This window comes from Microchirus variegatus (assembly GCF_963457635.1).
Source record: "Microchirus variegatus genome assembly, chromosome: 15".
In the NCBI taxonomy this organism is placed as follows: Eukaryota; Metazoa; Chordata; class Actinopteri; order Pleuronectiformes; family Soleidae; genus Microchirus; species Microchirus variegatus.
In genome coordinates, this window is record NC_139816.1 from 7,496,302 (window position 1) to 7,568,390 (window position 72,089).

The 72,089-nt window shown below is 41.5% G+C and overlaps 3 protein-coding genes and 1 long non-coding RNA gene across 5 annotated transcripts; 3 read left to right on the top strand and 1 right to left on the bottom strand.

The window, feature by feature from the left end:
- Positions 1-1,551: 1,551 nt before the first annotated feature.
- vill (villin-like) lies at positions 1,552-11,771 on the top strand (the record flags this gene model as incomplete). Its single annotated transcript, XM_083901317.1, has 19 exons — positions 1,552-1,623; positions 1,907-1,981; positions 2,787-2,980; positions 3,230-3,338; positions 3,555-3,665; positions 4,462-4,667; positions 4,754-4,832; positions 4,919-5,017; positions 5,439-5,592; positions 6,775-6,875; positions 6,969-7,106; positions 7,201-7,359; positions 8,383-8,562; positions 8,647-8,792; positions 8,892-9,036; positions 9,975-10,163; positions 10,352-10,420; positions 10,577-10,909; positions 11,658-11,771. 19 exons carry the CDS (start codon positions 1,552-1,554, stop codon positions 11,769-11,771), a joined length of 2,673 nt encoding a protein of 890 aa, XP_083757443.1.
- A 198-nt stretch (positions 11,772-11,969) lies between these two features.
- plcd1a (phospholipase C, delta 1a) lies at positions 11,970-29,374 on the bottom strand (the record flags this gene model as incomplete). Of its 2 annotated transcripts, none has more annotated exons than XM_083901912.1 (15): positions 11,970-12,605; positions 13,063-13,212; positions 13,320-13,455; positions 13,909-14,087; positions 14,179-14,295; positions 14,400-14,556; positions 14,639-14,791; positions 16,502-16,654; positions 16,750-16,894; positions 17,040-17,241; positions 17,340-17,568; positions 17,663-17,792; positions 17,891-18,119; positions 22,878-23,036; positions 29,177-29,374. In XM_083901912.1, 15 exons carry the CDS (start codon positions 29,205-29,207, stop codon positions 12,514-12,516), a joined length of 2,262 nt encoding a protein of 753 aa, XP_083758038.1. In that variant the 3' UTR covers positions 11,970-12,513. The 2 variants fall into 2 exon arrangements, with proteins under 2 accessions (XP_083758038.1, XP_083758037.1); XM_083901911.1 differs by lacking the exon at positions 29,177-29,374 and adding an exon at positions 27,571-27,670.
- A 3,654-nt stretch (positions 29,375-33,028) lies between these two features.
- dlec1 (DLEC1 cilia and flagella associated protein) lies at positions 33,029-45,507 on the top strand (the record flags this gene model as incomplete). The annotated part of the gene is made up of 38 exons (XM_083901502.1): positions 33,029-33,109; positions 33,186-33,326; positions 33,410-33,548; positions 33,636-33,749; positions 33,838-34,022; positions 34,155-34,351; positions 34,974-35,058; positions 35,149-35,236; positions 35,328-35,501; positions 35,588-35,724; positions 36,303-36,395; positions 36,492-36,582; positions 36,663-36,825; positions 36,912-37,104; positions 37,187-37,263; positions 37,335-37,497; positions 37,902-37,998; positions 38,110-38,240; positions 38,320-38,472; positions 39,417-39,547; positions 39,644-39,794; positions 40,356-40,472; positions 40,546-40,664; positions 40,737-40,931; positions 41,010-41,077; positions 41,152-41,303; positions 41,381-41,496; positions 41,580-41,650; positions 42,395-42,615; positions 42,693-42,845; positions 42,927-43,049; positions 43,136-43,230; positions 43,378-43,465; positions 43,577-43,768; positions 43,849-44,013; positions 44,109-44,259; positions 45,174-45,285; positions 45,393-45,507. 38 exons carry the CDS (start codon positions 33,029-33,031, stop codon positions 45,505-45,507), a joined length of 5,037 nt encoding a protein of 1,678 aa, XP_083757628.1.
- Positions 45,508-48,298: 2,791 nt separating this feature from the next.
- LOC310937722 lies at positions 48,299-70,045 on the top strand. Its single transcript, XR_014593023.1, has 4 exons — positions 48,299-48,651; positions 60,394-60,481; positions 61,167-61,211; positions 69,944-70,045. It is a non-coding gene; the product is annotated as an uncharacterized lncRNA (long non-coding RNA).
- Positions 70,046-72,089: the final 2,044 nt, after the last annotated feature.

Genomic DNA, 72,089 nt, shown 5'->3' on the forward strand with positions numbered 1-72,089 from the left:
TACACTGTGACTCACACACTTTATTCAAACCTTAAATCTATTCTTCTCTTTGCTTTGTGTGTGTGTGTCGCCTTCTTATCTGATTACATAACTCACCAAGCCCTGGTAAAAAATGAATTAATTGAGGGTGTGGTAACTGATCCTGGATCAGTCCTGGTTTACCCTCACCTTAGAAACACCGACTCCATTAATCGCAGAGCGGTGAGACGTTTTATTTCAACACCTGAGGCAATGATTAAACTGTGAGGCAGAGACAAAGTATGTGTGTGTGTATGTGTGTGTGTGTGTGTATATGTACTGTATGCACGACAATATTATTGGCTCACCTGGTGAGTGAGGAGCTGTTTGTCAACTGATTGCAGAAATTGTATGTTGCTATGGAAACGATCTGACACTCATTGTAGAGTAAAGTGGTGTTTTGTTGTCAGTGCTCAAACTCACTCTAATGGTTTATTTGTTCTTAAAGAGACTTATTTATTTTAACAATGAAACAATGGAGGATTCTAAGGATGGGTCAGTCATTAGTATAGTATTGTATAGTGTATAGTATAGAATACTATAGTTTATAGTATAGTTTTGTATCGTATATTTTATTATAGTATAGTATAGTATAGTTTACTATAGTATAGCATAGTATAGTTTTGTAAAGTATAGTTTATTATTGTATAGTATAGTTTACTATAGTATATTATAGTATAGTTGTGTATAGCATAGTATAGTTTTGTATAGTTTATTATTGTATAGTATAGTTTACTATAGTATAGCATAGTATAGTTTTCTATCGTGTAGTTAATTAAAGTTGTATATAGTATCGTATACGATAGTTTTGTATAGTATAGTTTATTATTGTATAGTATAGTTTACCATAGTATAGTATACTAGTTTACTATAGTATCGTATAGTTTTGTATAGTATCGTATAGTTTTGTATAGTATAGTATAGTTTATTATTGTATAGTATAGTTTAGTATAATAGTATAGAATAGTTTATTATAGTATAGTTTTCTATAGTGTAGTTAATTTAAGTTGCAGATAGTATAGTATACTATAGTATAGTTTTGTATAGTATAGTTTATTATTGTATAGTATAGTTTACCATAGTATAGTATACTAGTTTTGTATAGTATAGTATAGTTTATTATTGTATAGTATAGTATAGTTTATTATTGTATAGTATAGTATAGTTTATTATTGTATAGTATAGTATAGTTTATTATTGTATAGTATAGTTATATAGTTACATATAGTATAATAGTATAGTATAGTTGACATATTATAGGAATAAAAACAACGTAAGAGGAAATATTGATTATTTTTGTCAATATACAACATATATATAACAACTATATATAATAACTAAAATAAGATGAAAACATTCTGTATGATCCGAGTTTTAAACTGATCATAAAATGCACACAGTAAAGTGAATAATCACTAGGACGAACAGTAGAGAAGAAGTGCAACGTTTAAGAGGAGGAGTTTCAGGAGATATGAAAATGTGTGTGTGTGTGTGTGTGTCTGGTGTGTGTGTGTGTTCCAGTTCAGCAGAATGATGAGCGACGACACTCCAGACGCGTTCAGAAATGTGGGTCGAAAGCCGGGCCTGCAGATATGGACCATCAACGTGAGTCAGAGCCCAAACACACACACACACACACACACACACACACACACACACACACACACACACACACACACACATGTAACCCCACGTTACTGTCGATGTTGACATTGCTGGCTGATAAGTCGTGGGTGTGGTGTGTGTGTGTGTGTGTGTGTGCGTGCGTGCGTGCGTGCGTGCGTGCGTGCGTGCGTGCGTGCGTGCGTGCGTGTGTGTGTGTGTGTGTGTGTGTAGGTGAAATCCCACTGTGTTGTAACATTTAATATGTTTTTGTTTTTGTATTCAGAACATGAAGATGACGCCTGTTCCAGCCCAAGCCTTTGGCAACTTCTTTGAAGGAGACTGTTACATCGTTCTACACGTGAGTGCTTTTTCAAACATCCTGCTTTTATTTCGGATGCTTCCTTTACTTGACTTTGCTTTTAACACACATCTCTCTCTCTCCAGTGTTTCTTTCCAGAGTCTTTGAAATCTCTCTTTGGCTCTCTTTGAATTTCTAGATGATGCTTCTCACAACTTTGAGCATCAACAATCACTTTTTCCCTCAAGTCTTAAACATTTTGGCACGATGCTTTCTCAAGTGACAGCTTAAACCCCTTATACTGTGTATAAATTGGGAGTTTTGACTTGATTTTTTGAGCGTTATAAAGTGAAGCATATCGTTGCACAACAGCGGTTTGTGCTGTGGCTCAATGAAAAGGTCATTTTGACCCTGGTAGTTTTTGTTTTTTTTGTGGAATCATCAAAGTCAAGTAATGGAAGTATCCAAAATAAAATTCGGGGGTCACATATGGCACAATTTGAGCTCAAGTGGGCTGGACCAGTGTAACAATAGCATAACAATAACCTTGAAACTACAAATTTGAAATTTCTTGAGGAAATTGAGTGCAATTTCGACAATATTATGCCTAAGTTGACCATTTTACACATGTGCATTACAACTTCTTACAGATCCTAGTAAAAAAATATATAGTATTCCACATTATTATTAGAAATTTGGACCGGATTGGACCCTCCGTTGGGCCAGTTCTGGCCCTCGGGCTGTATGTTTGACACCCCTGGTATAGTACCCGTCCAGGGTGTCGCCTGCTTTTCGCCCCACGACCCTCGTGTGGAGGATAAAGTGCTCGACTTGTGTGAAATCTGCGTCTCCTTCTTCTCACCAGGTGAGCAAGAGCTCAGGTCAGTCGGCTGACCTTCACTACTGGATCGGAGACGCCTCCTCTCAGGACGAGCAGGGCGCGGCGGCCATCTACGTCACCCAGCTGGACGAGCACTTGGGCGGGAGCCCCGTGCAGCACCGGGAGATGCAGGGCGGCGAGTCGCCGCGGTTCAGGAGCTACTTCAAAAATGGCCTCATGTGAGTCCAAAGATTGAGGCGAGAAAGTGGAGTCACACTCACACACTTATAGGCTTTAATCTCCCTGAGACGGGTGGGGGGTGGGTTACACGACTAATCCCTGTGTGAAAAGTCATTACGACACACCATTCTGTCGTTCAAATGCCGAGGTTAATGTGTCATGTGTCCTTTTTTTTTTTATTGACGCAATTGAACTTTGGTCAAGCAAGCGGAAAACTGACGGGCTGTGCACCCAATGTATCTCCACAGCTACAAGAAAGGAGGCGTGGCCTCGGGTTTCCAGCACGTCGACACAAACTCCTACAACGTCCTGCGACTGCTGCACGTCAAGGGGAGGAAGAACGTCACCGCGAAGGAGGTACGGGGACAATAAAGTCCTCACATGACACTGGGTGTTGGCTTTGCCCTCTTACAGAAACTATGTCACGCTTAGTTTACATAGCTGCAAAAGTATTTGATCAATATTTTTCCCTCTGCATTAACAGCAGAGCGTGACCGTTACGATATGCACTTGTCCAAATATTTGAATAAAGGTAAATGATCTGTTGGGGACGTTTTGCATGTGTATGTGCAGGTGGAAGTGTCATGGAGCAGCTTCAACAAAGGCGACATCTTTCTTCTGGACATGGGGAAATCCATCGTGCAGTGGAACGGACCACAGAGCAACAGGAGAGAGAAGCTCAAGGTGATATTTACGTCTGAAACTGGGCTGAGGCCCCTCCATCATAGTTTGGAAGATGATTGAACCGGTTTTGCATTGAACAAGGTCAGAATTCTCCTCAAGGAAGGAACGACTAAACACAATGAACACAAGTAGGCAAAGAATGATCAGATGATCCGATAAAGGAGAGGAATTCAAACAAGGCAAGACGATGGGCAGGTGAAACACATCAGGGTGAAGCAAGACAATCATGAGGAGGGAAACCAGACGCTGGCAAGAAGTCAATTCAGAGTCGATACGCAAGAAGATAACCAACAGAGGAAGTAACATGGTTCGTTATTTTGAGACAACAATAGGTTGACATCTACCTTGTTGACCAGTTTTGGCCAGCGTGTCTTCCCCCTTCCTCACGACTGTCACCCGATCTTAGGTGGCGCCGTGCCTCGACGCGGCAGATCTGACGGGAAGGTCACGCCTCTTTAACAAAAAAAAACTAAGAGGAAGTAACACTCAAGAAAATAATCCAGAGAGAACAAAAACAGAACAACTCATAATCCATGAAAAATACAAAGTGATAGATCCACTCCCACTCTCATGTTCAAGGGTTAGTGTTAGGGTTGGGGTTAAGAGTTTAGAAGGTTTAAACTTCTGTTGCACAGGCCTACTGATCCGGCTTGTGGTGATGGTGGTCCAGTCCAGGTCCAGTAGACAGGGGACCAGGGTATGATCAAATCGATAGATCCACTCCCTCTCTTAGGGTTGGGGTTGGGGTTGGGGTTAGGGGTCCAGAAAGTCTAACCTCCTCTGCTTCCTTCTGCAGGCCATACTCTTGGCTCAGGACATCCGCGACAGGGAGAGAGGAGGCCGCGCTCAGATCGGCGTGGTGGAGGGAGAATGCGAGCAGGACTCGGCGGAGCTGATGAAAGTCATGACGGCGGTGCTCGGCCAGAGAAGTGGCCCGCTGAACGAGGCCACGTCTGACGACAAACCTAACAAGACACAGAACACCAACGTCAGGCTTTACCAGTAAGAAGTCCTCGTCCCTTCCACTCTTGTCAGAAATAGCGGGATATTTTTTTATATAACAGTATCTTATATGTTCATTTTCCTAGTGTTTTTGACGATAACGGCAACGTGGTGGTTCAAGAAGTGGCGGCGCAACCTCTGACGCAAGACCTGCTGCTCTCCTCGGTAAAAACCTTATCCCACAGACAGATTTCTGCCATTTATTTGTCTCTGCTCACTGTTTCTTATTATTATTATTCTGCTGCTGTCAGGACTGTTACATCGTGGACCAGAGCGGCTCCAGTGTGATGGTGTGGAAAGGCAAAAAGGCCTCGAAGGAAGAGCGGCGAGATGCTCTGAACCGAGCACTGGTGAGTTCACTGAAATAACGCACTGTGAATCAGAGGTTATGGTGGAGCAAATCTTGGTCCTTTATCGACAGAATCACCAATAATAAACGTACGAACAACGAGGCCACATTGGCTGTATGCATGCCATGGATATGGAGCTTGCAATAGGGGATAGCTGGGTCTGGTAACTCAGCACCGCAGACCTTCAGGCTTGGTTTGTTAGAAGCTACAGTGATAAGATCAGTATAACTGGTAGGACTGCTGCAATTGTTCCGAAAAGAGGCCACCTCTACTTCCTACGACCTCTTTCCTGCAGTCGCCCACAAGTGCACGAAGATTCACTCTGGTTTTTGAACATGTTTTGTCTGCTAGACATCGCAAATACACCGCGTCGGCTACAGAAATTCATACGACAGACGTTTTCCACCCTTTTCTCTACCAGAACTACATCAAAGCCAAGAGCTACCCGCCCAGCACCACGGTGGAGGTGATGAGCGAGGGAGGAGAGTCGGCCATGTTCAAGCACTTGTTCAAATCCTGGACGGATAAAGGACAAACTCAGGGAATGGGCAGAACCTACAGCGTGGGAAAGATAGGTAACCTTCGTTCATCACTGTTCATTGATGTTTTATTTTGGTCCGTCGAGGTATATGGAGCAAATGGAACCCTAGATGATACTGATGTGACCATGAATTACAGTACTTAAAGTGGACCTAGACCGGAAGTTCCAATTAACGCTGTTTTTTAGTGTGTATCTGCGTCATTACCTTGTTTAAGAAGCCCTGAAGGTTCTAAACAAACATTTCAGCCACTGCTGAGAACGCTGTGTTTTATTGTAATCTCGGGCTCAGCGAGATCTCTGAAAGAACCTGGTCCGGTTACGTAAACACTGGTTCTCCTGAACAGCAGATCGTCCTGCTCCTGGCGCTAGTCCGGGCACATCCGGTTGCGTTCATTGAACCGCAGAAGAAGAATAACGTCCGTTGTGGAGGTGTTTCACGAGCGACAGTGTCTTCTGACTCCGGGTCAAAGTCATAAAAGGGACTGCGGTGGGGAGTCGTGAAGAAGCTATTTTTAAACACTGTTAAAACAATGTTTTGATAATGAGGAGCAGTGCATCCACCGTTCCAGAGGGGGGAGCTGAGCTTCTCAGAGTGGGTGTACTTCCGGTTACTGGCCAATCACCAGACTCTGTCTTCTGGGTGAGAGAGTTGAGTCTCAAATCTCGCGGCTGGGAAACAACGTCAGAAAAGAGGGTCGTTTACAGCAACTAGGAGGTTTTTGACCATAAAAACAAGTTAATGTATGTAAGTGGACCTACATAACTAACATATATGTGCAACAGGACCACTCTATGTGAGCTTTAATATGATTAAAGGTAGGGTTGGAGATCCTGGAAAAACAGTTTGAGCAGGCTACATTTATGAGAGCACAGGAACGCGCAACTAACGCAAATCTGGTGATGCTAACTCTTTTGGATACTTGTTCAAATGACAACGTGATCCCGGAAAACAACAAATATCCTCAATAAAATCATAAAGTGATTTTCCTTGGCAGTAGCTTTCCCCCAAAAACGTCTTTCGTTGGCGACAAACACCTGTTGTTGGCACCGTTTTTCCGCCGTAACGTTGCTAACACTCTCGTTGAATTTAGCAAGCTAGTATTAGCAAGCTAGCATTGTCTTGTGACTGTTACCATTATGATTGGATAGTGTTTTTACTGGCCCGTCTTTAATAAAGTACACATGTTTTATCTGAGTTCTTTGGGTCTTGACACAGCTAAGGTTGACCAGGTGAAGTTCGACGTGATGGAGCTCCACGCTCGCCCCGAGCTGGCAGCGCAGCAGCGCATGGTGGACGACGCGTCTGGAGACATCAAGGTGACCAAACCTGTGGAGCAGACGCACTGTCCACCTCACAGTCGGTGTGTTTTTTACGTTATTATTATAACACGCGTTTCATGTCACCATCAGGTGTGGCGCGTTGAGAACCTGGAGCTGGCCGAAGTGAATCCAAACACTTACGGACAGTTCTACGGCGGCGACTGCTACGTGGTGCTGTACACGTACCTAAGAGGGAACCAGAAGCAGTACATACTCTACATGTGGCAGGTCAGACACCGTCAGGAACACATGAACGCATGAGCTTTCTTCACATCCACACTTTTATCCCAGAACAATGTGATTTCAATGTGTCTCGCACCAGGGCCGCCACGCCACCAAAGATGAGATCACGGCGTGCGCCTACCAGGCCGTCAATGTCGATAACAAATACAATGGAGCGCCAGTCCAGGTCAGGGTGGTGATGGGGAAGGAGCCTCGCCACTTCCTGGCTATATTCAAAGGGAAACTCATCATCTTTGAGGTACGATCTTAGTGTTTTTTGTGAGTTTAAGGTCCCAGTGCGTGATATTTAGGAGGTTTTATTGATAGAAGTTGAATTAATTGGCACTGAGACCAATCTGATGAATCTGTTGATTATTTTCTCGATGAATTGAGTAATTCTTGGTTCATAAGATGTTGATCGGTATTTTTCAAACCTGGAAATGTCTCTTTTTTGTCCACAAATCATTTTTTAATGATTTCTCATATGTTATATGGAGCAAACAAACCAGAAAATACTCACATTTAAGAAATTAAGAAGCCGGAAAATCAGAAAACTGAACACTCAAAGTAATTGTTTCATCCCTACTACTCATAGTGCTTAAAAATAAATATGGTTTTGGTATTTGTAGTCTAAGAATAACATTTTTATATGGAGATTTGTCACGGGCCTTGCTTTACAAAGTTTCTACAGCTGCCAAAAAAAGCCCATGTAGGACATATAATATTTATGTTTTTCATGTATTCATATTCAGCCAGAGACACTTTTTATGTAACAGTGCTGGCACAACGTCAATGTCATTATCCATAGATCTTTAGCATTAGGTGTGGGGAAATAGGCTGGAAAATACATGTGTCTCAGGCGTGGACGCTCTTATCTGTTAACATGGACGCTGGAATTAAAAATATGACGGGAGGCAGCGGCGTTGAACACAGTGACACGTGGAACTACAGGCCTAAATCTGACACAATGGGTCTGAGAGTGGTAGAAATATATAAGTCACAGACATCACGTCCAACCGTCTACTGGATTATACTCATATATGTCATTCTTTATCCTCTAAATGGGAACCTAAGTCACACAATTGTGAAAATGTGCTACTGAGGAAGACCTGAAACTAGTGATGATCATTCTTTCTCCCACTGACTTCATTTAAACCATTTAAAAGTTGTGGTGCCCCCTGGTGGCTAAAAGCTACTTCCATCCTTACTCAATGGAGTGATGATAGCAGCACTCTTTTACAGTAAAATGTATTAAAAATGTAAAATTGTGTGTGTTTTAAAGGGAGGCACAGGTCGTCCAGGTGTGGTGAACCCTGACCCTGCTGCCAGGCTCTTCCAGGTCCGAGGGACCACGGAGCTGAACACCAAAGCCACCGAGGTGTCGGCCAGGGCGTCGTCTCTGAACACCAACGACGTCTTCCTGCTCAGGACGGATCGCATATGCTACCTGTGGTACGGAAAGGTAAGTCTAATAAGTCTAACATGAGGACTAAAGAATACTACATTTGTGTTTGATCGTTTGACGCCCGGTTTTTTGTGCGTGCAGGGCTGCAGCGGGGACGAGAGGGTGATGGGGAGGACGATGTCCGATGTGCTGTCCAAGCAGGACAAGCAGGTGGTGATGGAGGGCCAGGAGCCGGCGGAATTCTGGGTCGCTCTGGGAGGGAAGGCGCCCTATGCTAGCGACAAGAGGTAAACACACAATGGACAATGGCTAATTCAAACCAGGCTAGCAAATGAACGAGGAGCAGGTGACACAGTTGTTGTTGTCGTTGTCGTTGTCGTTTCCAGACTGCAGAGGGAGGAGCCTCCTCACCATCCGCGGCTCTTTGAATGCTCCAATCAGACGGGCCGGTTCAGGATGACCGAGGTGGACGACTTCGCCCAGAGCGACCTGGACGAGGAGGACGTCATGCTGCTGGACACGTGGGAGGAGGTGAGAGGTCAAAAGTCAACATGCTTGTGTGTGACCTTGAGATGCAGAACCACATTATCGTTCAAAGGTTTGGGGCTCACCTATACGATTTTTTGGTGTGTTTTCCATTAAAAGTCAGACTTTTATTGATCAAAAGAGTCGCAAAATGAATAGAAAATATAGTCAAGACATTGACGAGATTAGAAATAATGATTTTTATTCCAAATAAAGACGCAGCAAAACTGTTTTCAGCTGTGCTAACGTCATTGCACAAGGGTTTTCCATGGATGTATAATATGAACTGGATAGAGCACCGCCCCCTCTGCTTTGAAGACAATTTTTACATGGTGGCCACTGTGGGTACTGCAACAGAAAACCCCATGGAGCCCAAGAGCAATTTTCCCATTAAACGCAATAGTAAAAGAGACGCCTGCAAAAGTGTCCACAGGACACCTCGAGACATGGACAGAGGCTTTTATAGATCTTTTTATAGTAGTGACACTACTGCGCATGCTCTATGGACCCATAACCCGGAAATAAACGCGGAAGTCAAAAACTTTTTGGGCATATGCGCTGGGTGAGCAGCTTCATAGGAATGAATGGAAGCGAAGGGGCGGAGCTCTATCCAGTTCATATAATACATCCATGGGGTTTTCTAATAATCCGATAGCCTTCTAACACGATTAGCAAACACAATGTACCATTAGAACACTGGAAATGGGCCTTTATACACCTATGTACATATTCCATTAAAAACCAGACGTTTGCAGCTAGAATAGTCGTTTACCACATTAACAATGTATAGAGTGTATTTCTGATTCATTTAATGTTATATTCATTGGAAAAAAAGTGCTTTTCCTTAAAAAATAAGGACATTTCTAAGTGACCCCAAACTTTTGAACGGTAGTGTACATTGTCACAAATATTCATCCATTTGTTTCCCGCCACGTCCCTTTTAGGTTTTCTTCTGGGTCGGAAACTTAGCCAACCAGGCCGAGACCAAAGAGGCGTGGAACTGCGCGCAGGAGTACCTGAGGAGCCACCCGGCGGGCCGCGACCCGGACACGCCCATCGTCTTCGTCAAACAGGGACACGAACCTCCCACGTTCACCGGCTGGTTCAACGCGTGGGATCCTCACAAGTGGAGCGTGAGTATTCGTCGCGGTTTCGATCGACTTAGCGACTTAAGGACTAAATAAAGCACGAGCCGAGCGCGGCGTTTCAAATCAGTGTTTGTGCATGAATCTCAGATTGTGTCAGTAATTAGACTTGGTCACGTGGTCCGCATGCCGAGTCGTTTTTTAAGTCCTGCTTCACTTTACCGTCTTCTCCACAGGGAGGAAACTCCTATGAGGAGATGAAAAAAAAGCTGAGCGGCGCAGCATCTCTCACACAGATCACGGTCGTAAGTGATTGACACTAATCCCAACTCTAATTCACCAAATATTAACCACTAATGTCTTGCATCAACGACCAAATTATGTCACTAACCTTTATACGGTGTTGTTTTCTGTCAAATAATAAGAAAAAAAAAACTAATATTCACGTCACGTCTCTGCAGGATACGAAAAGCTTGAACATGAATAAAAGTCCTGTCGGGGGGAGCGGGAGCAGCTATGGTGCTCCAGGCAGCCCCGTGAGCTCGCCTCCACACTACAGGATCCACGGAGGCGACGCTTCACCCAAACCGTCGACTCCCACCAGTCCGTCCACACAGAGAGGACAGACATTTGTGACCAAGGCCCCGTCCCCGACCTCTAGTTTCAAGCCATCGTTCGCAGCTGGTGGAGCTATGTCGCCCTCCTCTGCTGGGGCGACGTATCTGAACCCCGAGCTCCTCATAGACAAGACTATCAGCGAGCTGCCGCAGGGAGTGGACCCCAACCACAGAGAGGTGGGTGGTGCACCATCCGGCCAAATCTGAACTAATAACTAACTAATAACGCTTCATTTTACTACGGAAGAGGAATAGGGCCACACAGGGAAAAATATTTGTGGTCTGAAAAGTTAAAGTATGAGTCAGTATTCTGTGTTTATTCACAGAATTCTGACTTGAAACTCATAAATTCTGACTTTAAATTTCAGAATTTTGACTTTAACTCAGAATTCTGACTTTTTTTCAGAATTTTTACTTTATCTCAGAATTCTGACTTTATTTTCAGAATTCTGACTTTATTCTCACAATTCTGACTTTATTCTCACAATTCTGACTTTAAACTCAGAATTTCTGACTTTATTTTCAGAATTCTGACTTTAAATTTCAGAATTCTGACTTTATTCTCAGAATTCTGACTATAAACTCAGAATTCTGACTTTATTCTGAGAATTCTGACTTTATTCTGAGAATTCTTTTCAATTCAGTGTTTAGGGATTTTATTTAACACTTGACGTCAATTTTTTTTTTTTATGTTTTTCAATCACAACTTGCTCCGTTATTCTGGGAATAAGGTATGTATCACAGAGCAGCTGTGTTTATTTATCTGTGCAAATAAGTAATAAGTAAAAAACTGTATGTTTACATTGTGTGTATTTATTTTTTTTATCTTGAAGCAGGATATAAAAACCTCACTGACTTGTGAAGTAGTAACCGTGTGTGCACAGCAGGGGTCAGTGTCACAGTCTTTGTCCCCCTCTGACTGCAGGACTACCTGTCTGATGTGGACTTCCAGAACCTGCTCGGCACCGGACGCTTGGACTTCCAGCGTCTTCCCAAGTGGAGGCAAAACGACCTTAAGAAGAAAGCCGGACTTTTCTGAGACGCACGTTTAACAACAAACTGTGTCTTTAGAGGCCTTTATCATTTCATTTTTCATTGTCAACTGCCAAAAACACTTATTTTAACAGGATTTTGATTCTATTTTTCTCCCCATATCTCTCAAAATCATTTATATTATGAATAAAACACACAGAAAAACATCAATTTAATGACTTGTGTTGTGTTTTTTTTTATTTTAGTGACACCATAGATACACTGAAGGCACTTGAAGACAGTTGCAGTCGCTTTTTGTCACGGGAGGAAAAAAACATTGTTAGCGCTTTTGCGTCGACGCGAAAGTGTGTTAAGTTTTCCGATAATGTTAAATATCCTCGACAGAAGAGGAAGTGATGAGTCTGTTTGGAAAAGAATATTAAAAAATCTGATTTGACACCTGAACACGGCTCACATGGTGTAGCATTAAATGCTAAAATGCTAAATCAGTATATATAAAATACCTTTGTTATGATCCTGAGGGGGAAATACGACACCTTAACTTACACATTATTACTCTCTCTTTAAATAACTGTACTCCACTGCTCTTTCATTCACATTTTTCATTCACTCTTCATTTCATTGCCATACAGGAGCTCACACACTGCTTTTTTCCTTTAAAAAAAAAAAAGATGCTAAAATTACACACATTGACAGGAAAATGTTACAATGGTGAGTCAGCGAAAAAAAGAAATGGAAACAGGAAAAAGAAGCTGATTTTTTTTTTCCCCCGGCCACATACGAGTCGTCTACGCGGCGTCCAGGACCATGAGGTGCACGAACAGTCCGGCCGAGCAGATGACGTCGCCGCGCTTGGTGAGCAGCGGCACGTGGCGATAGCCTGAGGAGGAGAAAAACTGGAAGTTTAGTTTTATTTTTGAAATTAAAGGTGCATTATGTAATAAATCTAAAGCAACCGGCCGTAAAATCCTCCTAATATGTCACAGAGACTCAGGAATAATGTTCATATAACAAACTGAACTCACCAACAACAACAGTACAGACAAAATATTTGCATTAAAAAAAACATTTTGCAAATCATGTTTATGTTTTGGCATGTGGCGCCACCTACCGCTGTCTACCAATCATTGCAGTCAGTAGAGTCTCAGTTGCCGAGCAACCACGGGTTGCCAGTTATGTCAGAAAACAAAACCTAAAAGACCTTGGTATTTTTTGGCCACATTCTTACATATGGCACCTTTAACAATTAACAGCGTCGGCGACAAAATACGCGGACGGGATTAGGATTAGACTAAACGGGGTCGTATTTTGTGGGTGAATATTTGACAATAACAAACCGTTCTGTATGCTGGTGAGCGGTAGACAGTACTGCCCGACGAGATCGTTCTGGGATGTGGCGTCGTAGTCCTCCACCACAAATCGCACCAAGGTCAGCTCCGGGACGTGGACGGTGAACTGGAAGCTCTCGTTCCACATGGGGTTGAACCCTGCGCGGATGAATTATTGTTAAAGGGATAGTTCGGAATTTTGGACATAAGACCTATTTTCCAACTCAGCCAGTGCGATGTGTCTGTTTGTGCGTATATGCGCTCACCGTTGTTATTGATGTAGGGCGTCTCCTTGCTGGCGTTGTCCGCCGGAACGCCGTGGATCTCCACCCGGACCAGAGGGTCCACGATGGAATTGTGTTTGTCCCTGTTGATTTTTGGCAACTGCTGAGCTGAGATGATCTGGTGTGGCGGAAATTAAGAAAAAAACACATACTGTACACATGGTTTTTGACCACTAGTGGCGCTGTGGAGCGTTGACGGAACAGGTGATTTGGCATTCAAGCAACAATTTGAAGAATAACTCATCAATAATTCCACGATAACCCTTCAGCATGATGTAAATCAAAATATCCAGAAGAGGCTATTGACGGTTTTCTACACCTACTCTGTATAATGAAAAAAACCTTACAAAGGAAAGAGTTTACAAGAGAATTTGACGTATGTTTTTATCTTGTTGCACCAAATAAAACATGTTTTATTACACATTTTGAGATGGAGAGACTGCGCCAGGTTCATGAGGAGCTTAGGATTTGGAGCTGTGATTCGAAAACCGTGAATATTGCAATTACTTGCAGAAATCCTCTAAAAAAAAACATGTTTTCTTAAGCTTCATGGACACACAAGATGCCTCACCATGACATGGAAGACCTTCTTCTTCCCCCCGGGCCCCTCGCTCGGCGTATTAGGATTAAACTGGGAGGACAAGGTCCTCTGGAATTCGGGTTTCAGGATGTAGCCGCAGAAACCGTTGGGCAGAAACCGTCCCTGATTTATGTGCATCTCTTTGTGGGGAGTCTGGAAGTTCAGTGCCACTGGAAAAAAAAAAAGAAGGTATAGCAGTATACTCGTTACTACTCTGCCCAGATCTATTGATTTCTGCACATCATAACGGCAAAAGTGTACCGATCTGACAGCCGACGTTCCACATGGGCACAGGGCTGTAGTTGGAGGAGTCGGTTCTGGAGCCCGCTGGGTAGATCCGGCTGAGTTTGTCCATGTTGTGATGCATGAAGGCGTTCGCTGCGGGAGCAAATGAAAAGACGTGTTGAGAGTTTGTTGGCTGAGCCCTGGTTTATGGCTCTTTGGAGGTATGAAAAAGTATAAATTCGTGTGCACTTGTTCACCTGAGGAGTCAGCCAGGTTGAAAGCTTTGCTCTCCTTGAAGGACGACATCTCGTAGAAGGCCTGGTTGTCCTTGGCGTGTTCAAAGCCGCTAAAATGGACGCTCTTGCAGTAGACGACGAGGTCCGAGAGCTCCTTGGCGAGTTTCATCTTTGACTTCTGTAAGAACGCGAGGGCCTCCGGGGGTCATGTATGTGCGCTATAATCAAAAAAACATGATGTTTTCTTTCTTTTTTTTTACCTTTGATTTGGTTTTCTGTCCGTTCTCCGTGCAGTCTGCAGCCTCGTCCTCCTCAGACACGGTGTCTTCTTCGACGCTGCTGTTGTTGTTGCTGAAGGCGGCCTCCAGCTTGTTCACTCGCTTCCCCTTAACGATGAACTTCCCCTTCAGCTCCTGACGGACAGATACGATGTGTTGTTGTTGTTGTTGTGCGATTTCTCAACTCTCATAAAAACTCAAGACGCTGTGCAGCATGACGGCAGGGAATGATACGACCATTTAGCATTTATGACGCTCGACCGCTGCTTCCTATGACAGGGAGGGAAAATGTTGTGCGAGGCACGGATCACTTTTTCCTCGGAGGCTGACGGAGCCACAGGCTCAGTCCTACCGTGGGTGTTACATTTCAAACAGGCCTGCAGACTTTCACTGACGCTTATTATAGTTGAAATTCCCCCGCTTCCTCACTCTGCGTTGCTCTACGAGTACTGAGTTGAAAGATTTGTACATCCTCGCTGTCAAAGCTGAAGGGGAAGCATATGTGGAGAATGAGGGACTGGATATGAATCGTAAAAATGGGAAACAGAGAGGCTTTTACTTTCGGGGGTTTTGTATCCAATCTATTGACTGAGATAACATGCCCATATTGACTTAATGGGAATTTAAATCGGGTTTTTTGAGGCCACTATGATGCTGATCTTTGATCACTCAAATCTTGTCAGTTATCCTCCGAGTTTGTGGCACATTTGAAATGATTTCCTCCAACCTTCTCGTCCACTGTCACCTTGACCGTTGACATTTGACAACTAAGGTCTAAATCCTTGAGTCCAAAGTGGACGTTTGTGCCAAATTTCAAATGATTTACTGAAGCTTTTCCTGCGACCGAGGGACGGACAGACGACTCAGAAACATAATGCCTTCATTGCAAAATGACCGTCTTCAGAGCACAGGGGTTGCATTCCAACTCCAGCTGTGTCTATTCCAAAGCACCTTAATACTTCGGTACCGGTCACCGGTTCCGATCCTAGCTCAGGTACTCCGACTTCTTCCATAGTCCAAAAAACATGCAGATTTGGGTTAATTGGACATGCTAAATTGAGCATAAACATGAACGGTTATCTCTATATGTTGGCCTGGTGTTGGACGGGCAACTTGTACCCTGCCTTTCCTATGTCAGCTGGGTTTGGCTTGACCCTGACATGGAGGATAAAGGCATAAAAAAATAGACTTGATGAGATGATTGTGCTCAACTTATGAGTTGAATTTAATCAGCTTCCTTTCCCAGACAAATCTAATATTCAAGTTATAGAAAACAGGAAATTAAAAGAAAAAGGGGGGGGTTTACTGTGGTATTTTTTGGGTGTGTTCTACTGTTAGTGATTTACTAAGCAAGGCTGTAATTACAGTGCAGCCCATTCTTATTCTGAGAGCGTCGCCTCCTGCACTGGAGGAGTTATTATTGGCCATGGAAATGTTGATGTTATTAATAAAATAAAGGTTTGTGCCAACAGTGAATATAGAGTAAGCCTAACCTGGATATCTATGCTAAAGCTAACCTCAGACTTTATCTTGGCCCTTGCCCCTAACCCTAACTCTAACCCTATGCTAAAGCTAACCTCAGACTTTATCTTGGCCCTTGCCCCTAACCCTAACTCTAACCCTAAGCTAAATCTAACCTCAGACCTTATCTTGGCCCTTGCCCCTAAACCTAACCCTAACTCTAACCCTATGCTAAAGCTAACCTCAGACCTTATCTTGGCCCTTGCCCCTAAACCTAACCCTAACTCTAACCCTATGCTAAAGCTAACCTCAGACCTTATTTTGGCCGTCTTTTATTTTACTCTCATGATTGTTCACTCAGTTCAAGTTTGAGATACCACATACCTCAGGTGATGGGAAGCTGCTGGGTACAGTGTTTCCCAGAGGCTTCGTGACCAAGGCGTCGCCGAGAATGGCGATCATGTGATGGGCCATGAGCTTCTGCTGCTCCACAGAGCAGTGGTTCTCCAGGGAGAGGATCACAGGGTAGTCAGACGTCTGGGAAAAAACCCGAGATAATTAAATGAATAAGAGCAAAAAAATATTTTTGGATGATGATCCGAATGATCTCGCGTGGAATGGCAACTATGTACTTTGAAGGCATATTCTTTAACAGCTTTGATGACGTCTCTGAAGAGCACTTTGGACGTCAGCGTGTATCCGTGGTAGATCACCGGCTCCCCGTTGGGTCCGTCCCAGCAGTCCAGCTCCACACAGCGGCAGCTCTTCATCAGTGCTCTGCAACAAACACACAAAAAGTGATCTTCAAGTGGAACTACTTCAGTGTGACACTGTTTGGACATTCACTTACATTCAAACTAACTTAAACACAAAAAAATCCTGCTTTTATCGATGGTTGCGATGCAGATAAAGGTTAAGTTACTTGATGTAGGCCTCTGTGCTGCTGGGTCCTTTGAGCTGGTCCTCCATCAGGTACGTGTTGTGTGAGGAGGAGATGTAGTAATCGTTGAGGGGCTGGCTCATGTCCTGGTACACTCGTTTGTGGGCGGGGTTCAGGATGGATCCGTCCTCTGTGTGCAGGTACATCAGGAAGCCGTCTTTGGTCATGTGCTTCTTCTGCTTTGCTGGAGACAAAAGAGGACGGACGAAAATCAAAACGACGTGGATTTTGTGAAGTACACAATTAAAATCCATTGCCGGGCTTTTTCTGAGTCAAACCCACCTGTTTCGTCGAGCTCGTATTTGTCGATCAACTTGAGCGCGTCCGTCATGGTTGCCTGCTCCCTTTGCTCGTTTAGCAGGAAGTCCAGGAAGTTGCTGGCGCTCATCTGCCCGTCTGTGTGCGCATACTTGTCGTAAATCACGTCTATCTCCTCCCGGTGCGTTAGCAGGTCGTAGAAGTGCTCGATTTCTGCACCTTCCAGGGTTCCAGAATTGGACTTGTCGCATTTCTGTGCAGCATTAGACATCACAAACAACCATGATAAAAAACATCTTTCTAGATTTCAGCTCCAATGAACCCAAAGAGGTGCAAAGAAGACTGACCTTGAAAATGTCCTCCGCGTAAGTATCATCACATTCGACATTGATCTGTCGCAGGAAGTGCTTCAGCTCCTTCAGGGTCATCTTGTTGTCTGCGTTCTTGTCCGCTTTGCGCATGCAGTTGATGATCCAGCTGTCGCTCAGATGTAAGGATCCATTTACTCTCATAGTTACTTTTTCTCAGACTTATACAACACATGGCTGGTTGATAAACCTTATAAAAGAGGATACTGCTCGCTCTTCTGCTGGCGGCTGAGGTTGCGCAGGTTGTTGATGATCTTGTTCAGGCCGGTGACCCACTGCTTCGCCTCGTCCTCGCTGGACGCCATCAGGTCCAGGTTCCTCTTGCGGGCCTTGAAGATGATGGAGAAGCACCGGCCTTCATCGGTGGGGTTTGTGTGTTTGTTAAGCCCCTCAGACTGACGGCCCATGCGCACCGAATCAATGTCGTCGATGGAGACTGTTTTGGGGGAGCAGAGACGTAAAAGAAACAAACATTTAAAGCCTTTAACGTGTAAATGCTCACATTATTGTGATGCAAATGACTGGGAAAATTCTCAGTCATCCAAATCCAGTCCTTCAGCTCTCCTCAGAACTAAAGAAGCCTCTCGGATAAGAGTTGAAACATCCATTCCACTGAAACTCTCTCCAAAGACCACTCCCCCACAGTATCTTGGAAGGTCATCACTCACTAACTCATCATCTACTGCTTTATCCTCCACATCAGGGTCGCTGGTGCCAATCCGGGGCAGTTTGCCAGTCCATCACAGAGCCACATAGAGACAAAAAAATTCACTCTCACACCTACGCTCAATTTAGAGTGTCCAATTTGCCTAATCCCCCCAAAATCTGCATGTTTTTGGACTGTGGAAAAGCCCACGCACACATGCATACATACATGCGGAAAGGCTTGAAGGTCGCCGATTGTTCAAAAAATAATCCTGAATCCTGATCCACATCTGGATCGCCGCCAAAAATGAAATTCAAGATCAACATTTTGAGATTTGCTGCTCAACAACAGACAATCAAACACACGTGTAAATGTGGCCAAAACCACAACATAATAATTAGTAATTTGGTCCAACACACTGTATAATGTTTAAATCGTGTATCTTTTAATAAATTCTTAATCTTGTTTCTGTCTTCCTTAGCGCCACATGAGTTGACTACTATTATTGTGAGTTTAAATACTTGTTTAATAGTTTAAATGCTATGATAATACTGCTTCTATTGTTGCTGTCAGTGACAGTTTGGCATTATCTTATGACAGCAGACCTTTTTGTCCACATGGTTCCACAAGAGGCTTCTTATCAACAGGAGGCTTTTGTTCCTGTGTGGCAGCTCTTTTCTTGTGGCCTTCACTCACGAGGAAGACAATGACAACAGATAAAGAGAAACAACATACAGTAACACACACAGTGTGTGTGTGTGTGTGTGTGTGTGAGGTTTTAAGGGTGTTTCTTTCTCTTTTTCCGTCTTTCCCGAACAAGTTACATAACGCATGGGGCCGATCCAGGATCTTGTTTACCAAGAGCTGTGCCCGGGTAGATGTCTTTTCTGTCTGCTGAACACTTGGATTCTTTGGCAACCCGACGCACATTCCACTGAGATTTCATCCCGTCGACTTCACTTCAGTTCGGGGCAATTTGACCTCCCTTGAATCTCCTCGCCTCACGCACTGGCCCACAAAAGAGCGCACCACGTGTGAAACACTCTGATCGACGTTACATACACTACCGTTCAAAAGTTTGGGGTCACCTATACAATTTTTTTGTTGTGTTTTCCATTAAAAGTCACACATTTATTCATCAAAAGAGTTGCAAAATGAATAGAAAATATAGTCAAGACATTGACCAGATTAGAAAGAACCAGCAAAATCATTGCACAAGGGTTTTCGAATCATCCAATAGCCTTCTAACGCCATTAGCAAACACAATGTACCATTAGAACACTGGAAATGGGCCTCTATACACAGAGGCGATTCTAGAGTCTATAGGGGCCCTAAGCAAAAATTCCCAGGGGGCCCTTTCTTCCAACCAGTGTTCATCACCATTATACAATAATCTGACACCAACGAAAAATGTATGAGTTCAAAATATTTTTTTTTTTCCGAAATGAATGAAATAACATGGAAAAACCTTGTAATTAAAAAGTATGTGAAAGTATAATAGCTTTAAAAAACTATATAAACTGAGTAAAAAGAGATATGCATTACACTGTAAATAATCCTCTTAATTTTAATTTTTTCCTCTTAATTTGCAGAACTATAACTTCACACAGGTTAAAGTGAGGTGGGGCCCCTTTAGGGAGGTTTCCTACTGAGATGTCATTGCAAATCGCCCATTGTTGTTTAAGGGGGACGGGGAGGCGGCTGCTCACTGCACATTTCAGTAAAAACAGCCCTCAGGCTCCAAGTGTCGGGGGGGCCCCCTATCGGCTCGGGGCCCCAAGCAGTTGCCTGCCTTGCCTGTTCACAAACTGCGCCATATTCCATTAAAAACCAGACGTTTACAGCTAGAATAGTCGTTTAGTGTAGAGTAGAGTGTATTTCTGATTCATTTAATGTTACATTCATTGGAAAAAAAGTGCTTTTCCTTCAAAAAATAAGGACATTTCTAAGTGACCCCAAACTTTTGAACGGGAGTGTAGGGCTAAAAATATGTTGCCACACAAAGACAACAAAACCCAAGGTCTCTGTGCTCACGCAGACTGTTTTTAACCCACGCGTCAGCGGCGAGCTCTTTTGTACGGCAGCTTAATGTACGGAAGAGCGTGCGCGACCGCGGATTATGTCATCGCGCTAAATGCCAACAACAGCTCTTCTAACAAAACACCGGGCTTAGCTAAGAGAGGCCCCCGGGGATAGTGTTTCTAACATTTTTTTTACGAGCCCGTGATTGAGCGTCTGATGAAGAGCGGGCCATTGTTTCTTCAGACTTGATCTAGCGGCCGAGTAAATCTGAAGGTCAGCCTGGTTAAGGGTTGCACTCAGCCGACTGCAGGATGAGCAGAATACCTGAGAAGAGCTCGGCAGGAAGTGTGCAGCATCTGTGGATAAATGTTATCCATCGGATAATAACACACTGCGGCGTAGGCGTGAATTTGGAACGTTTTCAGAGAATCTCCATCTGGAGAGAGGCCCGACCACACTGTCCCAAGACGTCAGCGTCAGTGTCACACAGGGGCATCGCTCGAATACCACATAAGACTTCACACAAAGGCGTTGTTGTGCCCATCTAACAAAGTTAGTTCTCAAAAATTAGGGGAGCGAGAGAAAAAAAAATCTGAAGAAGAAGGAAGAGAATGTTTCTCACTGTGTGTGTGTGTGTGTGTGGTTATTCAACTGTGTCAGAGTGTGTGTGTACAGACTTAACCTGCAGGTTAAAGTCAAACTTGTATTCAAATGGATGTCGAGGAAAGGCATGCAAAACAATAACCACCTGCTTACACTATCTGCTGTGCTGACGGTTGTTTAGTCAAATTCTCATACGATAAATCTGTTGACGTGACTGATGTCGGACCAGATTGTTGCGCTAAATACATTCAAAAAAAATACTTTAGAAATACTTGTTTTTTATTGTTTGTTGGATTTTATTTACCCTGAAGGACTTTGTAACTGTGTGTTTAAATGTGTCATAGAATTGAAGTCTTCTGTGTTCTTGGAGGTCATGGGAATAGATGTCAGATTAGATTTGATTCTAAAACATGCAATATCTGATTAGGGGACAGCTAAAATTAGCATTAAAAATTGGATTACTATTTATTTTTACCATGGCACAAAGAAAATATGCCAAGAATATACAGCCACGTATGTGCAATCCCCTAATCCCTGTAGTCCAGATTTAAAGTGCTGACTCAGAATGACAGTAACACATCACAGCCTCTATTCTTAGCTCCGTGATACATGTATTTATATTTAATAACAAAAGGATGTGGGAAAAGGAGGGTAAAAAAAAAACAGGAAGTGCAGCAGGTGCAACAGAGGCCACACAAACAGATGGACAATAGGTGTCCTGCTTTGTACACAATATAGAATTGTAACATGGAGCAGACTGACAGGACAGTTACTGCTCGCTGGGGAATTCTGGGATGTTTCAATAATACAATAATAACATCATCAATTTATTAGTCAAAACTAAATGTGCTTCAAAAACAATACACATGTCCTCTTCTGCCTTAGTGCTTGGAATGGCAAACTGTTTCCGTAAAAACAAGGAAATGTCTGTGAAAGTCATGAAGTGAGTGTCTGCATGTGTGTGGGAGTCAATATACTGTACATATGACTCACTCCTCTATATCTCCCAGTGTGTGATCAATTATCAGACTTGGAGACACGTTATCAGGCACTGGGAGTAGTTGTTACTGGGATTGGAGAGAGAAACCAAGAGCTGCTGCCAGAGGTGTGAATACATTCCCCCCCCCCGACAATGGATCAGTGAAGAAGCAGAAATCACAGGGACATAATCTCCCTCTCTCTCTCTCTCTCAGTTGGAAAAACATCCACTCAAGACTCACACTCGTATTTTCCGTTCTATTTTCCATTATCTGTTGTTTCCATTCCACCATCTTGACTTGTGGGATTCTTAAAGGCCCTGGTATACCCGCGCATCAGGGTCCTGTAGTATCTGACTTCCCCATCGGGTGGCGGTACAAGTCCGGACTCAGGAAATAGCGCGCATTCCTACTAAAGAAGAAGAGAACGATGCTACAGCTCCCTCACACGTGTCGACACATGTCGTTCAAAAAAGGTCCATCGGGCAGGGGAGTCAGCCGGTTGGAGGGTTGCCAGGTTGAGGCTCGGATGACTATCCTTGGCGACTACTTCTTCTGTTGTCAAATAGTTTTTTCTGCTTGGTGACTGTGACTCAATACTCCACCTACTGGTTCCGCGGAAATTCCGTTCACACATGCGCTGTCCATGCATACCCAACACTCTTTGCATGCAGTTCCAAAATCTGGGCAGCATTAGGTTAGGGTAACCCCCTTGGTTGAGTCTGCATGGTGTTGGGTCTGCATGGTATAACAGGGCTTTAAGGGTGTGTTGCACTGAGAGGCAAGAAGCTTGTTGCTAAGATATGAAGCAAAACTTGACAGAATGACATGCAACAGACGTGCAGGTTAATTAAGACACAGAGGGATGGACTGTCAACAGAATTCCGTCACTCAAGCACACACACACACACATACTGATGCAAGCCTGGCAGACGAGGACACTCACAGGACTGATTTTTCTTGAACAGCCGTTGGGACTCGTGCCAGATGGTCTTGCAGTCCTCCTGCAGCCTGAAGAAGCGACTCTTCTTCCAGGAGTTTGAGCGAATCTTGAGCAGGGCGCCGCCGATGAGGAGGAACTGGAGATCTGAATCTCCCTCCAGACCTGCAGGAAGAGAAAGAAGGGACACTGTGTTATAGCAAGAACCCATAAATGATTAAAAACAACAAATAATTGGTCAGGTTCATTAGTACGGTTTGTGCAGCTCTGTCGGACAAAAAAGTGTCTCAAATATCTGCAAATCCCTGCATCTCTGCACCTTCAAATCTGCGTATAAACAACATTCTTTGTCGTTGATTTGTGGAGATCAGTGAACCACACTATGGGTTCATTCATGGCCAAGAAATGGCATCACAGTTTGCTTTGAGAGTGATGATGGTGAAGTACGGAGAAGGTCAGAAGAACTGTCTCTTTGTGGATCTAGAGAAAGCTTGTAGAGACGTATGTAGAGCATGGTGCAGGACATGTGAAAGGACAGTGACACAGTGATGAGAAGGTGGGATTACATCGGGGATCGGCTCTAAACTTCAGCTCTTGTTTGAAACGGTGATGACAAGGTTGACAGGTGAGGTCAAGGCAGGAGTCTCTGAGGATTATGTTGTTTGCAGATGATGATGTGATTTACGGTGAGAGTTGGGGGACAGGTAGAAGAGAACCTGAGGAGTTGGTGAGAAGAGGGATGAAGGGTAATTGGAGCAAGGCTGGTAGAGAAAGTGGATGGGGTTTAAATACCTAGGGAGTCAACCATCCATGTATAGTTTTGGAGACAGTGGAACTGTCAAAAAGACGATGGAGGTGGCAGAGCTGGAGATGCTGAGAGTGATCAGGATTAGAAATCTATCAAGTTAGCTTAAAGTTAGCCAAATGAAGACATTGCTATCTATCTATCTATCTATCTATCTATCTATCTATCTATCTATCTATCTATCTATCTATCTATCTATCTATCTATCTATCTATCTATCTATCTATCTATCTATCTATCTATCTCTATCATATGTTAGCTTACAGTTAGCTAAATGAAGACATTGCTATCTATCTATCTATCTATCTATCTATCTATCTATCTATCTATCTATCTATCTATCTATCTATCTATCTATCTATCTATCTATCTATCTATCTGTCTGTCTATCTATCTATCTATCTATCTATCTATCTATCTATCTATCTATCTATCAAATGTTAGCTTACAGTTAGCTAAATGAAGGCATTGCTATCTATCTATCTATCTATCTATCTATCTATCTATCTATCTATCTATCTATCTATCTATCTATCTATCTATCTATCTATCTATCATATGTTAGCTTACAGTTAGCTAAATGAAGGCATTGCTATCTATCTATCTATCTATCTATCTATCTATCTATCTATCTATCTATCTATCTATCTATCTATCTATCTATCTATCTATCTATCTATCTATCTATCTATCATATGTTAGCTTACAGTTAGCTAAATGAAGGCATTGCTATCTATCTATCTATCTATCTATCTATCTATCTATCTATCTATCTATCTATCTATCTATCTATCTATCTATCTATCTATCTATCTATCTATCATATGTTAGCTTACAGTTAGCTAAATGAAGGCATTGCTATCTATCTATCTATCTATCTATCTATCTATCTATCTATCTATCTATCTATCTATCTATCTATCTATCTATCTATCTATCTATCTATCTTATATATCTGTCTGTCTGTCTGTCTGTCTGTCTGTCTGTCTGTCTGTCTGTCTGTCTGTCTGTCTGTCTGTCTGTCTGTCTGTCTGTCTATCTATCTATCTATCATAATATGACAGATAACATATTATGTTAGCTTAAAGTTAGCTAAATGAAGGCATTGCTAGCTAAGAGAAGACATTGCTATCTGTCTGTCTATCTAAGGAGGTTTTCATTTTGTTCAGGACATGATTCGGCTGATTACAGACATATCTACAGTACATGACTTCATAATTACTTAAAGGTCTAAAATACTAAGCACTTACAGTAGAAGTGTTTTATCATTGTGGTGAAGAAAATGTGCTTATGCTGTCTTTCTTTAGAAGGGTGTGGGACGACGAATGATTCAACAGATCGGGTTCAAAGGACGACTGTGCTGTTACTGTTTATTGTTCATGTGTTTACCCGCTGTAAAAAGAAGAAAAAAGAAAGTTGGGTGCGACCGTCATTAGTTTAAATGGAACAACCCGATGTGTATCTGTTGTTATGATGGTCAGCGATGTCCTCACAGTAAACAGAGGGCAGCTGAGGACAACTTGTTTGGGACAGAGTCAAGATTTGTGGGCGGGAACCAAACATTTCAGATATTTTCCCTGCAAGAGCATTCGGCTTCTCCAGGATTTTTTTTTGTTGTTGTTCTCATTTGAGGAGTTTGACTGTTCTTAAGGGAAGAGACACAGCCACAAGAGTTAGTGTTAATCATTTATGACCCGGCCCAGATCATTAAAGTGAGTCATGCTGTGCTTTTGAAGGGGAGGTTCATGAGAATCACATGATTTATTAAACCATGTTTTTTTACTCCTTTTCTTTTTCACAAACATGAAAAAGTCAGTCGGCAGGGCTCTCCATTCGGAGGATTGGTCTTGAGCCGACTGCAAATACCGAGTGAGACAAGCTGAGGCATGAAAGGTGGTGAAGAAGTGAGTTTAAATGACAGGGAGAGAGATTTTTGTTAAAGGTCAGGCTCAGAGGAAAGAAGAGAGGAAAGAAGAGAGGAAAGAAGGGAGGAAAGAAGGGAGGAAGGAATTACAGCTGAGTCCTGTCTTTGGTTACAACATGGTACTTTTCTTTTTCAAGCAGAAAATGGAGCTGAAATAACTCTGGTGTTTGAGAGACTAAAGTAAACATGATGTGAGTTTTTTAAAGGAGTTCCCTGACCTCAACGACCACGTTATTTTGACGATAATCAGGAAACCTCAAAGTCAAAATAATGCTTGCGTTAATGTATAAAAAAGGTTATACGTTAGGGGAACGTTCTGGGAACCTTTCGAGAACGTTCTCTAAAGTTCTAGGAAGGTTGTAGAAAAGTAACGTTAGAGGAACTCTAAAGGTTGGATGAAGGTTGCAGAAAAGTGACATTAGGGGAACTCTAAAGGTTCTCGAAAGGTTGGCTGAAGGTTGTAGAAAAGTAATGTAAGGGGAACACTGAAGTTTCTCGAAAGGTTGGCTGAAGGTTGCAGAAAGGTAATGTTATGGGAACTCTAAAGGTTCTCGAAAGGTTGGCTGGAGGTTGTAGAAAAGTAATGTAAGTGGAACTCTGAAGGTTCTCGAAAGGTTGGCTGAAGGTTGCAGAAAGGTAATGTTAAGGGAACTCTAAAGGTTCTCGAAAGGTTGGCTGAAGGTTGTAGAAAAGTAATGTAAGTGGAACTCTGAAGGTTCTCGAAAGGTTGGCTGAAGGTTGCAGAAAGGTAATGTTAGGGGAACTCGAAAGGTTCTCAAAAGGTTGGCTGAAGGTTGTAGGAAAGTGACATTAGGGGAACTCTAAAGGTTCTCCAAAGCTTGGATGAAGGTTGTAGAAAAGTAATGTTAGGGGAACTCTGAAGGTTCTCTAATGGTTGGATGAAAGTTCTAGGAAAGTAACGTGAGGAGAACTCTAAAGGTTCTCTAATGGTTGGATGAAGGTTGCAGGAAAGTGACATTAGGGGAACTCTAAAGGTTCTCCAAAGCTTGGATGAAGGTTGTAGAAAAGTAATGTTAGGGGAACTCTGAAGGTTCTCTAATGGTTGGATGAAGGTTGTAGAAAAGTAACATTTGGGGGGAATGTTCAGGGAACCTTGTCACAACCTTCATACAACCTTTAGGGGGCGTTCTCTAAAGGTTGTATGAAGGCTGTGACAAGGTAACGTTCTGGAAACCAAATCTGCAACCAAAAACTAACATTAGTGAAAGTTTCAGTGGCAACCACAGGAGAACCTGGGGGGGGGGGGGGACTTCAGGGAACATTACCACAACTTTTAGAGAACTTTCTCTTAAGGTTGTAGAAAAGTAACGTTTGGTGAACATTCTGGGAACCTTTAGAGAACGTTCTCTAAAGGTTGTACGAAGGTGGTGTACAAAGTAACGTCCTGAGAGCTAAATGTGCAACCAAAAAGTAACACAAGGGAACGTTTCCGTGGCAACCACAAGAGAACCTCGCGGGGAACCTTCAGGGAATGTTCCCAGAACCAAAAGGTGACATTCCCACAACATTCTGGGAACCAAAGATTGTCAGCTGGGTTGCTGCCTCTGTGTGTGTGTGTGTGTCTCTAAAGTCTCTAAAGTGTGAGACAGGAGACGCAGAAACGAGTCCAAACAGCTCAGCAGCAGCAGATTCCCCTGCAGCTTTCACTCTCTCGTGCACTTCTCTCTTCTTCTTCTTTCTCAAACAGAAACATGGTCATGAGATGATTCTTCTGCTTCCTCTCACGTTACTTTGTGGCAGAATGAAAGAGAAATGCACCGCTCCAGGCAAACAAGGAAGCGTTTTTAAAAAAAAACACTCAATACAAACACAACAAACAGCCACAGCTACAACTGCACACATAGTTTACATTAAGATCCGATTGAGATCAGATTGTTGTGTGCACGTCAGCACTAGTAAACATCTGCACACACACACACGCAGTTTTGCGTGCGTGGACAACAACTCACCTATGAGTCTCCCATTCTCCTCCGCGACCCTCCCCATCCGCGCCTGGAACGCGACTTCCTCCGAGTTTGTCCTCTTAGGACGTTTGTATAAACAAGACATGACCGTTTAACTGTTATAATAATAATAAAAACAATAATAATACACAACTAAAAAATAAATAAATAAATCACAGTAGTCGTGGATTGAGCTGAGCTCGGTGTGGAAGTGAAGTCTCGGAGTTCACCCCCCCCCCCCCCCCTCTGTGGGGCGGGTCTAAGATCATTTATTGCGCTGTTATAGCCGCACTTTTCTCTTCATGTGTACACACACACACACACACACACACACACACACACACACACACACACACACACACACACACACACACACACACACACACACACACACACACACACACACACACCGAGACTTTTTATTATGTCAGACTCGGATTACAATATCTGTGGTATAATTTAATCCCAAGGTCGTATTGGTGTGTTTGGTGTTCAGTCACTTTAGTGTCAGTACTCTGATTGGCTCAGGAGTTTCACAGCAGCTGTCAATCAAAGTCCCAGAAACAGCGCATTTCCAGTTGTTTTCACACATTTTTTATTATTGACTGATTTTGGCTTATTCTAACGCCAGAGAAGAAAAAGATTGGCACAAACTTGCTTAACTTTATTAAATATAATAATATAAAATGTGAATTTAATATAATATATAATATATATATTTATATATATATATAATTAATATAATAATATATATATATATATTTTTTTTTTAAACGATAATAATACAAAATTAGCCACTGAGATTATTGAAAAAAAACAAGTGTAAAACAAAAGTCCAAATTAATAAACCTCTACTTGATACCAGTTTTAATATTGTATATATTGTATTCTACATAGTAATGAATACATTATGTACATCTGTGTTGTGTACACGAACTGGTAAAGATCCTTAGATTTTAATTTCGTTAAAAAACGAGGGTTAAAGTACAATGAAATTCTTGGTTTGTCTCTGTATGACGTATTAATAAATACATTAAAAAAAGAAAACATTGGCCGATCAGTAAAGAGGGAATTATATATACAATAAAATAATAATAATAGGCTGTACAATGATTTTAAATAATTTGGTCTCCATGTTGCACTGAGCTGCTTTGCCTTCTCTGCAGTGTTTACTGTATCTTTAGGCTATTTAATCTCCGTCAATAATGACGCCTTATGATCTTAAGAACCCAACACAACTGTGATTGTTTTCAGATTTCTACAAATATAGATAAGTATATAGGTATAATAAAAACAGATTTAACCCCACACTGTGACTTTAACATACTTTATCCTCCTGCTAAATGACACACACTATTGTCCTGTCAACAAACAAACCCCATCATAAGCCTTATTATGTCACATATTTACCAACAAATGCACTATAAAGCAGCAGGAAGTAAAGAAAACCACATGTCTCTGCTGTTGAAAACAATCTCGACTCTGTGAAAGAGCAGATTTATTACACAAACACCCACAGCAGATAAAAGACATTCATTATTACAGCGAGGGAGTTTCTTGATCAAGATAATATTAGTCAGGCAGTAAAACTGCGTTCGTCACAACAACTCACCCATTTTTCCAGCTGTGCCGTTTGCCTCCATTGTGTTCCTCTGTGTCAGTCAACGTAAAAACAAAATCAGCATCCACAGTGACAGACACAGTCCTCTTCTCCTCTAGTGTTCTCTCACTGATGGGATGGGAACTATCACCACCATAAAGTGTCTGTCTGTCTGTCCCGGAGCAGGGAAAATTCCAGCCTGTGTCCCACTCTGCAGCCCCGACCCACTCAGTGAGCAGCTCATACGCGTCTGTCAGACTCTTAGATGCTCAGTCCACACCCACTGCAACACCGGTCTGACAAGTACTGCACTGTGACTGTGTGTGTGTGTGTGTGTGTGTGTGTGTGTGTGTGTGTGTGTGTGTGTGTGTGTGTGTGTGTGCTCATGAGTTTCATTCAGCAGCTCCTCGTCAGTGGAAACTCAATCTTTGACCAACAGAGACTAAAAATAAACTTGTGCTCAAGGCCCCGATGTTGATAATCCTGTCTGCATGTGCAAATAACGTGATTTTAGGGAGCATTCTGGAACCTGTAGAGAGAGAGTGTGTGTTTTGATTGACTTAGGGTGTTGCCTCAGACCTGCATGCCATGTACACTCATACAACATGATGAGTGTTGTTGTCCCCCCCCCCCCCATAACACAGGTAGTGTTGGCAGTGGCATCACATCAACATTACTGTAATACCTGAGGTCTCTGCAGAATGTCGAGCCAATGACGGCAGATGAAGGCGTCGATTCATTCCGCTGCAGCATCAGCGTGAGCAGGGGCAGAGCGAGTTAGCGTGCATACCTATCCCACCTCCTGTCAAAACAAAACTGCACTTTCTGGAGTGTCACTAATCAGCCTTTTACTGAAGTACAAGTAAAAGTTATGCTCTAAAAATGTAGTTGTACAGTATAAAAGTAGCTTGTTTAAAATGTTCTCTGTGGAGTAAAAAGTTACTTTTTTAACAAGGTTCTTTCTTGTGTCGTGCAAAAAGGACAAGGGAACACAAATATCACATGAATTGTTTATAATTAAAGGCAAACCTTTACAAATTAAAGTGCCGACAAAATAACAAACATGACAAAACATGTAAACACATAATGTTTCAGTCAACATGGGTCAAAGGTCGCAAATGTCACTCACTCAGGGAGCTTAATTAACGGCAATTCAACTGTCCACATCGTTCGCCTGTCCTTGCCATTCACCTGTCCTCATCGTTCACCTGTCCTCATCGTTCACCTGTCCTCATTGTTCACCTGTCCTCATCATCATTGACCTGTCCTTATCATCATTCACCTGTCCTCATCGTTCACCTGTCCTCATCATCGTTCACCTGTCCTCATCGTTCACCTGTCCTCATCATCGTTCACCTGTCCTCATCGTTCACCTGTCCTCATCGTTCACCTGTCCTCATCATCATTCACCTGTCCTCATCATCATTCACCTGTCCTTGTCATTCACCTGTCCTTGTCGTTCACCTGTCCTCATCATCATTCACATGTCCTCATCATTCACCTGTCCTAATCATCATTCACCTGTCCTCATCATCATTCAACTGTCCTCATCATTCACCTGTCCTCGTCGTTCACCTGTCCTCATCATCATTCACCTGTCCTCATCCTTCACCTGTTCTTGTTGTTCACCTGTCCTCGCCGTTCACCTGTCCTCATCATCATTCACATGTCCCCATCATTCACCTGTCCTCATCATTCACCTGTCCTCATCATCGTTCATCTGTCCTCATCATCATTCGCCTGTCCTCATCATTCACCTGTCCTCATCGTTCACCTGTCCCCATCATTCAACTGTCCTCATCATTCACCTGTCCTCATCTTTCACATGTCTTTGTCATTCACTGCCAAAGTTTCCAGTGCGTGACTTTTATTATTTTTCTAATTCAGGCTAATCTTTTTTTTACTCAGTAACAGATGTGATTTAAAACATAAAGAGAGGTTCAGTTCTTCCTTGATTGTATTTATTTTTTATTTATGACATTGTATGAAAGGCCTTTTTGGGCCAACTGTGTCCAGTCCTGGTCTGGACAAATCGTTCTTTGTGCCACTCTATTATCAGCTTCTGTTGACCTCCTCGTCTGTATTAGTCTTGTAGGAAGAAAAAAAAAGAAAACTGCTCTTTCTCTCTGATGAACCACGAGAAGCAACAAAGCTCACTTTGTCTTTTTCAGAATCCCACTTGACTCTCACCACATGAGCCGATCAGCACAGTCAAATATTTTGTGATGGCTGAACTCTTTAGGTGTTATGTGTTTGTTTGTTGGCTTTTCTATGGCAACAACCCCCCTTTTTTTTAAATTAAATTACATATAGCACAAACAAATGCTTTGGCCGAGTTTTGCTGTGATTTGAAAAGTATTTGCATGACACATGAATGCTGTGTTGTGAAACCTTCTCCAATTACATGAACCCTTTTATGGCCCGTCTGTACTCTATGTTCACACTCAGGTGACGACACCACACCTCACACAGAATGTGGGTGTGATTGTTGGACAAACGTGTTATATTGCATCTGTTCTCCTGCTCATGAATAACTGCACCGTCATTAATAGATCAATACATTTCTGATCATTCAAACATTCGAATTGTATTTAACCACAATTTTTTTTAACACATTTTCAAAACAATGTCTAACCCAGAAGTAGAAGAACACTTAATATCAAGTTATGAGTTATTTCTGGCTGTTTTCTTTCATTAATAGTTAAATTTTTCATCATAAAAACGTTTATAGTGTGAATTTTGTATCATTCCATATCAAAACAAAGACTTTTATTTTGAAATCACGTCAACTATTTCCTGGCTCCGCCCTCACCTGTTGCTATGACAACCACTCATACACCACATGGCTGACGAGCAGCGAAGCAGGTGAAGTGAAGCGGACCAAACTTTAAAAAAAACACCACTTTTCGCGGTATGTACACGTAGTTTTTCGTCGCGTTACCGCGTTATTTATTTCAACGTTTTGTAGCTACGCGTTTTTAACGTTAAACGCTACATGTACATGCGTGACGTGTTTGCGTCGCTAATTTGCTGCGTCACATGTTGTTCCTCACGCAAACGGCGCGTGGCTACTGCTATGTTTTTACACCGGGTTCACGTTTGAAAATTGACATAAAAAATATACTATAATACACTATATATACACTTATAATATATACTATACTTTATCATTTGTACACAAATGGCAGAAGAAGTCGTTAGTTTGAGCTGCTAACATTTCACAATAAGAGCCTTGTTAGCAAATGAATGGAACCGAAATACAACAGTGCTTTTACTTTGAAACACGGAGGCAGCCACATGCACATAATATTATCTAAACTCAACTTCTTTCCCTTTGTTTTCATGTATTATTAGTGTTTTACAAAACATGCACCTTAATCCTGCTGTAATCCCAAATTCCAGGCCAATTTCTAAACTTCTGTTTTGATAAAACTGTTGTTTTGACTCCACGTTATGCTCTTAAATGTCAATTAGATTTTTAGTACAACTTGTACACACCACAGATCGTGTGCGAGTTAGCCAATGACCCACTTTTAATAGCGTTTAATGCCATTTTTTAACTATGAAATTGGCATTTTGAGGCAGAATAGTGCTCTGTAAATGCCGCACTGCTACCTTTCATCCGTGTATGATCTTACTTTCACGGATCAAAGGCAGATGAGACTTCCTTCCACGGTTGCCACAATGGGGAGAAATTGCAGGAATAGTCAAATGTTCAGAATTCCGCCATATGCAAACGTAAAATGTCCTTGATGAGCTGAAGCGCAAATAATCATAATAATAAAGAACAGAAAACGTTAGAAAAAGGGTCATAAAACACCAAGAACAACAACGTATGCTGTTAAAGTAACTTTATGAAGAGTGATGGAGCAACCAGAGACGAGACCAACGTGGATCTCCGAGCCGTCTGTGAACAGCCACAGACCAGCGTCAGGAAAATCACAGGTAGGACGAGACACATGAGCCATCGCCTCCCAGTAAACTAAACTAAATCTATATCTAATTGTTTATTGAACTCCAGGACATTTCCCATGTGTTGGCGAGCACTTTCAAAGAGCTCTACACGAGAGACATCATCGGGAAAGACACGTTGGCCAACCTCATCAAGACCAAGAGCGGACAGAGCAGCTACCACACCAAATACGTGGAAGAGCTTCAACAGGTAAGCAAAAGAAAACGCCGTTTCTCACAATCCACTGTCGACAGAGGACTCTGAAAAAATGCGGAATTTTTTAAATCACGCAGGTTCATTATGAACACAGTCGGCACATACACGAGGCTGACATGCTGGAGAACCACATCATTCAAGCCAGAGCGAAAGCTGCAGCTAAAGAGAGTCACGCCAGGAAAAGAACCAAAGGAGATGTTTGCGATCACCTTGCAGGTTATTATTCAATTCATGACCATGTAAAAGCACAGCTTTCTTGTTTGATATTCTTCATTTGACATTTATTTATTATTATTATTTCAGTCAAAGCGGCGCTGACCTGGTGCATAGACAACGATCTACTGGAAATGAGCAACCTCATCTGCCCTCGGGACTACTTACCGACACTAAAACCACACTACATGCCGCCGCGACAAAGTACCCGACCTTCTCCTCTCACTGGTCTTCTGAATCACGCGTGTTTTCAACTTTACCGTCCGTCCTCTATTTTTGTTTTTTTTTGCAGGGAATCCGGATCCCGCAAAGCCCACCATCAGCTTCGCCATGCACATGTCCAAGGAGCCTCAGGATGACGGTTATTCGCCGATTACCAGCGTGGAAAGGACCGCGTTGGACGTGAACGAGTCGGAGCTCACCATGACCTTCGATTCCATGTCGGATGTTCCACAGAGGAAGAATACGCACAGGGAGGTGAGGATCCTTTTGTTTCTACAGAAGACAATAAATGGAGCAAAAGAAGTGTCAGGGAACATGTAAAGAACATTACTAATAGGCATAGAGTAATAAAGAATATTAAAAAAAAATGTCCATCCCGTGTTCTAGAAGCGAAACCAGGCCAAGCCCAAGTGGAAGGGGGAGCTGAGTTTCAAGGACAAGGCGCAGATGCTGGAGGACCTTCACAGGCTCAAAGAGCGACACACGTTCCTGCTCAACCCTCACTTCCTGCCTCCAAACGCACACCCGGGCGGCAAGTCCCTCATCCAGACCAGGAGCAAAGCCGCGAGGACGGAGGAGCAGAGGTACACACGGCAATACTGGAATGTGCTGACTGTGCAGGTTTACAGGGCAGCAGGTGCATTCAGTGTCAGTGAGTTCAGGACAGTCAGGGTTTTTTTGTTTTTTCAATATTTACTACAAGCACGAGTCATATTGACCTCATATTTTGCTTGTGGATGCAAACGTCGTCAACCACAGCTGAATGAGGGACAACCAGAGTGTCACGTGACGTGTTTTGTGAGCCAGATCTGTCACATGAATCTGTCATTTGAATGTTTATGTCATCTTTTGCTTGTAAAGTGAGACGAAACATCCACAGAAAGCGAGATCTCAGATGAAGCACGCAGCTTACAAATGTAATGTTTGTGACGAATAATCCGAGGCCAAAAGCTACACACTCTACCGGTTCAAAGTAGCCTCAGGCCTCGATTTTGACTTCTACTCTGATAGAAGCTGCTCCTCTCGTATTAATCCGCAGTGAATCTGAACAAAATGCAGGCAAACAGTGACATCTCAAGTGTTTGCTTTTTTGTGGGTTTTATGCTGCTGCTGTGACAACCACTTCCTGTGAGACTCTTGCTGCTGAAATCACGCTGAACACTCAGCTCAGTTGTTGTGTTTTGTGGGTTGTTTTCTATCCGACAGCTCATCCGATGACGTCGTCCCAGTCTTCGTCGCTAATCCTGCCGTGGTCGTTTTCGCCGAATACAGCGTGGGTCAAGTTTACGAGGTATGAGGCCTCAAAACGCCGGTACGTAAATAAGAAATTTTAAGTACTTTCACTATGAGACGGTACATGTTCTGTCCCGTTCTGCCTTAGACGACACTGGAACTGAGAAACATGACTTCCTCATCCCGTAACATCCGAGTCATCCCTCCCACCACTCCTTACTTCTCCATTGGCCTGGGTGAGCACTGTTCTGTTTTGTTTTGTGCATCATGTGTTGTCACTGTAATAAATAAGTTACCAGTATGAAGGCGATATGATGCGTTTTGCAGGGAGATTCCCCGGAGAGGGCGGCATCGTCGCACCGGGAATGAGCTGCAAGTACGCGGTCCGGTTCGCTCCGGACTCGCTCGGAGATTACGAGGACTTCATCGTGGTGGAGACCCAGAACGAGCACCAGCTCGTGGTGCCCTTCATGGGCCGACGGCCCCCTCCGATACTCACCCGTGAGTGTGTTTTGTGCTGTTTCTCATTCTCTTCTTTTCTATTCTATTGTAGCCTGTATGTTTTTCCTTCTTTTTTCCTCGTGCAGTACCAAGAGTTCTCGACTGTGGCTACTGTCTGATCGGAGGAGTCAAGTTTGTGGAGTTCCTGTGTGAAAACGTGGGCCTCAGCGCCGGAACGTTCACCATTCTCCCCAAGAGCCAGTGGCCGACTTCAAACCTCAGGGTAAAAAGCTTCCTTAAAACTTCCAGGTTTAAAAAAAAAAGTCCTGTTTTTTTTCAGCTGAAGGTGAAGGCCTATCTTCCTCTTCCTCTAGAGACACTAGTCCATTTAATATCTCAGCTGGATTATTGTAATTCCCTGTATGTTGACTCAGACCATTCATTTGTCACAGTGACTCCAGCTGTAGTCCAGAATGCCTTTTTGACCAGGAAAAAAGAAGTGGGACCACATTACGGCCTGTGTTGCACTCTCTCCACTGGCTTCCTATTCGTTTTCGTTGATTTTATAACTTTATTGTTGGTTTTTAACAGTTTGGCACCATTTCTAACTCCTTTTCTGTGGCTGCCCCTAAACTTTGGAACGTGTTATCCATAGAAATTAAATCTGCCCCCACAATTAGAATAGTCAACCTGGACACTTCTATGTAGATTTGACCTTTTTACTATGTTATATACTGTTTTACTTGTATGTTTTTATTGATTTTATGTCATGTTGCTCTGCCTTGAACTCTCTAAAGCACTTGGTTGTTTTTAAATGTGCTCCAGAAATAAAACTTGACTCGTCTTGTCTTTTTTTCGTAGCCCGTGGCCAGAACATACTTCTCTGAGCAGCCGCCGTTTGCAATCAGCCCGTGTCTTTTTGTGCTGCAGCCAGGAGAGGCCACTGTAGTGGAGGTGAGTCTGTTATATGGCGGCTAATGTAAAAAAAAATCTTGCACTACAGCAGGTTAAAATGGTTCTAAGCAGCTGTGTGTGTCTTTGTGTTCACAGGTGGTTTTCTTTCCCATCACGGCTGACAGGAGCAGCCAGGATTTCACCATCGTCTGCGACAACTGTCAAGTCAAAGACATCTCCATCGAAGGTGAAATCTGCCTTCACCGGTCGGCCGAGTTCATTCAAAGGTTCCCGGCGTGTGACATAATGTACGTGTGTTTCTTCCAGGCGAAGGCCAACTGATTGCAGTGGAGCTGGCGTCCGTGTCCGGGGGGGAGGAGCTTCCTGTGATGGGGGAAGTGCATGACCTGACTGCAGAGCACTGTGTCCGCTTCAGCTCGTGTAACCCTCACTCTGTGCAGCAGAAAACAATCACCATCAGAAACAACGTGTAAGCTGCGCACGTTTGAAGGGGACCGTTCAGAATTCTGGGTCACGGTGTAATTACATTTCTCTTATTCTCTCTGTGGGTTGAAGCCACCTGGAGCTGCCCTTCCACTGGCAGATCCTGATGCCCAACCTCCACCCTCTGCTACCGGGGGAAACGCCGAGACGTTCCCACATCGAGTTTCACCCGGCAACAGATGACGCTTTCCACGTTAGCCCCACAACAGGCCTTCTGGGCCCCTGCCAGGACCAAGAGTTCATGTTCACCTTCTGTCCTAAAGAGGTATAAAGGACATATACACTGTAATGAATCAGAATTACTACTTCTTATATATATATATTAAAATGTTTTGTGTTTTCTTAAGTTAAGGGACTACCACAGTGTGTGTCACTTAGTCCTTAGGGACGTCCCAAAGTCACAGCCAGAGCCCCCTCAAGCCAGGTAACGTCCTTTTAAATACGATACGGTAAAAGGTCTTTGTACAATATGTAATAATACATTTTACGTTTCAGTGGCCTTCAGCCGGTGCGCACCGGCTCCAAGTTGAGCGACGTCATCGTCATGGAGATCGAAGTCAAGGGCTCGACAGAACAGTACAAGGTCCAGCTGGAGCCGTACGCCATCATCATCCCGGGAGAGATTTTCATTTGCACAACGACCCAGAAGAAGTTCAAGGTTTGATGTATATATATATATATATATATATACATATATATGTGTATATATACATACACATATATATGATATATATGTGTATGTATACGTATATAGGTATACATATATACACGTACATGTGTGTAAACAGGAAAAATATATATTTCCTCCTTGCACACATAAACATATACATATATATATGTATATACGTATATATATGTGTGTATGTATATATATATATGTATGTATATATATATACATACACACATATATATTTGTATATATATGTATATAATATATTTCCTGCTTACACACTATACATATATACTAATATATATACATATATACATTTATATATATATATATAAATGTATATATAGTCATATATTTCCTGTTTACACTGTTTATAAACTGTGTTTTTGCAGATGTGGAACCGCAGCAAGACCTTCGTCTGCTTTCAGTGGGAAAGTCTGATCAGCAGTTGCCACATCATAGAAGTGGAGCCTCCTACTGGCAGAATAGGTGTGTTACACCCTACAATACTTTTAAGCAATTCAAATGTATATATATAAATATATATATATATATTTTTTTTTTATGCTGTCTTTTATTAATGAATTGATTTTCACCCAGAGCAAAACGAGTGCTTTGATTTAGATCTCATCGTGACCGGAGTGGAGCCCGAGAGGCTGATGACGAGCCTGGTTTGCCACATCGATCACCACGAAGAGCCCATCGTCCTGCTCCTGGAAGTCTCCTTCAAGGTGAGAACAAACCTCCACACAAAAAACACTTGATTGATCTGGTTTTTTTTTTACTCATGATTTTGATTTTTTTGGACAGGGTCCCACAGTGACCATCAGTGTCCCCAGTGTGGAATTTGGGCTGGTGGAACTCGGGGACCAGACGCAGACGAGCGTCCTGTTAACCAACACCACTGAGCTGGAGGCCTCCTGGACGATGGCCGAAGTCCTGCAGGGTCAGCAAGGCGTGCAGGTAACAGTAACACCTCCCTACACTTGGAATAAGAAGACGGCACATGTTCATTGTCCCATGAATCATTCGATAAAAAGGCCATACCATGCACACAACACACAATTTAACTTATTTATAAGGGTGCTTTATTATCCTTCATTTATTTACTCATAAACAATCGCATCTTTAATTTCTTTCTACACTCTTAGAAAAAAAAGTGCTAAGTAGAACCATAAAAGGTTCTTCGGCTTGTCCTCATAGGAGAACCCTTTTTGGCTCCAGGACGAACCTTCTTATAACCTTTTGGAGGGTTCCACCAAGAACCCTTTTAAAACCTTTTATTCTGTAAAGGGGTTTTAAAGGGTTCTCTTGTTCTAAATGGTTCTTACTGGAACCATTAGTGTTACCAATAAACCCTTTCTTTGGAAAAGGGTTTTTCAGAAGCAAATGTTTCCAGGTAGAACCTCAGCCTTTGTAGAGGAACACTTTTGGAACCCTTATTTCTAAGAGTGAACTTATTGACCAAAATTAGTCATTAAGTTCACCTTTTTACATGGTCATAGTCAAGGTCAAGGTTAATTTTAGTTATATAGCACATTTAAAAAAAACAAAAACAAATTTGACTTCACGGTGATGAATAAGGTAATAAAGTAATGCAAATGTAAAACCAATGAAATGACAAATAATTACAAGTAAGAGAAGATAAACACTGTTGAGTAAATTTAGTTATACTTCACTAAAAAGCCAAGAAGAGTGTGTAAGGGTGTGGAAACTATAGTACACATTATGATAGTTTGCTTTCCAATTTGACAGTAAACTAAAGATATTCTGGTTTGGAAACAAAAATATATTGTTTTTTGAGGTTTAGGACACATTTTATGGACCAAACATCAATTAAATTAATCGATAATTGCTGGTTGAAGCACTAATTACATGCATATTGTTTTGTATTCTCGGTGTTGTAGATATCAGTGGAGCCACACAGAGGCCTTCTCCCCCCCATGGCTTCCTGCAGTGTGGACGTGATCTTCAGGCCACGTTTTCCTCAGCACTTTGAAACACACGTGGAGCTGACGGTGGACAACGGACGAGGATGGTAAGGACGAGGGCGAGGAGCAGCAGCCGCCTTTGGACGATAATCCTTTAAAAAAAGACCGTTCATGACGTTAAGTCGCCTGTGTGTTTCCTGCAGTTGTCTGTCGGTGCGAGCAGATGTGCAGTCTCCTCAAGTTTGTCTGCTCAACTGCGAGCTGCTCCTCTCTGAAGTCTACGTCGGAGTTCCTGCCAGAGGAGTTGTCACGCTTTTCAACCAGACGCTGCTGCCTTCACACTTCAAATGGATGGTATATACACACGGCACAGCATCACTTTTACCATCCACTGAACCTGTATGAATGCATCTTTCTATTATTTCCAAAGACAAAATAGACTAAATTAAGGGTTTCTTTATTAAGACATTTAAAAAGAACTAGATTGATGATGTGGGGAGATGGTGTGGGATCATGGGAATTAGAAGTTGTGATCCATTAGTGACAAAATACACACAGTAAATAGAAAGAAAGACCTGGAAGTTAGAGCAGAGTCAGGTATATGGGTAAGTTTAGTGTCTCTTACCTTGAGTATAAACACAGATTTCTGTTGTTCTATTTCTATTCTATCTTGTTTTATTGAGCGTTGGTTACGTTTTTGCCGACAAAAAAAACCTAATTTTAAGATATTTTAATGAAGACATTTTGCATATTATATCTTTAAAGCCACCATTTTATACCTTAAATAGCAGTTTTTTTATTTACATTTTTTTTTTTTATTATTTATTTATTATTTTTTAATAATAGAATATATATATATATATTGTATTTTACAATGCTTTATACACATTTACACATTAAAATTTTCTCCTCCAGGATCAGCTGCAGGGCAAACAGGCGTCACTCTGCTCGGCCAGCTTTGCACCCTCCTCTGGAACTCTGCGACCCAACACCAGCATGGAGATCGCCGTTCATTTCACGTCTCACACAGACGTAAGTCACCGTTTCTTCAACTCGAGAGCCTTTGACTTTTTTACGACACATTTTACCTCTTTGTGTCTAACAGGAGCTGATCGAGATGTCTGCTCTCTGCGAGGTCCAGGGGATGAACTCTCCTCTTGTTCTTCACATCTTGGTTCCCGATCCTAAGACTCTCAGTGTGTCTTATTCGCTGCCAGGTGTCAGGTACTCATTGTGGATTTCTTTCACACAGGTGCATTAACGCTCAAAATGTGATCGACGTTCTCTGATTTTTAGCTCCGTGGCAGAAGAGGATGAGACTCCCCCGACGCCGGTGCTCGACTTTGGGAATGATGTCTTCTTAAAGAAGGCCGTCACAAAGCAGCTACTGATCACCAACCAAACTGCTATCCCTGCAACCTTCACCGTCGAGGCGGAGTTCTTCACTTGTCACGCGTCAAAGCCGAATAAACCAAAAAAACAAGGGAAAAGGTAAGACACAGACATAAATAATGCATCACATTACACACTCTTCTGTCGATGTTGACTCTGGCTGCATCTCATTCACAGCGTCTCGTATGTTAAAAAGCCGCTTCACTCCTTTCAAGCAAAGAAAGTGGAGGAGAAAGCACATGAAGGTACGTTTGAACTCTTATTGTAATTATTATTTTATTACTTTGGGAATCAAGCAGTAATTTAACCCTTTGCCCAGATTTCGTGAGCGGCATTTTGGCTCACGGAAAAGGTGCGGCGTTCCTCGTGCTGCCCAACACGGGGACGCTGGGGCCGTTTGAGACCCAGGTGGTGGACGTGACGGCGTACACCGACATGTGGGGGGAATACAGAGATCATCTCATATGCAAAGTACGACGTTTTTTCCACATTCCTTTTGCTTTTTACTGACGAATGGTCCTGAAGTCCGATTTTTTTCCTCCCTGCAGGTTGGCGACCTTGAGCCCACGCTCATTCCCATGCAAATGACAGTGAACGGATGTCCGCTCTTCTTCCAGATGACCGGCCCTCAACTGGACGACCAGAACCAGGGCCCGATCATACAGTCTGTACCACTCCTTGTGTTATTTGTGTTTGTTTTTAACAACCATTTTATCATTTGTATCAGCACCATTTTCCCCTTATTAGTTTTGGCAGGCATGTATCTGGTGGTGACACAGTCTCACGGTCTCTTCGCATCAACAATCCCACTCTGTATAGTAAGTGTGACCATCCAAAAACATCCATCCATCCATCTTCTACCTCATGAGAGTCACGGGGAGGCGCTGTGTCAATCACAGCTGACATAGGGCGACAGGCGGGGTAGAGACAAACAACCATTCACTCTCACTCTCACACCTACGGTCAATTTAGAGCGTCCAGTTTACCTAATCCTCAAATCTGCATGTTTTTGGACTGTGGGAGGAAACATGCAACCTCCAAAATGTGACATAAATCTGACTTATTTACCCAATTGAGACAAAAAAAGTGTGTTACTATGAAGCTACATCCAGTCAAGCATAATCTTAGCTTAGCATTAAGACTTTATAGTTCATTATCTTGACCCTTGGGAAGTTATTTACTCTTGAAAAAGTCCAAAAAACTTTTGTCCAAAATTTGACAAAATAAGTTAAAAAAAAATAATAATTTGTCCAAAATTTGGCTAAAAAGTCATACTGTGGTATGTTGTCCAAAATTTGACCAAAAAGTGAAGAAAAAAAAAAGGTGTCCAAAATTTTATAAAAAAATTTAAAAAAAAAATTTGTCCAAAATTTTACTAAAGGTAAAAAAAAAAAAAAAAAAAATTGGTCCAAAATTTGACAAAAAAAGTATAAAAAAAATTGGGTCAAAATTTGACAAATAAAAAAAAGTGTCCAAAATTTGACAAAAAAGTGAAAAAAAAGTTCATTATCTTGACCCCTGGGAAGCTATTTACTCTTAATCTTTAATTTTGCTGCTGACAGATATCCGCATCGACTGGGAGACGTACAACGTCGACGAAAGCGACCTCAAACTGGTGGACGTGGTGGTGGCGTTCGGCGACGCCTTCCCGCTCAAAGACGCCGACGGTAACGAGGTGGCGACGGGATCGTTGAGCTTCTGCGACGAAGACGTTCAAGCGCCGTGGAAGGGCATTCGCTCTCCGGGATCTGCGGCGACGAGCTCCTCCCTCCAAAGCCAAAGTGTGAGTTCACGTCACACAGATAACTTTCATGATTTCTATTTCTGACTGCATCAAAAAATAAAAAAGATTGATTTCAGGACTTGGAAGAGGAAGAATGTATCGATGATTGTGACGGAAAGGAAGAGAATCTTTATCCTCGTCCAGTAGAACAAAAACTCATCTCTGTCCACATCTGGCCTCACCTGGGCAATCGCTCAGATTATCCCTACTGCATTACACCTCAGCAAATAGTAAGTGTGTATAACAACAGATTAATTACACCCCCTCAACTCTATGATGCAATACTGTCTTTCTCGGTGTCTGTTTTCAAGGTGATTCCAGCAAAGAGCAGCAGCACTTTCCACGTTTCCTTCACTCCGCTGACTCTTTCTAATTCAGCCAGCGAGTCCAAATGCGTCGGCTTTGCTCTGGGTTTCATGAGTCTCGACTCCAAGGTAACAGAGCAGTAATAGTAACATATGGAATAGAATAAGAAAGGGACAGCTGTAACCCTGGTGTTGTTGTTGTTGTGTGTCTACAGACGGCCGAGTGTATCCCAGGTAAAGTTGGACGAGCTCAGGGTTTAGATTTGGAGCCCTTCAGGATGGATCTATCGGCAGCCGTGAAGCCTGCAGCGTGAGCGATCACAGCCTTTGCTATTTATTATCAATTTATGCTTCTAACTAAAAATCAGCTGAGGTTTTCGGCAGAAGCAGCAGCAGCAGTTCATTGGGGGTCTGATTAATTTGCATCTCTTCCTCTTGGCTCCCCGCGTCGCTGCAGGCTGTTAGTGCAGATGGAGGAGGACGACGGGGTGCTGGACTTTCACGCCTCGGCTGGTGATTTACTCCGTGCACAATCGGAGACGGAGGTCAGGATCCGGTGCCTCGACGACGTTAATTAAAGCTGTGATTCCCCTGCATGTACATAAGAGTTGTTGACCCTGTAATGCTCACCAGTGGAACTTTGATTTGTTCCACAGCTGGCAGTGTGGGACTTTGACATCACGCGGAGCCTCCAGCTGATAAACAACTCGGAGATGGTGTTACACTTCCGCCTGAAGACCCGGTCTCCGTTCACGTTGCTCAAGCCACATCCCCTAGACCGGACGTCCGGCTCCTCGACGTCCGCCGACAGCCAGTTTCTGATGCTGCAGCAACAGAAAAGTGTTCAGGTGAGACACGGACAGGGATGGAGTATAATGTAGTATGTAGCACAAAGATGCTCTGTTAACTTACTGTTAATCAACGGCAGGTGAAAGTGGCCTTCCACTGCTCTCTGCCTCTGCTGGAGCACGCGGATCGGACGGATGAGGACGTCCCGCCCGGAGTGACGCTGATCCACGACGTCGAGAGTGGGGAGAAGAAGCTGAGGTTCCAGCAAAGCCTCCTGATTCATTACAGCAACAACAGCGTGCAGGTCAGACGCCGTGGGATTTATACACGTTTATGAAAATGAGAAAACAATCATGTGATACTAAAGACTTTATTTCCCTCTCTCTCTGTTGTGATCAGACTGTGCCTCTTCAGGCCCATCTGTACCTCTCTACTCTGCGTCTGTCCACGCACACTGTCAACTTTGGGTCCTGCTATGTGGGACACACCAAGACGAAAGAAGTCAAGCTCTACTGCTGCGGATCCCACACCTACTGGAAATCAGTCATAGGTAAGCAATTATTCAAAAGTTACTTACTCACTTAGAAATGTACTTATTTTTGAAGGAAAGTGACTTTTTTTTTTCATTGAATATAACAATAAATTAATCAGAAATACACTCTATACATTGTTAATGTGGTAAACGACTATTCTAGCTGCTGGTTTTTAATGGAATATGTACATAGGTGTATAGAGGCCCATTTCCAGTGTTCTAATGGTACATTGTTTTCTGCTAATCGCGTTAGAAGACTATTGGACGATTAGAAAACCCTTGTTCGCCGTTTACCAGTTAGCTAAGTTAGCTCATTTATCGCCGTTAGCGCCTACAGTCGAACTGGAGCGGCCTGTTTATTAATCGTCAAGAGCAGCGCTACAAATAGCCAGCATACCTGTGTACTGCGTATGTGTGCCTCTGTTTTTAAAGTTTAGAGTTACTTTAACGAGACTCATTTTAACAATCGGGAGTCACGTAAACATCTTTTTCCGGTCAGTTGTCATGAAAACGCGTCATACGTTAATGTGCGTTGGCGCCGTTAGAAAAGTAAAGAGTAAAGTAAGTAGAGTAAGTAAAGAACGGTAGTGAAGTACTCTACTGTTCAAAAGTTTGGGGTCACTTATAAATGTCATTATTTTTGTTTGCTAATGGCGTTAGAAGGCTATCGGATGATTAGAAAACCCTCGTGCAATGATGTTAGCACAGCTGAAAACAGTTTAGCTGCTTCTTTATTTGGAATAAAAATCATTATTTCTAATCTTGTCAATGTCTTGACTATATTTTCTATTCATTTTGCAACTCTTTTGATGAATAAAAGTGTGGCTTTTAATGGAAAACACAACAAAAAATTGCATAGGAGACCCCAAATTTTTGACCTCGGAAAAGTTACACACTACAGCTGTAACCCTGTTTGACTGAATCTGTGTCAGATGACGGAGACGCCTGCGTGTTCAGCGTGACGCCAGACTTCGGGCTTATCAAGTCCAGGACGCCACACGTCATCACCTGTAACCAGGTATTACAGCTCCGTTTCACTCCCAGGTGAGAAAATAAACACAAACACACACAGAGTACACAACAACAGTTTAATGACGACACTTTACATTAACAGTACACACGCTCTCTTCTCTTTCTTTACTGTGCTGCAGTGACGACAGAGAGTTCAGCGCCTCGGTGCTGATCCAGTCTCCTCTGGTGAAGAACGACCTCACTGTGCAGCTCCAGGGAAATGGTTCTTACGACGAAGCGTTCAGGTCGGACTAAAAATGTCTCTGCCTCACAATCGGCACCTGCTGTTCATCCCGTTTTCCTTCAGTCTATGTATTTATTATTATTTATTTCCAAGAAGGACTGGTATGTGCAGTATAATCATCTTTAATCAGACTTCTGATAGGCTTTATTATTATTCATATGATTTGTTTTACATTGATGTGTTGAAACTACACAAATTCTGTACGAATAAGTCTATAAACCATGATGTCACAGAGGAAAGGGATAAACTTTTGTCAATTTAAAATAAAATATGATATATTATTATATACGTTGAGTGAAATTAATTAATATCTTTGACACGACTTGTGTCAATTTTTAGACACAAGTTGTTTTGACTAAATGTCAACGTAGTATCCACAGAGGAGTGAGAAACCTACAAAGCAACTTTATTTTTGAACAAAAATAACTTTTATATTGACTTTTAAGATGTTTAAGGCAAACCTGCAATCAATAGCACAGATAAAGGAAACGTCCACTCTTTTCTCTACTGGAGTTAAATACAATAGATGTTTTGATGACTTTGGTAAATAGAAGGATTGTGTGAGGCCCACCTGTAATACCGCCGAGGTCCGCTAGTGGGCCACAGCACACACTTTTGGGGGAAAAGCACTTGAATTGTCCAGGTCCTTGAATTGATGTTGTCCATCACAATGACTGAAAGTGTTTACATGCAATTATTCATATTTACACAGCTAAGTGTCACATTTTCCCAGAAATTAGTATATATGTATGTATATATTTATTACAGAACTGATAGATGGTTGTATAGAAGACTGTTGATGCCAGAAAGAGTCTGAACGAGGTACACACACACACGTACTACATCAACAAACAGTGCAAATCCACAGAGACATGCAAATGTCCAATTGATATTCATTGCACTCAATAAGTCTTAACACAGAGGAAGGATGTGTGTGTGTGTGTGTGTGTGTGTGTGTGTGTGTGTGTGTGTGTGTGTGTGTGTGTGTGTGTGTGTGTGTGTGTGTGTGTGTGTGTGTGTGTGTGTGTGTGTGCGTGTGCAGGTAAAGCGAGCGACGCTGGGAGCAAGGTCAGCGCGGTGTTTGTTATGCTCCACGGCGCGTCTCGTGTCCTCAGAGCGAGAGGAGACAGGTCCGTGCGGGACTGTTATTAGTGCTCATTATGGATCACTTTAGTTGATTTCATTCTGTAGACGCACACAGGTGCACGTGCGCTTGCGTTTGTTTTTGTTTGTCTGTACCAGTAGTCCCTATGGAGACCAAAACCTGGTCCTAATGAGGCAGAACCTCATTTCTGAGGAACTTTTGAACAAACCTGTGTGTGTTTTTTTGTTTTCTTTACTCTCACTGCACATGAGTCTGGAGCTCAGACTTGATTCACCTGTCTGAGGGCCCTGATGTTATGTTTACAGGTGTGTGTGAGACTCACAGGGGAGTTACTGAACTCATCCCTGGAGACGTTCAGTTTGTTTGGAAATTAAAAAATGACTGAGCCATTTAGTTTTTTTTCCCCTCTTCACTGTGATAAAGAGCGTCATTGACCAGGATGATCTGCTGTCAAACTGTAGACACTAATGAGGAGTTTGTTTTTAGGTCTTAATGTTTCTATATTTTTTTGTCATTTTATTTAGCTATGATGTACAGCACTTTGTTGTTGTTGTTGTTTTTAAAGTGCTTTATAAAATAAAGTTGGATCGGATTGGATTCAATTGTAAAACCCTGTTTTCACACTTAAATTGACTTTAAATATGATTGTTTTTTTCATGTATACTTATATAATTCCAATCTAGCATGTATAAACACAATATAAATATTTAACACGTTATGAAATACTACAAATATATACTACTACATATTTATATACTAGTGTCAATAATCATAGCAGCTAGAGGTTTGAATACATCCACATTCATCCATAATCAATATTTGCAGACAGCTATTATTTTAATTGTTACTATTACTATTATTACTATATTATTTATTAATAAATTGATAATAATAATAGATAGATAGATAGATAGATAGATAGATAGATAGATAGATAGATAGATAGATAGATAGATAGATAGATAGATAGATTTTCTATTACTATATGATGTCTTCATAAATTGATAATAATAATTATTATACATTTTCATCTTACTTAATATATGAAAACACAATACTTTATGAATTAGCTAGCAATGTCTTCTTTTAGCTAACTTTAAGCTAGCAGATGATAGATAGATAGATAGATAGATAGATAGATAGATAGATAGATAGATAGATAGATAGATAGATAGATAGATAGATAGATAGATTTTCTATTACTATATTATGTCTTCATAAATTGATAATAATTATTATTATACATTTTCATTTTACTTAATATATGAAAACACAATACTTTATGAATTAGCTAGCAATGTCTTCCTTTAGCTAACTTCTAACTAAAATCTAGTCAATTGTATTTAGATTTCACCTTTTTTACGAATACAAATTTATGTATTTTCCCTCTTTGACAGTAAACTGAACATGTTTAATTTTAGAGGTTTAATTTTTTACCATTTCTGACATTTTACGGCCCAAAAAAATCAAAGCAAATTGACAACCGTTAAAAGAACTGGTGTTGTACTTCCTCGGGGCGTCCACACGGGGGCGGTAGTCGCTGCTCTTTGGCGGCGCAGCACCGGTGCGCGTCACCACTTCCTGGAGCTCACGTTGCTGCTGACATCAGAGGCGCAGCTCCAGGGACAAACTCCGCTGCTTTGGAGTGTGTTTTGCGCAGACAGAGGGAAAACGCAGGCTGTGGAGAGGGGAAAAAAAAACTTTCCTCCGACACTCAGCGACCGTGTGCACTTTGTTTCCCCGTGTGAACGCGAACGCCGCCGCCGCTCTGGATTGTACAAACGCCCGGGAGGAAGGAAAACGAAGAAGAGTTTCTGGGGAGGGAGACTGAGTTTAGCTTGTGTTTGTAATTTTGTGCTCTTTCAGCACAGAGCGCAGTTTCCGGATACCAGCGCCACTGTTTAGGGAAGATCTGCTCTGCATCTGTTTGGATTGTTTTCTCCTCCTTCTTCTTCTTCTTCTGCTGCTGCTGCTCTTCCTGTCGTTTCTCGGTGATAAGAAGTGATAAGAAGTTTCTTTCACGGGAACATGAAGTCACGCAGATAACAAGGTAACAACACTACCCTTTATTTTACCTTACATTTGTTTGCTAACAGTTGTTTTGATAGGGTTATATCTTTGTAATAACCCACAAAAAGTACCATTTATGTTCAAAGAAACACATTCATGCATATTATATTAACCCTAAAGCTGCATGACAGGAAATGCCTTTATTATTGTGATTATTTGCAAGTGGAAACAGTTAGAAAACCGTTTTCTTTGCAAGAGTCTTCTTCATTACTCAGAAATCTGCATGAAAAGTATCTCGAGTTTCATTTGGGCACAGCACAGATCCACACTAAACCTCCACCTCCCATTTATTCCTAGGAGAATGTTGTGTTTGTTGTTGTTTGTGTTGACTCTGAGTGTCTATGGTCGGTGCCAGTTGCTGGATTTGTGAGGTGTGAGGGACGTCTGGATCTTCTGGAAAGTGGCTGTCATCCTCCCTCTCAGCCTGTGGACTCATTCATCCTTCCTTCCTGTGCCTTTTTCTTCCCGCTGCTTGCTGTCACACTTCCAAACCTCTGTGACTCACACCGGTCAGACTCAAAACAGGGCTCTCCCCAATCCTCAGCTCTTGTCCTAAAAAGGTCCGTCTTTCATTTTCTTCCTCCCCTCTTGTCCCTGCAAGAGTCTGACCCTGTCCACGCAGAGATGATGAGGATGCTGCTGAGGCTGCATCCGTTGCTCGGCACACACGTCTTGCCACCCTGCGATGGCAGACCCTTTGAGAACGTCTGCCAAATTAGATTTTAATGAGGACCGTCTTGTTTATCCGCTCGAATCAATATGAAGTGCCCTCGCCGGAGTCTGAGAGCCAGCAAACTGACAGACGCACGTTGGCATTGGCCCCAGGGCTCTGAAATAGCCTTAAAGTGAGAGTCAAACTGTCAAAGTGGGAAACCGCCCACAGATATGTGTGTGTGTGTGTGTGTGTGTGTGCGCCTCAAGCAAAACAATCCATTTGGCTGATAACAGGACTGGATCCCACAGAAAGAGATGCCAGCCACAGAGACGCGAGCGTGTCTGTGTTTTCATGGGTTCTGGAATTAGGGCCGATGTTCAGATTGCCAGGCTGTGTTGATGTCTCTCAGATCAGATAATTTTTTTTTCCAGGGCTGCACAGAAATCAAATAAGATTTGTGCCACTTCAGCGTGAGGTCATAGGTCAGATTCATAGTTGACGTGTCGCCCCGCAACATGAATGAGATAAATCTCACCCACAGATTTGCAGCGATAGCTTCTCCATCTAAATGTCAACAAAGGTTCATCAAGTGCTAGGTTTTGCTAGTTGGGAATTGCAGGGTAATTTACGCTACGATACATGGTCCACGATACCAAAAAAATCGCGATACAATGATTTCTGTGATAATCAACATATAGCGATACGTCCCGATATCTGTCTAATTGAAGAAAACTAAATACAGAGGAAGTTCTCTATTTAGATTTTCGGTAAGGTAATTTAGATTAGGGAACACGTATTCACAATTAGCTAGGTGCTTACTGACATATATAAGCATACTAGCTCTTTATTATTGCTCTTTAAGCACGTATTAACACCTTATTCTACCTCTATTACGACATAAATAACAATTTTTCCAAAATAAGGTGTTAATACGTGATTAATCATTACTAATAAAGGGCTAGTATGCAACTTATATGTTAGTAAGCACCTAGCTAATGGTGAATATGTTTTCCCTAATCTAAAGTGTTACCACATTTTATCTTACCTATGAGTCGCTTTAATACAAAGTGGTTTATGTTGCCGTTATGATTCCGACCTGTTAATCTGATCTGTAATGAGTAAGATTAGAACATTGTTGCTTGTTAATCTGAACACAGCCTGAAGTTTCTTCCTAGACAAAGACAATAAAGTTGTTTTTCTGATAGTTTCGAACCAGTTTTACGATATATAAAGCGCAAAAATCAGACAGCTGGGAGTCGGAACTGAGTCACGCTGAGCTTGTGTGGTGAGTGACAGAAGAAGACACATCCTTATCCTGCTGCAGATTACACACACAAAGTCGGGGACTATGAGGATTACAGACTGGACTTTTTGTTGGTTCTTCTTGCCTGTTTTTAGCCAGGGAGATGCTAGGACGCTAACGTTAGACTTTTCCCACTTCTCAGGTGAGTGAACCTGCAGAATCTTCACTCTGTGTGCAGCGTGAGAACATTGACATTGGTTTAAATGTAAAAGTAGTAATAGTCCTAGTGATTGAGCTGTGGTGTTGAAGCGATACCTGCAGAGTAAGAACGTGCTTTGAACTTCTTACAAAGGACAGTTATGTCATGAGTTCACTCTCCACTCTTGAGTAGCTCTCACTTCCGAGAGAGTTCATCCATTAACTCTGCCGTCACACGCCCTCCTGTCGACTCTGGGGACGCGTTCCACCTCCACCTCCTTTTGTGAATCATTAGCTTCAGCCGTCTTCCTCAAAGGGGGACGTGGCCTCCCTTTGTCGCTCGCCGTCCACTCGGCGAGGAGTGCGACGATGTCGTCATGCTGCATCTGTTCTGCTGACTTCACAGAAGCCTGACCACATGCCAGACTCACACACACACACACTGACTACAGGCCTGGAGCTGAGGGGGGGGGTCAAAGGTTACAGTGACTCATACAGTCACACTGATTATCCTCCTTGTTTTAGGCCTGTTTTGTTTTAAGATGTTGCCTGGTTACGGCAAGAAAACGAAAACAGATTTGCCTTCGACTGTCATATTTTACTGTGAGTACAGTGCAGTACAGTGTTGTTGGTTTGAAGAATCATTGAAAATCTTTACATTAAAGCTGCAGTGTGTAACTTTCTGCTACGTCAAGCAATACTATCAGACCTGACTGAGGGAGAGTTTGTGTTTTCAGCATCAGTGCAGTGCAGTGGCGGAGTCGACAAGCGTTTCTCCTTTATGGAGAAACACTTAATGGGGATTTTGGAGTTTTACTTTAGCGCGTTTGCAGAAACGTCTCGCTTTACTAGCGCACTGGTGCTGTTGCCCTCTTTGTCTTGCCATAAAAGGAATCACTTCCTGTGATCAGATCTCGAACGGGGCTGTATGGAGCAACACATTAAACATAATCAACATTATGTGGACTTATTTTCATTGGCTTTTTAATGTACATTTGCATGAACGCATGAACTAGATGGCCTACAGCAGCCATAGACCATAGCAGTGGTGTTGTGTTGAGATAAAAACACCATTTTAACAGGTGTATTTTTAGCTACGACTAGAACCAACACCATAAAACACCATAAAACCAAAGCATCCATTGTAAATAGGGCTTCAGTGATGGGAAAATCAGTCAGAGAGACAAGTATCCTTGCAGACCATCATCCATTGACCACAGGATTGGCTCGAAAGAAGCCATACTTTGGTGAACGACTCTCAGACATGACCAGATCCTACAGATCTGAGCATGAGAGGAGGAACATTTTCTAAAAACCTGATTCTGGCTTCCTGGATGATGTCGGTACAGCAAAGCAAAGTACTTAAACCAGGTTCGAACCCTTGCGAATATAAAGCGAATGAAACCAAACGGCTTCTCGAAACATTGCCGCAGAGCATTGAGCTCATGTGCTCTGTGAACAAAGTTTGGCACTGCACAAATACAGGTGTGCCAAGAAGGTTTGCAGGCACACCCAAGATGACGTACGACACATTTAACCGCTGACTGTGTCGCTTTTGTACGGCGGCGCTGGATTTATGACCTCATTACATATGTAAAACTAAATCTGCTTTTTGTTTGTTGCCTAGGGTTAGGGGTTGGGTTAGGCTAGAAAAGACAGCTTTGGTCAAGTTTACGACGAAGCCTAACGAGAGAACAACATGAGAAAGTGAAGGGGTCTGACTGCTCTCTGCGGTGCCTTTCTTTACCCGTGAAATTCCAATAAAGTCGACCCCCCGCCTCCGCTCTGTCTCTCTTTACCAGAGAGCAAGAGGAAGTTGTCCTGATAGAGCTTTGTCTGCACTGCTTGTCTGGATTGTAAGGACAATGCCATCAGCAGCAGCAGCAGCAGAGCCAGGGCCGGCAAGGACGTCCAGATAGACAACACACAGCCAGACTAGGTCACACAATAACACTGAGAGGACAAAAACCTCCACTGACATCAACTGGATCTCATGCATGTAGATATTACGATAAAAAAGTAGTTTTTAGTAGAGCTGAAACGACTCATTGTCCACTATTTTGATAGCTTTTTTCATGATTAAAACAAGATTTCTGATTGTTTTAGCTTCTTAAATGTGAATATTTTATTAATTTAGTTGCTCCACATGACAAAGAAATCATCAAAACTGAATCATTTTGGTTTGTGGACAAAAACAAAGACATTCGAAAAAACATTGTCATTTCCCGGTTTGACAAACACCGATCAACGTTTTCCAATGGACCGAACGGTTCATCGAGAAAATGATCGACAGAGTAATCGATTATGAAAATAATCGCTCTAGTTTTTAGCGTTTTTCATGTCGCTCTTCGCAGATACTGTAAAACAGGCATGTCCAAAGTCCAGCCCGGGGGCCAATCGCAGCCTACAGTTCTATACTGTATTATTTTTGGCCCAGGAGGGACTGGGGGAGAAAATTGGCCTCAATCGCATGTCATTTCCTGTTACCTTATTATGTCATTATGATATCTGACTCCAGATGTGAAAGAAATGCAGAATTGTTTCATTTGTTCACTCCTGCGTGACTTAGATTTGGTTACATCTCCAAATCTAAGAAATCCCAGAAATCTATAGAAATCTATAGAAAGAAATCTTTATCAAATTTGGCCCTTGTTATAGCAAGTTTGGACAGCCCTGCTGTCAAAGGTGAAGCAGACATACTTTTCCTCTTGTCTTGTCCCTCTCACACAGCTGTTTGACATTCAGTCTCTGCATGGCTGCCGTTGGGTGGAGGAAACACAATGAATGGATGTGCTTGTAATAGCATGTCACCGCGTAATGGAAAGAAACGCTTACTCCACAGATTGTGCCGAGATCCCTCTCTCTCTCTCTCTCTCTCTCGGGGGGAGAATATAGTCCCGGCGATCTGGCGAGTGGATATATATTGTGGACGTTGTCGGGAGAGTCGCTCATCGTTCATTCCGGGGTATTTTTAGCCCCGGTTGTGTGTCGCTAATGATAATGTGAGACAGCTCTACTTATCTCCGCGCTAATAGAGCCATCACTTTCACTGAGGACCGTCCTCTTAACACTGGAGTGTGATTGGTACCAGTCGATCGCGTTAACGTGCAGCGTCCACTTGTTCATATTACGCTCCTTTGTGTCCTCATTAAAAACCAACGGCTTCCCCTGGATTTTCACTGATTCAAACTGTGAGGCAAAGAAACCACCAGTTCTTTTTCACACATAATACACGAGCCATGTCTTATTACTGAATATGAACTAAATATATATTTGACCTTTTTTGAATAGCACTTGAACACAAGTGCTGACATGTTCAGTGCTATTTTTCTTGCCGTTAAATCGCCTTATTGGCAACTCAAAGCTGAAGTTTGTAAGCTCTTACTCTCCTGCACCAAAGTTCATGGAGAAAACCAACATTTTTAGTTCATGGTTGACATACAGTAGGAGCTACGGGTCAACTGTGTTTTTGGTTTTTGGTAAGTTTCAAATCCAGAAGTTGCAACATAGCTCATTTGAACTTGAGCTGCTACTTTACGATGACATTTCTACACTAATTGTTCGATGTCTTACTTTTGTGTTAAGTTTTTAAATTGTTCCGTGTTCTTTCGTGGCCGTTTAAATGTTAAAACGATACGGGCACCGATGAGTTATTGTGTATGCACCGTTAGGGAATTAGTCCGCACCAAATTCTGTCAACAAAATGAAATTACAGACAAATCAACCAGCTTCCAAAATGTTAAATATCGTCCACGTTTCTGGATTTTCAAATATGCGGATTTAAGATTATGGACAAAACGAGCAAATGAAACTCTATGGGACATTTTTTATGCTCTTTTCCTCTCTAATGTCGGCTTTTTAGTTCAAATAATACCATGTAAGACGAGCCCTTAAACCTCTGACGCTCTTGAGAGCAGTGCTTCAAATTGAATATGCATCAACAGTTGAAGGGAGATGTGTAAATAATGGCTTTGTACCAAAAGGGACCTAACATTTTTTTTTGGTGTTTTCCATTAAAAGTCACACTTTTATTCATCAAAAGAGTTGCAAAATGAATAGAAAATATAGTCAAGACATTGACGAGATTAGAAATAATGATTTTTATTCCAAATAAAGAACCAGCGAAACTGTTTTCAGCTGTGCTAACATAATCCAATAGCCTTCGATTAGCGATTAGCAAACACAATGTACCATTAAAACACTGGAAATGGGCCTCTATACACCTATGTATATTCCATCAAAAACCATACGTTTGCAGCTGGAATAGTCATTTACCACATTAACAATGTATGGAGTGTATTTCTGATTCATTTAATGTTATATTCATTGGAAAAAAAGTGCTTTTCCTTTAAAAAATAAGGACATTTCTAAGTGTAGTAGTGTATAAATCAGAGCTTCACTACCAGAAAACATCATTAAACCTCGTCTTTGAAACAAAACCGATAGAAAGAATGAGGGCGGGCACAACAAGGTCATGATAAATGAGTACAGTAACCCCATGTGGAGTGAAGGGATGTTCTCCCACCACCCAGACGTCTTTGAAAGCCCTCAGCCAGTGTGTGTGTGTGTGTGTGTGTTTGTGTGTGTGCAGGAGGACACAGAGTATTGTCTTACTTCCCAGAATCGGCGTGTATAACCCTGTTCTGACTCATGTGGGGTGGCCACAGCTTGGTCTTTGGCAAACGTCCAGCAGACAGGACACCCCCGCTGCTATCCTTTAAATAATATATAAAAAAAAAAAAAAAATAAGTCGCCTAAATACTCACAGCTCACTAATCACTCCTCTCTCTTCCTGCCCATATTAAAATTCAGACAGCCTGTCGGGTATTGTGACTAGCTCGCCGTCTCGTTGTGATTAAGGTGATCTCATCAGAATCTGCGGATTTGTTGTGAGGTTTTATTATGGAGACAACCTTTAACAAAAAAAAACAGCACTTTTACTTTTATATAAAACAAGTGCTTGTTATACCTTTGTCAAATGAGCAGGACAAGAACGTCCAGGAGCCTCCTTCACTGGATCTGTTCTGACCCGATTGATCAAACTCTCGCAGCTGTTTTTCGTCTCCTCCACTTAAAGTAGATTTCAAAGTCGATTTTTTTTTTTTTTTTGGGACTCCGCGAGAGTGATGTCAGAGATGAGGTGATCGGTGCAGCTGCAGAGCAGCAGGTCCTCCTCCTCCTCCACGTCTTTCTCATGTGAGAGGTGGGAGTTTCCCTCGGAGACCGAGCTGCAGCCACACTGTTGTTTACTTAGCGAGAAAGTGATGTAACGGAGCTGAAAGAAGACGTGCATGTATTTGCTCGCATGCGTAGTCTTGGCTGGTTTCTGCTCAATCATTCCATCAAAAGTAATAAAAATGTGTGTGTGGTTTTGGGAAGATCTGCTTTGTCTGGCTTGAACAATTCGAATCGGTTGAATCGAGAATAGATTTTGAATCGAATCGTGACCCTAAGAATCGGAATCGAATCGAATCGTGAGCCAACCAAAGATTCACATCCCTATTTACTTGAGCATTTACTTCACACACATATTTATATATATATATATATATATATACACTACCGTTCAAAAGTTTGGGGTCACCTTTACAATTTCTGTTATGTTTTCCATTAAAAGTCACACTTTTATTCATCAAAAGAGTTGCAAAATGAATAGAAAATATAGCCAAGACATTGACAAGATTATAAATAATGATTTTTATTCAAAATAATATGATTGCACAAGGGTTTTCAAGGGTTTTCTAATCATCCAATAGCCATCAAACGCGATTAGCAAACACAATGTACCATTAGAACACTGGAAATGGGAAAATGGGCCTCTCTACACCTATATATATGTATATAGTATACCTATATTCCATTAAAAACCAGACGTTTGCAGCTAGACTAGTCGTTTACCACATTAACAATGTATAGAGTGTATTTCTGATTCATTTAATGTTATATTCATTGAAAAAAAAGTGCTTTTCCTTCAAAAATAAGGACGTTGGTGAGGACAAGTGACCCCAAATTTTTGAGCCGTAGTGTCCATAATAGAGAGACAGACTGTCTCCTCCTGGAGAATGTGTGGCAGCAGCAGAGCAACAAGAGTGGCCACGCGATTAGCATTTGATCTTCAACTAGCGGGGCTGTCACATTGCCCCGACTGCCAAGACAGGTGGGCTGGCGATCAGTGGGCGACCACGAGCCTGGTCTCACGCTGGGCAGTGGGGCGAAGCAGATGGGCCATCTGGCCACTCACTGGCACAGGACACAGGGGCTGCTCTGCTCCCATGCGAGCATGTACGCATTCATGTGTGTGTGTGTGTGTGTGTGTGTGTGTGTGTGTGTGTGTAGCATCAGCAGAGCCGGTGGCTCGGTGTTTGACGGCCACCTGTCCTGTGGCTGCTCCTCATCTCTTTCATGTGTGGTCGGTAGCACCGTACGAGCACAGCCTAATGCAGAGAGAGAGCATCCCTTTTTTGTATACATTACCGTTGAAAAGTTTGGGGCTTCTTAGAAATGTCCTTATTCTTATCTTTTTATCATTGAATATAACATTAAATGAATCAGAAATACACTCTATACATTGTTAATGTGGTAAACGACTATTCTAGCTGCAAACGTCTGGTTTTTAATGGAATATGTACATAGGTGTATAGAGGCCCATTTCCAGTGTTCTAATTAGAAGGGTATTGGATGATTTGAAAACCCTTGTGCAATGATGTTAGCACAGCTGAACACAGTTTAGCTGCTTCTTTATTTTGAATAAAAATCATTATTTCTAATATTTTCAATGTCTAGACTATATTTTCTATTCATTTTGCAACTCTTTTGATGAATAAAAGTGAGATGGAAAACGCCAAAAAATTGTATAGGTGACTCCAAACTTTTATATCATAGCAGAAAGGGAAGAGGTAACACCTTTATACACAGGGGCACCCACAAAAAGAAAACTTCTGTCTCCAAATGCATGGGTCTCAGCCTCAGCATGGCTGCAATTGGGTGGATGCAACATGTTTGCATAACTGCACAACAGGTGACTTCATAAGGACACCAGTGTATGCAGTGTCAAATTGTGACGTTGTTTGGATAAGAATTGCAAGTGATATTGGTATCGTTGTGGAAATTCTCTATTCTGCTGCTGGTGAAGAATGAAATAGAGACTTCTGCCGGCCGATGAGGTTTTATTTTCTTTACAAAGAAAAGGTTAGTCAACACACGAGTAATTGAAGATGAATAAAGACCCAGAGCATGGCGAGGGCTAAACTTTTATAGCTGAGGAACACACCATTCACATCCCTTTGTCTGTTGAAGGAGTCTGCCCCTCCAGGCCGTGCTTTCAGTGATGTAAAAGTGATTTAGCTCAGACTGGTAGTGGTAAACATGAACTGTTGTGATTTTGCCTCCAACTGCAAGTGTAATAAAACGTGTTCCCATGTTCAGACGCAGCAGAGTCCCTGACCACCACCCCCCCCCCCCCTGCAGCCTTTAAATTGCTCCATCTTCAGTGCTGTCTTTATGAAACGCTTTCAAGCTAAAACAGAAGAGAAGAGTTCTGTGTCTCAGTGCACAGGCTGGTGTGTAAAAAAAGACATATGTACTGTGATGCAGGCTTTAAAGAAACACAAAGATGTGCATCACAGACAGATAAGTTAAGAATGTTTCAACTCAAGTGTCAGGGGAGTTGTTGTTGTTGTTGCCTTTCATTTCTCTGGAGGCTCTTTAGTTTCTTCAGTGAGAACTGGTGTCGGAACACAAGACTCTGAAATGTACATGTTCACAGATTTATATACAGTCGCTTTGATGCTGTCGTTATTTAAAAGGATCCTTTGTTTTGTTTCTTTATGCAGAGCAACGCCATGATCGTAATTGCTCTTCAGCACGTTGTGTTCCTGTTGTAAAGTGCTTCTATGAATATCTGAGCTTCCATACGTGCTTCCATACGTCCTGTTCAAAGAGATGCAATATCATCGCTTGCAAATAGCCTCTTTGTTGCTTTTGTTTTGCAGTTTAAAGGTTGATTTTATGTCATTTTTAGAAAGATAAGTGCTTTTTCCTCCTTTTTAGAAATGTACCATTGCTGATGTTTCCTGATCATTTTGATCAAAGTAAACAAACTTTGCATAGATACTGTTTTTACAGCTGATACGAGTGCATTCTCTGATCTGTTGACCTTTGAATGCTTGTGTTCTATTCTTACACTGCATTTCAGCAATAAAGATAAACTTACTTTAAAGGTTGAGTGTGTAAAATGTAGTTGTTGAGTCACTTGTATGAATTAGAGCAGGGGCCTCACACTCAAAATGAACTTCTAGTCTGTCAGGAAGGGTTGGGTCAAGTGGAAACAAAAAACTCCAACAATTCTGGTGAAAATGAACGGTTTAGTGATTAGAAATGAAGATTATATCTTGATAATCCATCATGCTGTTGCAATTACAAATATCGAGGATGACGTGGCACACCATTTCAAAGTAAAAGTGTTTGTTTTGATATATAGCCTCATTTAGGACGCAAAATGAATCTGTAAATAACAAAAACAGAATTAAAACGTGAAATCGGCATACATGTAGACAATTGTAGTTAAAACACTAGGCAAGCTTATATATCATTAAATGCTGAATTTCAAAATAAGTGTCGGGCCACAGGACATCGACTGGTGGGCCGCGTTTGGCCCACGAGACGCAAGTTTGAGACCCCAGAATTTAGAGGCTGTTCATAATTATTATGTTTTCTGATTGTTTCAGCTTCTTAAATGTCAATGTATAATAATATACTATATTATAAATATAATATAGTATTTTCTGGTTTCTTTGCTCAAAGAATCCATTAAAACTGAATCATTTTGGTTTGTGGACGAAACGAGACCTTCCAGAACATGATCATTTCCATGTTTTAAAGACACCGGACAACTCTCTGTCTCTGGTTCCTGTTCCCCTTTTGCTCGGCCTGCATTTAAAAAAAAAAGCAAATGTGATATTTTAGCTTACTACAGGATGTTGCCTTCATCTTAAAGAGAAACAAGAACTAATGGTTAATAGTGTAAATAATCAGAGGAGGAGGAGGGTTATGGAAAGTGTTTCACAGCTGCATTTTCTCCTCAGCTGCTGTTTATTAGAGTCGAACACGACCGTCAGACGTAAAAGACTCAATTATGGGGGATGTGACGAGCTCTTTTCTGCTTTGTGTGCATGAACTCTGGCTTTGTCTTTGAAGTTTTGCCCCATTGTCTTTACCTGAGTGCAAAAAAAAAAAAACGCTCGCATTCCGCTTGCACCGTGGGATCTGGAGGGCACCCGGGGCTTCCGTGTCATCAAACACAGAGAAATAGACATTTTACGGGGGACAGCTTTTGGCTGTCGTTGTGGTGTTTTTGTTTGTTTGCCAGGAGTTTTTTTCCAAAAAAAAAAAAAAAAAGGGGATGTGTTTGAACCTCAAGAGAGCGTCCTGGTTAAATAGAGATTAAATAAATAAAAGAAGTGGGGCCAAAAATAAAGGGCTTTGTGTTGAAACTGCCACCTGCGTCCTGTTTTGTCATTGTTTTTGTGCAATCGCAGAAATATTATGTTGAAGGAAAGTGGCGCTTTGGTTCTTCTTGGATGTTTAAAAGAAAAAAACCCACTTTGTTTCTTTTTCCCTCCTCTCAGGGTTGAAATCTTTGCTCACGGAGTTGAGAAGTTGAGCTCTGTGCTCGAGTTCAACAGGGCCACTTCCTGATGATGACAGTAAACATGGGTGAGTAGGATTGTTTTTCAAAAACCACCTGTAGAGTTAAGTTCATGCACAAAAAAAACAGTGTGAGGAAAACTAAAAAGGGTCTATTTTTGGTCTATTTAGATTGTGGAAATACTTGATTTTGCACATGCAGGTTATAGTGCATGATGCATGATTTCAACACAGCAAGGTTGCACATACTTGCACCTACAAGGCCTAAATGTTGTTAATGTCCTTCACACTCTGTCACTGTATATGCAAAATGTTGTTTCACAAACACACACATATGCACTGTGTTATTCCATTCACTCCAACTTCACTGAATTTGCATGCACACGTGACCTGAAGGCTTCAAATGGGTCAATCCTGTGTTTTTTTTATATCCCATTTTGTACTATAGCACTTAATGCTAGCCAGAAATGGAATTAAAGGACTACGAAATCACTTAAAAGGTTGAAGGAAGTGTAATTTTTATTCAAACAGGACCTTAGGAGAATAAAATATTGGGAATAGGACCGTGGGAAATCTGCTTCTACTTGGTTTAGCGTCGTCCTTTCGTTTGCTACATGAATTTGTCTATGCAAACCACACTTAAAATATTCAAGGAATACATTAAGTTAATTCCTCCACTCATTACCAAGCACAGAGTAATTATACAGTATTTTTTTTGGCCTCTTTCCAATGATGCTCTTTCTTTCTGTTATAGATGATGGTCTCCAAAATGGACCCGGACCGCACAGGAACTCACAAGGTAAAAACAAACATACAACAAATGTCACCACACGTGTATCTTTGGATATTTTTGACACTTTTTTTTACGTCTTAACAGGCTTCATAAGTGTTCGTAAAAGTTGTTTTAAAGCTGCTGTCAGCAAAATAGTTTGATATTCTGACAACTTTCACAACAGACTTTTTAGTCGAGAAGCTTTTCTAATATCCCACAAAAAGTTATCTTTATCAGAATTCAGAACAAGCAGGACAGGAAGTCAAACACAGATACAACGTTAAGGATCTGTTTTTTTCAGAATAAAAGTCTCCATGTAGACTCCATATTATATACATATATGATATTATATATTATATATTTTATTATGATTATTTTATTTTTTTATATATATTTTTATTTAGTTTCAACAAACAATGTATATTCACAAATCCAAGAACAACTGGCAGTATTAAAAAAACAGATTAAAAACTAAAATAATTAATTGATTAATTAATTAATTGAATCATTAAATTATTTATTTATTTACTGACTTAATTAATTATTAATAAAAAGTATTACAAAAGGAAATAATAAAATAGGACAAAATACATACAAACATACATAGAAAAACAGTCTATACTATACACAATCTATAGTTACTGAGTGCACGCAACTTTCTCTGGTTTGTTTTTGATGTTAGCACTAGGGTTAGACGATATATCGGAAAGTTATCGTTATGGAAATTTACAATGATAATCGACGTCATTTTGCCGTTATCGAATGAATAAAAAAATTAATAAATAAAAGTCGTTTTTGGCTGTGTGTGTAGGTATATACATAAATATACGTATATGTGTTATGTTTGATATGTGTCAGTACCGATATGCTTATATCAGGCAAATGTTCAATTATGCAAATTATGCGATGACGTCATTTAGCAACTTCACACTTATCGTTAATTTATCGTTATCGAGGTGAACTGCTCAATATATCGTGATACTGATTTGAGGCCATATCGCCCAGCCCTAGTTAGCACCCAGGGACACAAATATAAAATTATACAGGCCTGTATAAGAATAAAAAATAATAGATCACCATATAATATTTGACCTGTAACTATAGGATTGGTCAGGAAATTCAGATTCTTTATTCCTTTAAACAAAATCCCTTCACATTGCAGTGGTAAGATAAGCACAGTCCCCTCCCCGAGAGGTTGGAACGTCACCGCCTTCAGATATCGAATGGAAACAACATTCGCAGACGTTCCCCACAGTGAGACCACGGACTTTATACAAACAAACCCCGCACGCATGCGCTGCATTACGACAGAGTTATTGCCGGTGAAAGATTAACTCCAGCGCGGTTTAATCATTACACCCATTAAGTGTCGAATTAGCCTGGAATTGCACTTTTGATAAGCGACGAGTTGTGTCGGCCCGTGTGTGTGTGTGTGTGTGTGTGTGTGTGTTTAGGCCTGAATGTGTGTGTGTCAGTCATGCGTAGGCAAAGCTCGGCCTGCGCTGCTTCACGCAGAGTGAGGACACATTTTGGCTCCAGCTGCTGGATGCCTTTGCCGTGATGCGTCCTCTCAGCACCAGGAAATCCCCCTCAATGTCTTCATTCAGGCAGCTCTGCCTTACACACACACACACACACACACACACACACACAGAGTCTGCTGGCCCTTACACATATATACGTTGTTAGCGTGCAAAACTAGCCGCGGTGGCCGTTGAGGCGACTTCAGACCGACTCTTGTTTATGTAAACTATCTCAGACGAGAGTTCCCGACTGTCTCGCACTCCTTTTAAGCCTGAAGAAAAACAGAAGAAAAAAAAAACGGTGATGCAATGCTTAGCAATCGCCCCACATTGTGAAATCGCTCTCTCTTCTTTGCTTCCTTGGAATTCCCCTTTTTTCTTTATTCTTTATTTTCACTCAAGACACAACAAGAGGCTCAGGTCCACGTGATAACAGGTCGCCGCTCGGGCTCCTGTTGTCCCCAGCCTCCTAAACTTAAAATTGGGGTTTGCCAGCGACGACACCCCACTGTTTCCACGACTGCGTCCATAATCCAGACCTCAGTGATGTAATGACTTCTGCTTTTTTTTAAGCTGCCATTAGAACCACCACGCATTTCTCACACACTCACAGCCTCACCAACCCCTCCCACCCGTCTTCTCTCTGCCTTATTATCCATAGATTGCAGCACACAGGCCTTCATAGAGGCATCCACACACACACACACACACACACACATCCAGGCGACTGTTTGTTTTGTATCCTTGACTGCGGAGAGTGCACAGGGATGTCAGTTCGACTGAAAACAACACTCACAATCTGAGACAGAAGAGTGAGGAACACAGATTGAGGATGTGTTTTCAGGGCAGTGGTCACTAACTCACAGGCGAACAGTGATCTGGGTGATTTTTGGCCTTTAAAAGTCCTAAAATAACTGTAAATATTCCCCTGTTTTGACACAGCATTTGTGTCATAACTGGTGGAGCCCTTTAACACAGTGCTGTAAAATCATCATGTGACAAAAAGTAGCCAATAAAATCAAGCACTTGCACAATATTTCAATTCCATTACGCTTATTATTGCTTTTACTATTCATATTGCACTTTGTACTCTATGGTGTTTTGGTAGTTCAGATATTTACTTTACGGACTTTATCATATAATTAGCATTTTTGTGCATTAGGGACATTTGTCGATAAAAGATTTTAATGTAGCATTATTTTAATTATATATTATATAGTATATTTTTTACCGTGCAACATTTATGAATATCAAATTTGATGATATTTTTCCTTAAATATTAAATATCTACATCAGGGGTCTCAAACTTGTCACTCAATATCAAGTTTAAATGTCTGTTTTTGATATTTGCAGATTAATTAATCAATTTCAATTTCAATTTATCAAGCTATATATCACTCCCTATCCAAACAAACACTTTTATTTTGAAATTCTAAAAAAAATATTGTTATTTTTGCTACATGATGGAATATTGTGATATAATTAGAAGCTAATATCGCCCACGTTGCTTCTGAACAGATTAACTTTGTTTTTCCTCACAAAATGTACTTTTTTTTTTACTTGAGCAGACTAGGTGGCCCCATAAGGCCATTTGAGTTATAGTATATAATTACATATGTGTGTATTAATGTGTTCCAGCATATACAAGAAACAAGTGTTGCATTATTCTTGGTGTGGTCTCAGTGCAGCTCTGGCCTTTTACCCTCATGTTTATCTTTAAATGATTCAATCAAAAAGCCATTCATTTTCCTGGATGTGGAACAACGCGGTTAGCTCCAGCTCCAGCTCCACAGAAGAGCCAGTGACTCAGTTCCTTCCTGTTTCATAGAGAAACGGACCTGGTCAAGCAGTTATGCTGACACGTGTAATATAAACAACCGTGTGTGTGCGGCGGTGTGTTACGAGGTCTGGAAAACACGTCGTTTTTGTTACGGTTGTCCTTGAGCTGCAGGGGCATCACGGCGTTTAGTTCCCTGACGATATGTGTTACGGATGTGTTCAGCAAACACAGACAAAATGCCGCGTTACCAGGCAACACAGTCATTGTTGTTGTTGATGCTATCGTTTTAATAATGAGTAATGCCATGTCAGTTTTTTGTCGCACACACACACACACACACACACACACACGCCTGTTTGAGTATCACTACGTGGCTGCATTGTGGCGTCATTCATTCATAATCACCTGCGGATCCTCGGCTCATTCATTCTTGCTGCAAAAACACAACTGAGCTTCTCTGGTCTCGAGATTTGCATGTTCAAAAAACATGCACAAGTTAATTGGACGCTGAATATTGAGTGTTTCCACTAGCATACCTGCTCTTGGGAGGTTCCAAGCAAGCTGAGGCGATCCTATGCGTTAGGTCGCCAGACTGCAGGCTATTGATTGGTCACAGGAAGAGACGTCAGACACGAGAATCAAAGCCGAACAATGCCGAACTGTAGATGAGTTAAAAAGACTTAACAATCTTGAAAATGTGGTTTAATCTCCAACAATTGCCAGGGAAATATCTTAAAATCGCAATATTTAACAGGAGTCTGGTGTATTTAGCGACAGCGCTAACTTAACGTTAATCAACTGATTCTAATGATTAAGTCACTAGTCACTCATTTGTGTGTGTGTGTGTCGCGTGTTAAACAACGTCACGGCAGTTTCATGCAGCCGCGCAGTGATGACTCCGCCCACCCCGTGTGAGTCGGTACTATGTTGTAGTGGAAAACCAACCCGTGCCGTGCTGTGCCGTGTCTTAGGTCAGCCAGGATTGGCTACAGTGGAGGATAATGTGGTCAGACGATGGATACAATGTTGCATTGTTCCACACGGACCGTTTTAGCGGACGCGCACCGCACGTCCGGATTTTAGCTGGAGGAAATGTCCAAAGTGCGGGACCGTTTCACGCTTAAATAAGAGCGGCACACGCTAACGTACACAATGATGTTAGCTGATTTAATGTAGCTTACTCTGGCTGCAGCTATTGAATCGTATTTGTAATCGAGTATTCTAGCGATCATTCCTCGATTAATCAAGTAATCGGATTTAAAAAAAATAATAATAATAATTTTGGGTTTGCAAAATTCAAGATACTTTATTGTCATTATACACATGTGAGCAACGAAATTAAGGTGCACAGTCAGAGTACGGTCACATCAGTTAAAAGATAGATAAATAAAAGGAATAAAAAAAAATAGAATAAATAAAAACACTGTACACTCACAGCCAAACCCTAATCCCGCAGGATTAAAGCATCACACACACACACACATATTACACACATACAACACGTACAATACCAATTGTTTATTACCAATTAATTGCGTCCTCGCTTAATCGAAAACAAATTGGTGGAATATTCGCTGACAAAAATAATCCATAATCCAAAAATAAGCCCTACATAAAACAAAACAAAACACAGTGTCTGTAAAAAAAAAAAATATATAGATATATATTTTTATAGCGACGATGCTCAGGTACTGCTAATCTTAACCCTGACCACATAATGACGCCTTTTACAGCACGGCTACGTCGTAAAAAAAAAAAAACCCACACACTTCCCACTTCTTTCCGATCCCTTGTGGGTGAAATGTAGACCTTTACAACATGAACATGAAGTTTGACCTCACACTGACTCTTTTCACTTGTGCCCTTCCAGCGACCACACACACCGTCAACATGCAGCCTCCTCCCAGGCAGTGTGTGTGTTTTCTTTAGTTTCTTTTGCTGATTTTCACACAGTTAAAGACACAATATGTAACATTTCTGCATTTAAAAATGAATGTAATGTATATGGAGCCTTCAAAAGGTCACCATATATTAGAATATAAACCTTTTAAATGCTTTTAATTATTTCTCTGTACTCAATAATTAAAGCCTTGATGGGGATGCTTCTAATTTGAAAGGGCACAGAGAAAAAAGAGAGCCAAAGCTCCATTATTCCATCTTTTGTTATTGTTTCGTTTGAGGTAGAAAATATGAGTTTAAATGACTGGAAGATGTCGAAGTAAACGTATGGTATCACTTCCACCTTTGCTCGTTCGGCTCTTTCGCTCAGAACCAGCCCACGTTTTCTTTTGCCTTCATTCATTTCATAAGCCTCATCAGCCTCTTTCCTTTTTTTCCCCTATTTGCACTGCGGGTGTAACTTTTCTTCCTTCTTTCTTATCGCGCTGCCTCATTGAGCTTTTCTGTGAGCACAGGGAGTGTGTGCAGCTCAGCCGAGTTACGTCATCTCCTCCGCTCGCCTCATTCCTGCTGCTATATCGGGTTCGACAAATAAAGACGACGACCACCTCTGAGGCAAAGATGCTGGAGGAGAAGACAGTAGTCAATGGGTTAAAGCTCCGTCCGAAAGGACATATTATCATGCTTATAGGTTGCCATAGAGGTCAATCGTATAGTTTTTCTGTGGCCGAAATCCATGAATTTGAAGGCCAATGTACTGTACGACAATGATTTTAAATCAAATTAATGTATAAACTAAATATAAATCAACCTGGACTGAAATACAGCGGCAGGGTTTGCGACGCCGCTCGCGATCAGCAGTGCCGTGGATAAATATACCAGACTCCTCTGTTAAATATTGAGATTTTAGACGTTTCCTTTGCTAAATGTTGGAGATTAGGTTTTCAGGATTTTAATCTGATCTACAGTTCGGGCATTGTTCGTTTTGATTCTTAAGTCGGACGTCACGCTCATCATGACTCTTCTCAGTGACCGGCAGTCTGACGACGTATACACTATTGTTCAAAGGTTTGGGGTCGCTTAAAAATTTCCTTGTTTTTTGAAGGAAAAACACTTTTTTTTAATGAATATAACACTGAATGAATCAGAAATACACTCTATACATTGTTAATGTGGTAAACGACTATTCTAGATGCAAACGTCTGGTTTTTAATGTAATGCGTACATAGGTGTATAGAGGCCCATTTCCAGTGTTCTAATGGTACATTGTGTTTGCTAATCGCGTTAGAAGGCTATTGGATGATTAGAAAACCCTTGTGCAATGATGTTAGCACAGCTGAAAACAGTTTTGCTTTGAAAAAAAAACATTATTTCTAATCTTGTCAATGTCTTGACTATATTTTCTATTCATTTTGCAACTCTTTTAATGAATAAAAGTGTGACTTTTAATGGAAAACACAACAAAAATTGCATAGAAGGGCCCAAACTTTTGAACGGTAGTGTATATAGTAGTAGTAGTAAAGTATTGGCTCAGCTAGAACATGCACTAAAAAAAGTACCCGGGTACTATCGCTAACGGAAAAGCAAAAAAAATAATAACGTAACCGAGTCGAGCCGTGCCGGTACCACGTAGTGGAAAAGCGCCAAGAGAGACAATCGACCATACGGTCAATTTAGAGTCAGATTCGCCTAAATCTGCATGTTCTTGGTCTGTGGGAGGAAACCAGAGATCCTCGTCTTACTTTACGTCGAAAAACATCCACGCTGAATACCACTCGTTGTCCAGGTTTTTGACCCCTGGTGACCCTAACGTTGCCGGGCTTATGGTCGGCCACGAGAGACTCGCAGCTCAAAAAACCAGATCAAAAGTCACCTCGTACTCCATCTGCTCCTCGTGCAACGGACACACTTGTTCTGTGAATGACATTCCCCAACGGTTACACATGAAGAATGCAGTCTTTCCTGCAGGTGCTGCTTTTTCACACAGTTCTGGCTCGTGTGTGTATGTGTGTGTGTGTGTGTGTGTGTTTTTAATTAATTCTTCCACCGCTCATGTGAGAGACGGCCTGGAGCAGAGGTCAGAGACCTTTATATTGTAATCACCGCACTCAGGTAATTGGTTCCATTAAAGTCTCTTCATATGTTAATGTCTGACATGCTCATCTGTGCGAGTGCCCCCTTTTTACACATGAGTGTGTGTGTGTGTGTGTGTGATGGAGAAGGATGCTGAGGAACTTTTTAATGAGCATTCAAAGACTTGACTTTTTTTTTGGAGTGAATTCTAAATTAATCTACGTTTCCTGTTTTTTTAAAAACCCTCAGCATCTTTTTTTATTCTGAACCATGTCACAAACCAAAAGAAAAGATCATCAACTATGTACAAAATCACCCGTATAATGTATTCAGTGCAATCTTTACACTGTAAATGTCAAACTCGTGTTGTATTATTTTCTGGTTTATCACTGATTATTTCTCTACATAGTACATTCACAGATGTAAAAAAATGCATGTTTATTGACCGTCTCTCCTTCTCTATCCCTATTTTGGGACTAAAGGGGGATTATCTTATCTTTATCTTAGATAAAGCAGCTCTTTAATCTCTCTATTAGTATAAAATGACATGTAAAGTGCCCTAATCACACTGGACTTGCTTCATCTGGAAAATACGGGAAACCTGTATACAGTTTTAAAATCAAATTTTCCAAAATAAAGGTTATGGTTTCAGAATTCTGACTTTAAAAACTCAGAATTCTGACTTTAAACTCAAAATTCTGACTTCAAACTCAGAACTATGGGTGCCCAGAATTCTGAATTCTGACTTTAAACTTAGAATTCTGACTTCAAACTCAGAATTGAACTGAGTTTAGAGATAGAATTCTGAGAATAAAGTCAGAATTCTGAGTTTTAAAGTCAGAACTCTTATTTCCTGTGTGGCCCTAATCCTCTTCCGTAAGTGAAAGCTGTCCTTACACTCTCTTCAAACTTGAGTGGAACCTTTGTTTGTCCCACTAGAACAATCTGCTGTTTATTTAAGCCGTGCTCTATTATTACACACACAACAAATGCCAACAAATGACAGATCACCTGTCACACGCTGCGTTATTGAACACCTTCCGCGCTCTCAAATCCGCATTGTCGGGGGGGTTTTATTCCACAGGAATTCCTCGCGCGAACGCGATAGCGATCGGTTGACGTTAAAGATTTGGCACGTTCACACACACGCGGCGGCGGCGAGTCCACTTCATTTCCTGATGTCTTGTCTTCTCTGATAAAGAATATATTGTTACACGTTGGTAAGGTAACACAGAGAGAGAGAGAGAGAGAGGGGGAAATCAATGGAATATTTTCACTGGTGGAAAACTCCTCAGATTAGCATCAGTCACAGGAAGCGACGAGGACCAGGTGTTGCCTCATCCATCACGAGGCTCCAAAACAAACCACTTACGAAATATCAACACATGTGAAGCCTTTGTTTCTGTGCGCGGTGATTTTATCATCCAATAACTGATATGTGTGTCGTCTTGTTGTTGTTCTTGTTGTTGTTGTTGTTTTTAAAGATGATGAAGAGGCGCTGAACTCCATCATGAAGGACCTGGCCGCTCTGGGTCGCTGCTACACTCAGCACCACAAGCCCAAGAACAGAACCTTACTCTACAGACAGGTATATTAATAACGCCGTCGTTCACTTTGCACACAAAATACTGAGATGAAATCCCTCACTTCCTCTGTGGTTATCGATTTGTGAGGCTTTCAAAGTCATGGGATCTTCTCAGAAAAGCTGATTCGACACCTTTGGCAATCAATCGATGAATTATCAGTCAAGTATTTTGATAATCTGGTCTTTAAATAAAATAAAAACATAACAATCCACTTTAGGTTGACGCTATCTTGGTATTTGGAAGCAATAATCACAGTTTTCCACTATTTTTTTTATCACATTTTATGAATGATAGCAGCTCATTTAATTGAGAAAAATAATAGACCGTGTAAATTAGGCTTGAAACTAACGATTATTTTCATAATCCGTGTAATCGTTTGGTCCATACAATGTCATAAACACGGAAATTATCATCTTCTCTAATGTCTTGTTTTGTCCACAAACCACAAAATGATTGAATTTTAATGGGTTCTTTGTGATATTGGAGCAAAGAAACCAGAACATATTCACATTTAAGAAGCTGAAACAATCAGAAAACTTGCTTTAATTTCTTAAAAACACTCAGTAATTGATCAGTCACTCGAATCGTTGTTTCAGCCCGAGTGTAAACGATCATTTGTTCACAGCTGAACTAAGTGGTTTTGTGCATCACCTGTCAAATCAATTAAAACAATTTGTTTTTTTAATATACTTTAACAGTGGCAAAGCCGGTTTCCTGTCTTCTTACTGTGCCAATTAAATGGCCACAGTAGATCGAGCTCGACAGAAACTCGCTCACTCTGTGGAATGATAATTGGCAAATCCTCTTAAAGTGAACCGATGTTTATGATGAGACATAAACAAACAGTGAAGCGGTCACAGAGAGAGAGAGAGAGAGTTTCCGCTGTCCCTTTTTTTTTTTTTTTTCTTACCCAATATCCTGCACTGATATGATGTCAGCGTAGCTTTATCACCATGACCTCATGCAGACTTACAGGCTCCTCCAGATTCCTGCTCCCTCGGGTTATGACATTATAAATAGCGAAAAAAACGCGCCGTCTTGTGCCGTCTGTGGAGTTAAGGCAAGGAGAGTTTATTTGTATAGCGCCGTTCTTACACAAGACAATTCATAGTGCTTTACAGGCAAGAGAATACATTTGAAATTAAAACACAATCAGTTAAAAAAATCAATTATAGAAATTAAAACAATTTAAGATCAAGCAGAAATTAATAAAACATTTGAGTGCAATTAACAATCATTATTTTAACATTATCAAAATCATTGAAAAGGATTTTGGAAATGTATTATTATTGAAATATAATTATATTAAAATGAATAAAAGTATTAAAATCATAAAAAAAAAAATGTTTTAATTTAAATTATTAAAAATTAAATTATAACAATAACATTATATTAAAATTAAAAAGTTATTCAAATCATTAAAAAATATTTTTAAAAATAAAATTATTTAAATAAAATTAACATTATTATTATTAAAATAATATTAACATTATTAAAATCATTAAAAGTATTTTTTTAAATTAATACAATTATTCAAATCATTAAAAAAAATTTTAATTATTAAAATCAAATTATTACAATACAATTATATTAAAATTATTCAAATAATTAAAAGGAAAGTTAAAGTGGTTAAAATTGGAACTATGAATCAAGTCTAGGTGAAATAATAATTAAGAAAATAAATTTTTGTCACTCAAATTCCCTGTGTGTCGCTTTTCCTCCACTGCTCAAATCCCACACACAAACGTTTCCACTTCCATAACTCGCCCTCTGTTATTATGTTTCCTCTCAACAGGATTTAAGAGTCAAGCTGGAGCATGAGAGAGAGAAACGGTACGTTGGAAAGCTCTGTGTTGTTTGTTTTTCAGCCTTAACTCTTCAGTTGTTTTTTTTTGCTTTGCTTTGCTGTGATGGAGGATCTTGTGTCGAAGTGGAATCACAGTGACGCGGCCAGAGTAGCACAGAGAAAAAAGACAGAAGGAGAGAGTGCCAAGTGTTTCAGTCCAGTGTCCACAGTCTTTCCAGGCAACACCCCACTTTCATT